General features: G+C 57.5%; 9 protein-coding genes across 11 annotated transcripts in view; 6 read left to right on the plus strand and 3 right to left on the minus strand.

The window, feature by feature from the left end:
• Window positions 1-2,398: 2,398 nt before the first annotated feature.
• On the plus strand, window positions 2,399-3,671 carry RPP25 (ribonuclease P and MRP subunit p25). Its single transcript, XM_061447313.1, has one exon. It carries the CDS (start codon window positions 2,992-2,994, stop codon window positions 3,640-3,642), a length of 651 nt encoding a protein of 216 aa, XP_061303297.1. The 5' UTR covers window positions 2,399-2,991; the 3' UTR covers window positions 3,643-3,671.
• A 2,133-nt stretch (window positions 3,672-5,804) lies between these two features.
• Window positions 5,805-13,155, plus strand: LOC133266145 (cytochrome c oxidase subunit 5A, mitochondrial). The gene is made up of 5 exons (XM_061447338.1): window positions 5,805-6,020; window positions 9,705-9,821; window positions 10,756-10,877; window positions 11,769-11,891; window positions 12,997-13,155. Exons 1-4 carry the CDS (start codon window positions 5,939-5,941, stop codon window positions 11,880-11,882), a joined length of 435 nt encoding a protein of 144 aa, XP_061303322.1. The 5' UTR covers window positions 5,805-5,938; the 3' UTR covers window positions 11,883-11,891; window positions 12,997-13,155.
• Window positions 13,156-14,944: 1,789 nt separating this feature from the next.
• On the plus strand, window positions 14,945-17,139 carry FAM219B (family with sequence similarity 219 member B). 2 transcript variants are annotated; one of them, XM_061447315.1, is made up of 5 exons: window positions 14,945-15,138; window positions 15,254-15,341; window positions 15,634-15,711; window positions 15,841-15,889; window positions 16,095-17,139. In XM_061447315.1, exons 1-5 carry the CDS (start codon window positions 15,039-15,041, stop codon window positions 16,251-16,253), a joined length of 474 nt encoding a protein of 157 aa, XP_061303299.1. In that variant the 5' UTR covers window positions 14,945-15,038; the 3' UTR covers window positions 16,254-17,139. The 2 variants fall into 2 exon arrangements, with proteins under 2 accessions (XP_061303299.1, XP_061303300.1); XM_061447316.1 differs by having other exon boundaries at window positions 16,098-17,139.
• A 239-nt stretch (window positions 17,140-17,378) lies between these two features.
• Window positions 17,379-20,913, minus strand: MPI (mannose phosphate isomerase). The gene is made up of 8 exons (XM_061447314.1): window positions 20,741-20,913; window positions 20,455-20,582; window positions 19,583-19,783; window positions 19,363-19,504; window positions 18,966-19,148; window positions 18,694-18,867; window positions 18,379-18,587; window positions 17,379-18,131 (listed from the first exon to the last, which is right to left on the minus strand). Exons 1-8 carry the CDS (start codon window positions 20,754-20,756, stop codon window positions 17,913-17,915), a joined length of 1,272 nt encoding a protein of 423 aa, XP_061303298.1. The 5' UTR covers window positions 20,757-20,913; the 3' UTR covers window positions 17,379-17,912.
• Window positions 20,914-21,214: 301 nt separating this feature from the next.
• On the plus strand, window positions 21,215-40,684 carry SCAMP2 (secretory carrier membrane protein 2). The gene is made up of 9 exons (XM_061447317.1): window positions 21,215-21,331; window positions 33,078-33,158; window positions 33,809-33,898; window positions 35,141-35,258; window positions 35,637-35,765; window positions 36,464-36,623; window positions 36,881-36,982; window positions 39,122-39,239; window positions 40,309-40,684. Exons 1-9 carry the CDS (start codon window positions 21,275-21,277, stop codon window positions 40,453-40,455), a joined length of 1,002 nt encoding a protein of 333 aa, XP_061303301.1. The 5' UTR covers window positions 21,215-21,274; the 3' UTR covers window positions 40,456-40,684.
• Window positions 40,685-41,849: 1,165 nt separating this feature from the next.
• ULK3 (unc-51 like kinase 3) lies at window positions 41,850-45,568 on the plus strand. 2 transcript variants are annotated; one of them, XM_061447319.1, is made up of 16 exons: window positions 41,850-42,008; window positions 42,191-42,331; window positions 42,413-42,533; window positions 42,650-42,754; window positions 42,854-42,997; window positions 43,097-43,179; window positions 43,256-43,411; window positions 43,489-43,594; window positions 43,705-43,745; window positions 43,833-43,935; window positions 44,016-44,080; window positions 44,186-44,264; window positions 44,349-44,389; window positions 44,478-44,525; window positions 44,601-44,655; window positions 44,829-45,008. In XM_061447319.1, exons 1-16 carry the CDS (start codon window positions 41,907-41,909, stop codon window positions 44,843-44,845), a joined length of 1,407 nt encoding a protein of 468 aa, XP_061303303.1. In that variant the 5' UTR covers window positions 41,850-41,906; the 3' UTR covers window positions 44,846-45,008. The 2 variants fall into 2 exon arrangements, with proteins under 2 accessions (XP_061303303.1, XP_061303302.1); XM_061447318.1 differs by having other exon boundaries at window positions 44,601-45,568.
• A 2,756-nt stretch (window positions 45,569-48,324) lies between these two features.
• Window positions 48,325-52,545, minus strand: CPLX3 (complexin 3). The gene is made up of 4 exons (XM_061446406.1): window positions 52,404-52,545; window positions 50,991-51,424; window positions 50,594-50,681; window positions 48,325-49,370 (listed from the first exon to the last, which is right to left on the minus strand). The coding sequence occupies exons 2-4, from the start codon at window positions 51,149-51,151 to the stop codon at window positions 49,146-49,148; spliced, it is 474 nt and encodes a 157-aa protein (XP_061302390.1). The 5' UTR covers window positions 51,152-51,424; window positions 52,404-52,545; the 3' UTR covers window positions 48,325-49,145.
• Window positions 52,546-58,458: 5,913 nt separating this feature from the next.
• Window positions 58,459-65,047, minus strand: part of CSK (C-terminal Src kinase) — a 10,503-nt gene continuing 3,914 nt past the window's right edge. Inside the window, exons 2-13 of the mRNA XM_061447335.1 lie at window positions 63,382-63,457; window positions 62,970-63,083; window positions 62,351-62,463; window positions 61,533-61,752; window positions 61,121-61,214; window positions 60,979-61,044; window positions 60,745-60,844; window positions 60,509-60,599; window positions 59,714-59,787; window positions 59,408-59,603; window positions 58,890-58,976; window positions 58,459-58,794 (exon numbers count right to left, since the gene is read on the minus strand). Of these exons, the coding sequence (XP_061303319.1) occupies window positions 58,612-58,794; window positions 58,890-58,976; window positions 59,408-59,603; window positions 59,714-59,787; window positions 60,509-60,599; window positions 60,745-60,844; window positions 60,979-61,044; window positions 61,121-61,214; window positions 61,533-61,752; window positions 62,351-62,463; window positions 62,970-63,083; window positions 63,382-63,396 (1,353 nt within the window). The 5' untranslated portion in view covers window positions 63,397-63,457 and the 3' untranslated portion in view covers window positions 58,459-58,611. The remainder of the gene's footprint in view (window positions 58,795-58,889; window positions 58,977-59,407; window positions 59,604-59,713; window positions 59,788-60,508; window positions 60,600-60,744; window positions 60,845-60,978; window positions 61,045-61,120; window positions 61,215-61,532; window positions 61,753-62,350; window positions 62,464-62,969; window positions 63,084-63,381; window positions 63,458-65,047) is intronic.
• The window catches only part of SEMA7A (semaphorin 7A (John Milton Hagen blood group)), a 140,520-nt gene continuing 139,900 nt past the window's right edge, over window positions 64,428-65,047 (plus strand). Inside the window, exon 1 of the mRNA XM_061447327.1 lies at window positions 64,428-64,432. The gene's annotated coding sequence lies outside the window, so the exon portion shown is untranslated. The remainder of the gene's footprint in view (window positions 64,433-65,047) is intronic.

Below are 65,047 nucleotides of genomic sequence, written 5' to 3' on the forward strand. Positions count from 1 at the left end.
CACCCGAAGGTGCTCCTGGCATCCCAAAGCAGTCCCTGCCCCCTGGGGTCACATCCTCAGGGTTCTAGTGCTGGGGAGCAGTAGGTCCCAGCCCCTGGTTCAGATAGAGCACCCCAGGGCTGCATCAGCTCAGGCGCCAGCCTGCCGCTGGATGCAATGTGATGAGCAGCAGAGACCTGAGCCGGGCCGATGTGACGCAGAGATGGCCGGCGGCACCCAGACTTTCCTTGTATCGGATGCTCCCACTTTCCGACCCGCTCCCATGCAGGCAGCCTCGGGTGAAAGAAAATATAGAGAGGGCAGGTGAAGGACAAGGGCTTGGGTTACTGCTCCTCTCCAGCTGCCCTGCTAGCCATTAGGAACACTTTTCTGGGTGCTTTTCCCCCCTTGCACAGGCTTGGTTGGGGCTGGTGTCAGCTCTGGCTCCATGCAGCCCTCTCTATCCCATCCCTGTCAGCCTCCATCTCTGGCTCCTCTGCTAGATGGCCCTTCCAAGCTCACATCTCTTGTGGCAAGAGGGTCCTGCAGGGAAGGGGACTCTCAGCCCTATAGGATGCTCAGAGAGACACTCAATGGGAAAAGGGAGGAAGAAACCAGTCCCTGGCTCCCGCTGTGACCAGCGCGGATGCTCAGGGAGGACAGACAGGGTGTAATTGCTTTATTCCCATCTTTCCTTCATTCCTCTTTACCATTTGCCTCATCTCCATTTTAAATTACTCTGCACCCTGTTTCCCAGTGTTTCTTTCCTGGTTCTCCCCATGGCTGGAGCTGTCTGTGCCTTTATCCCCCCTGTCCCTGCTCTCCCCCCTTTCCCACCCCGCTGTTTGCTGCTGCTGAGCTCATTTCAGCTATTCCTTTGCTTGGAACAGCCCATCCACTCTGTTGTCCTCCACCAAACAAGCTGACAGGCTAATGAATGGCTTCAGATGGTAATTAGCAATGGAGTTGCTAATAATGAATTGCATTTACATGTTAGGCGCTGCAGAGGAAAAGCAAGACCCTGCCATCAGTGCCCCTCTGGGGGCTGCAGAAAGCCTTTGCTGTGATTTCACCTCCTCCGCCTCCATTTCCAAGGCTCCACTGAGCAGAGTTTGTGAAGCAGCAATTAGATGCAAGGGGGGAAGGTGCCCAACACCATGGAAAATGGGGCACGGGAGGCAGGAGCTGGGCCTGGGCCAGGAAAGAAGGGCTGGTTTCATCCAGCACTGGGATCTATCCAGGTCGCCTGGTGCTCTTGGTGGCCACAACCCCCTCCTGTGCAAATCCTGCCGGATTTCTCAGCTCCCTGACTTCACACACGCTCTGTGGATGTTGCTGAAATCTTCCTTGGTTGTTTTCCCTGCATCTTTTGAAGGCAGCAATTTTCCCAGTATGCTTAATCCATTCCTGCCTGCCCAAGGAAGGAGCCAAGTGCCTGCTGCAGCGATGCCATAAAGAGCCATGAAGCGGAAAAGGGGAGAAGTGATGTTGTTTTGTCTGCTAGGAGAAAGGGATTCGTGGTGGAAGCACAGCAACTAAGCATGCATCAGGGGGGACGACGACTTGGGGGATGCTCCAAGCTGGAATCTGGTGCTGGGGTGTCCTGCCTCAGTTTCCCCCTCTGTGTTAGCTGGGTCAGGAAGAGATGCTTGGGTTTTCCTCAAGCATCCCATCCCAGGTGGATGACACACCAGTGCTGTCCCCCATTGCCCACTGGACCCCCATGTAGGGCACCAGTACCCCAGAAAGATGCTTTGGGGACTACAGGGATGGCTGCATCCTGCCCTGCCACAGCCCTCGCTGCACTGCCATGGATAGATTGATTTATTTATGTATTTTTCAAGCCCTGCTCAGAGTGAAAACAATCCAGAGGCTGGTAAGATTTGACTGCAAGGCAATACTCAGTGTGTCTTTCCACTGTGCAATGATCCCCCGGGCCATGGGGCATGCAGGGGACAGGCCGGTGACAGGGGCAGGCAGAGGGGAGCCGGGGCAGGGGCAGCCTCTCTGCCTGGGGAAGGGATTGGGAGCAGAAAGGGGAGATCTCCTGGCCTGTGATGGATACCTCTGGGACGTAACCAGTCAATGTGATGCTGACTCCTAGCTGGGGACATGGAGGTGAGAAGGGACAGGGGAAGGAGGAGGGAGAGAAATGCCATCCACCAGGATTTCTCCCAATAGCTTCTCTGATGGCTAATAAGGGTTGAGCTCAGGCTCCAAAGTACTTCCCGAAGTACCTGCTGCATTTCCGTGCCATCCCTGGGCACAGTGTGGCCGGGACTTCCCATACCTCTCGGAATGCTGCCGGAGAGAGGGCAGGCAGACAGGCCGGCTGCCCGCAGCGTGCTGACACTTGCAGTTAGTTAGCAGCCAGCCCGTCCTTGAGAGGAAGCGTGGAGAGAAGGGACCAGGTTCTCTTTAAGGGGGCAGGACTCCGGGAGCATCATGAAAGCAAAGACTGAGCTTCTCCCTCTGCCCTTCCTCCTTCCCTGCCTGCTGTTTCCCTGCCTGCATGCTCCCGGGGAGGAACTGGGCTCCCCTTCGCCTTCCCGGGCTCTCGGTGCAGGACAGGGATGAAGGCAGGAGCTGGGTGCTGGGATGGGAGGCTGAGCGAGGGGAGGAGGAGGCAGAGGAGGGGAGGGCTAGGGGGAGGATCTGCTAATTACACAGAACAGCTCTGGGGGCTCTGCTGAAGTCCAGAATGAAGCAAAGAGCAGCAGAAGCAAGTGCTGCAGTGGGAGCGGAGCAGCGTCACCAAGAGCCGGGGCTGGCTGGGAGCAAACGGGGGCACCCCGGGAACCCTGCAGCCCCGTATCCCCAGGGAACAGCCTCCAGCACAGCCACCAGCTCCTCGGCAGCCAGCCCCGGGCCAGAAGAGGGGAAGGGGCTGGTGGTCCCGGGGGTGCAGGGTTAAACTCAGCCCTGCTGCAGGCTAGGCTGGAGGGCAGCGGAGCCCTGCCATGGTCCCGGGGGGCTAGGAACCTGAGCGGATCCACCGGGAAGGGGTAACGGATGGCTGCTGAAGGAGGGAGAGCCAAGCCCGGCACCCAGTCCAGGATGGAGAACTTCCGAAAGGTGAGGACGTCGGAGGAGGAGAGCCCATTGCCCTTCCCCGACCTGCCACCGGACGTGGTGGAGATGAAAGTGAAGGAGGGCAGCAAGATCAGGAACCTGATGAACTTCGCCATGGCCCAGATGGAGCTGAAGGGCAGGCGGCAGATTGTCTTCAGCGGCTGCGGCAGGGCCGTCACCAAGACCATCACCTGCGTGGAGATCATGAAGCGGAAGCTGGGAGGGCTGCACCAGGTCACCAAGGTGCGCTACAAAACCCTGCTGGAAGTCTGGGAGAACCAGGACCCACTGCCCAGCGGCGGGGCACAGAACCTGACTGTCCACAAGAACGTCCCCTCCATCAGCATCCTGCTCTCCCGGGACCCCCTGGATCCCAACCAGACCGGCTACCAGCCCCCGGAGCCCCGGCACGGGCTGGAGCCACAGCTCGGCCAGGAGGGAGAAGACACGTCCAGCTCCTCCAGCAAGGGGGTGAAGCGGCCCCTGCCACCTCCCTGCGAGGAGCTGCTCACCAAGAAGCTGCAGGTACAGATACCCGATGGCCCGAGGGGCTCGGGGAGCACCGACCGCCCAGCAGACCATCACCACTGAGCGCCACCTCCTGCCCCGACCAGCCCCACGCTGGGCAGAGGTTGCGCTGGAGGAGTTTTAGCTGCTTTGTGGTGGACAAAGGCAGTGTGAAGCCTTGCTTTGGGGACATTAGTGTGCTGCAGGCTCCCCCCAAGGTGTCCCCACATCTGGGGTGAGGGTTAAAGGGTTAAATGCACTCGCTTTCTGTTATGGACTGAGGGTGTATTGGTGACCCCATAGGGATAATGCTACCCACCTCCAGCCACGTTCCTGCAGTGACTCCCATGGGTGCCCTGGCTGGGGAAGGCGGCTGCACATCTTCGCTCCCCGTTGCTATGTCTCAGCTATCAGGAAGATGCTTTGGTCCCAGGCTCGCTGGAGTAACACCTTCATCATCAAAACTGCCGCAATTACACCCGCTGAGGAGCTGTCAGGGTTATTGATGCTGGACTCGGCACCCTGCGGTGCCGCGATTTATCCTGAATGAAGCACACAGACGAAGAGTCGGGACAGCACAGGAAAACAAACCAGCCCTCCTCCTCCTGCCTCTTCTTCACACATTGGATGTTCAGGTCTTTGCTTTCCCAGAGGTGTCCATAGGGTCTGGAGCTGGGGTGAAGCACCCATCGGGAGCTGCAGGCAATGGGAGCGTTCAGTGGGTGCTTGTGGCTGGATGCAGTGGCCAGGACTGGGAGGTGCTGGGGCTGTGGGAAAGCCTTTTGGAGCAACGTTCCTGCTGCTTCCAGGGGTAAAGGGAGGCGTATGGAAAATAAAAGCTTTTTGGAAATAGCTGGAATATGTCTATGGGAAAACATAGGGGATCACCTTGGCTGCCGGCCACGGCACGGATCAGCACAAGCGAGGGCTGCTGCCGATCCAGGACAAGAGGATCCCAGCTGAGCCATGGTGGAATGGGATAGGGGCCTCCTGTGTGCTCCGGGAGCAGGCTGGCGCTGCGGGGAGGGCAGGGATGGGATGGGGTGAATTACATTGGCATTACGAGCACATCCTTCGGAAACGCCAGCCGGGAGCGATGCTGCTGAGCATCCCCTTTTGTCCAGGGCTTGCTTGGCTGGGAACGGGAATGAAAGGAGATGAGGGGAGTGAGGAGGAGAAGGAAGCAGGGGTCTGTTTTGTTTGGCAATGACCTTGTTATCTCCCTCCGCAGGCTCCCGCTTATCTCCCCTGCTGCAGAGCGATTCCCTTCACCTCTCTGCCGCTGGGCTGCTGAATGTCGATTTCTATTGTAATTCGTTATAATGGGTTTCGGTGGGGTCGGGGCTGCTTCGGACTCCCAGCTCCTCTCCTTGGCGCAGACACCGTTCAGGTTCAGCGCTCTGCCCCGCACGCGAGCTGCAGCACCCGGGCACAGGCTCCTATCCCGAATGTACTGAACAACCGGGATGATGAATAACACCACCGGGAAAGGGAGCCTAAACCCTGCGGGACCCCCTCACCTCCCCAGCCCTGCCCCGCTGCGGCTCGCACTGCCCCCAGCCAGGGCAGGGAACAGCAGCGCTCACTCGCTCCTCTCCGTTATTTGTTAACGCTTGGACTTGGCTCAGATGGATTTTACACGCAGGCAGTTCCAGCCTCGGAGGGGATCCTGTCCTCTCCGGACCGAGGCGTTTCCTGCATGAGCGGTTAACAGGGCTCGTAACCCGAAAGGAGCAGCATTCAAACAGCGCGGTGCCAGCTGGCGCCACGGCTCCCGAGGGGGCACGGCGAGGATCTGCGCCGCAGAGCCAGGCTCAGCCCCACGAGCCTCATGAACCGCCTCTGGGGCGATGCTGAGCGCAGCAGTGACGGGAACACGGGGCAACAGAGACTGAAGGCGGTCAGGGGCTAGGTTTGGGGACAACGAGGTGACAGGACAACCCCTGGGGAGCGGACGGGGCCACCCAGAGCCGCGCTGCGCCCCATCTTCCCCTCACAGCGAGCCGATCCCCGCTGTGAGGGCTGGCAGCACGGCGACCACGGCACCTCGCCCTGCCCTGTGGCCACCACCGTCACGGGCCGGGTGAACGGGGCCGGTGTCACCACACAAACAGCCCCGAGCACCGCCCGCTGCCGATGGGGGCACAAACCCGCTCCTCTCCCCTCCCGGCCCGTCCCCACACGCCACAAAATGGCGGCAGGCACCGCCCTCAGCCCCGCCCCTGCGGCTTCCCGCCGTCACGCGTGCGGCGCGGCGTGTCCCCGCCGAGCCACCATAGCCGCCGCCTCCGTCCTGCCCGCCCGCCGTCCCTCCCTCCCCGCCCGCGGTCCGGTGCCCGGTGCAGGAGCGAGCGGCGCCCGGTGCTGCCTCCCCGCCGCCATGCAGGCTGCCGCCGCGCTCCTCCGCCGCTGCGCCGTCTCCGGCCTCCGCGCTGCCGTCCGCAGGCCCGTCGGCCCCGCAGGTGAGCGGCCGCCCGCTTGCTTCACACCTTCCCCCCTCAGCACCCCGCCCGCCCAGCGGCCCCGGCCCCGCACCCCGCCGCGGTTCCCCTCCCGGTCCCCGGGTGGCGCCGTGTCCTTGCGGTGACCCGCCGCTGTCACCCGAGGGCAGGCCGCGCCTGCGGCCTAGTGCTCGCCGCGCCGCCGGGCCCGGCGCTGCCCCGCTGCCGCCGGCCCCGGTAACCACCCTCCCCGTCGGTACCGGCCTCACCGCCAAGGGGCGGGCGCCGGGCCCCGGCCCGGGAGCTGTAGCGAGGGCGGCGGCGCTTTCCCGGGCCTCTCCTGAAGGTGACATTGACGGAGGTCGGCGGTGACCTCCGCATCCGGGGCCGGCACCGAGCTCCTCACGGCCCCCGGGACCGGCGCTGGGCCGGGCCTGCCGCGGCTTCCTCCCGCTGCCCTCATCAGCACCCCGATTAATCGGAAGGGGAGGAAGAGAAACAGCGCGGCCTCGGTGCTGATGGGGAAAGCAGAGCTGAACACCCGGCCTGCGGGGAGACGGTGCCCGTGCCCCGCAATTAACAGCTGATTAACGGGCACGGAGCGCGGTTAAAGCGCTCGGGGTGTGTGGGAGTTAAGCACTTGCCGCAGGGGCCGTATTGCTGCCTGCCTTTAAAGTGCAAAGGGTTAAGCGGCGATTGTGGTGTTCGTGTGCTGGGGTTTCTTTGACACGTCTTTAAACCCCTGTTTTAATTCAAACCCCATTAAATCCCCGTGCCCGCCGCACCTCTGGGCTCCTGCAGGACCCTGGCTGCTCGTGCCCTACCTTCTCTGCGCCTTTGCTAACACGGAGCAGGGTCCGAGCTCTTCTTTCCCAAGGTCTTGTATTACAAAGGCCTCACTTGACACGGCTGCCTTTTCCCAGGGAATTAATGTAAACGAATGCTCCTCTGGATGAGTGCTTTAATTCCGTGCTCATTGCCAGGGAAAGCGGCTGAATTCTGGTGCTGGGGGAAGCTTTAAAGTGTGGTGTCAGGCGATTTTAGCACCAGAGTGCTCTCAAAACCAGTGGAGTTCTCTTGCAAGCACACCTCTGGAGACACAGCTTGCCCTTGGCTTCCTCCCCGAGCTGGGAATCTCCGTGTGGATGGGTTGGCATGGTGTGACTTCCACCTGTGTGTGACCGTGACCTTGAGGGACCCCAGGGAAGTGCCAGGCTCCAGCTGGCTCCTGCCTCAGCTTTGCCAGGGTGGATCGCAGGGTCCGGCCTCCCGGATGTAGATGTGAGTGTTAGCATGGGAGATAAACCAGGGAAAGGTTGGAAAACACATGCTGGCAATCCATAATCCATGTTCTTGTAGCCTGTTGCATTTTCCTTCAGTGCCCTTTTAGCCTAACCGAGTTGTTCCTTAGTTTAAGACTAAAGGGAATGGTTTTGTTGAGCTCCATGGAAGGAGACTTTAGGGGTTTGACTTCAAGATGGCATTTGGGAACGTGGCTCTGCGCTCTTCTCAAACTAGATGTGCTATTTCCCTGCAGGCTTTGCTTTTGTGATTAGGAAAGAAAGTGTTTCCCCTCAAACAGCACTTGAGCATGTACATAGAATCATAGAATAGTTAGGGTTGGAAAGGACCTTAAGATCATCCAGTTCCAACCCCCTGCCATGGGCAGGGACACCTCACACTAAACCATCTCACCCAAGGCTTCATTGAACCTGGCCTTGAACACTGCCAGGGATGGAAGCATTCACAACCTCCCTGGGCAACCCATTCCAGTGCCTCACCACCCTAACAGGAAAGAATTTCCTCCTTATATCCAATCTAAACTTCCCCTGTTTAAGTTTTAACCCATTACCCCTTGTCCTATCACTACAGTCCCTAATGAAGAGTCCCTCCACAGTATCCCTATGGGCCCCCTTCAGATACTGGAAGGCTGCTATGAGGTCTCCACGCAGCCTTCTCTTCTCTCTTGCTCTGAGCTCTGCTGGGCATGTGCTTTATTGGAGAAAGCAGGGTCAAGGAGCTGCTTTGGAGCTGGGCAGAGATGGGGAATCTCCTCCTGGAACACAAAAAGTGCGTTACAATTCTGGCTTGGCCTGAATTTGCCTTTTCCCTTACCTAGTGATGGAGAGAAACGAGATGCAGGGTGGTTTATCTTCCCATTTCCCTGGCTTAGGAAGCACTGCAGAAACCAGAACCACAGCTGACACATTGAACCTCATGGAAATCTGGGTTGTGCGCTGGCTGGGCCATCACTTCAGGAGACTAAAGATACTCCTTGAGGTTCCTTCCATTGTACTTTACCTAGAACCAGGCTGCTGGTTCGCAGTGTGGCTGTTCCCTGCACTCCTCAAAGCAGAACAGTGTATCTGGGAAGGCTGCAAACCAGCAGCTCGGTTTAGGGGCTTCTTGCTGTGAATACAGCTTTGTAGCTAGGCAGCATGAGGGGCTCGGGCAAGGATGAGAAAGGAGGAGTGCCCGCTCAGCTCTGCCTTCCTCTGAAGCAGAGCTCCACGCTGGCAAGGTCATATCTAGTGTGTGACCTCTCTGCAAACATTGGTGGGGTGGAATTACCAGGAGGGAAGGAAGCGTCTCCAGCCAGGAGCTTGCAGGGAATGACTGTGCTGCAGGTGGAGCTGCCTGTGCCCCGCGTTTAGTTCCAACCTCTGCGGGTTAAAAAAAGGCAAAACTCCCCCCAAAAAGGGATATTTTGGTAAAGAGCAGTGTTGAGGGAGGAAATGAGTTCAGAATCGTGTCAATGGCATTTGTCCATTGCAGTATGGTCCCCTTCTGTGCTTTGTGAATGATCAAATACAAATGCAGTTACAGCCATGGGAGTTTTATCTTGCACGGGCACAGACAGCAATAGCTTTTGTCCTCCTTCAACCCCTCAGTAGCCTGTTGGAAGGAATAGCTCTGGTCCCTTTGCTTGAGAGCTGTTACATTTGGGCCCATGTCATTTTGTGCTAAAACCTCTTCAAAACAAGCCCTCATCAGCTCTGAACTCGTGCTGGAATCAAAAGCTGCAGAGATACATTGCTATTGAGTCATCCCTCAAAACCAGCCTGGTTGGGAAACCCATCAGTTGGTTGGGAAATCTGCTTTTCTTGGATTACTGCACAGACTCAGTTGTGGAGCAGTCTCAGGAGCAGGAGGAATAAGGCAGTGTGTTTGTCTGAAGTGAGCAGCGGTGTAACTAATGGGGTGTAAGGGTTTAGTTCTGGAGGAATGCCACTGACAAGCTGACCGTGGACATGTCCTGATGCTTTGAGAGGGGTCAAAGCAGGGAGTGGAACAATTTTGCTGATGGAGTACCTGTGTGGGACGTTTCTTTGGCTTCCTTGGTTCTGGAAAGAGGGAAGATTCCTGTGTCCTGCAGAAACAGGGCTCCCAGGAAACTTCTCTGAAGCACTGGTTGTACTGAAGGGGTTTTCTCTGGTGTTTCCCCTCATTAAATAATCCTGCTCTAACCAAAGGGTTTGGGAGCACTTTGGGAGCCTGATGTAGATCAGAAAACACACACTTTGCCACCAGTCAAACCACCAGTGTTGAATAAGCTGTATCCATCCAGTGCATATCCCAGCTGAGGACTGATCCAGACTGACTGTAGTGAGTGAAACACCTCTTTCTATGGCTTTTGATGCGCTGGTCAGGGCTAAAGTGCAGTTCCTTCCTGTTTGCTCCACATCTCTTCCTCTCTGCCTCCAGCTGTGCTGCACGCCCGCTGCTACTCCCATGGGTCACAAGAGTCAGATGAAGAGTTTGATGCTCGCTGGGTGACCTATTTCAACAAGCCAGATATTGATGCCTGGGAGCTCAGGAAAGGTGAGTTGAGTGGAAAGGGGAGAGTGACCACAGAGTAAATAGAACGGTTCAGTGGCCAGGAATAACAAATGGATTTGACTTTGCTGTTGGGGAGCAGGAAGAGGGAAAACTGGGGTTAGATGCAGGAGAGCAGTCCTGTATGTACCCTGCTGGGGCTGCTCTGTGCTTATGCTGTTTGCTCTGAGCCTATTGTATTGGGCAATGGCACCTTACCTGCTCACACAAGCAGGTTGCAAGGATGCAGAATGAGGGCTATGACACGGTGGGAGTCAGGCTTTGTAAGCTTTAGTGCCCCAGAACACACATTTCAGCACCTGGGTGGGAGGGAGAGAAACGTTTGCTCTGAGGAAAATGCATCTGAGCTCAGTTGTTGCCTAGAGCATAACCACACACGTTTGAATTTGGCCTTTGAGCTAATGGCTTGGCCATAACTCATGCAGACTGGTGCCTCCATTGTTGTTTGCCAGCTCCTATTAAACTGCCCCAATTAGGGCTTGAAAATGTGTTTGCGTAACAGCCAGAGGGATCATTCCAGCATCACCTGCATGAGGTATGGGCTGTAGTCCCTTGGAGGGGAAGAGCCAGCAGCTTGACTTCTAGTTTTCATTACACTTGTAGGAATGAAGTCATTTGGTATTCCTTAACGATTCCATAACTGCTGTGGTGCAGACACCGACTCCTGTGGGGAGCATGGATGGAACTGGCTCACCGGGGTTTCACAAAGTCAACTTAAAATCTACAGTAGTAGAGTAGGGAGAAAAGCAAAAGAAAACCCTGGGCTGTTTGTGTGTCCCCTGAATAGCAGTGAAAAGTCTCATCAGCTCCTAATGGTGGTGAGACTTAATCCCTTCATAAAGCGGAGCACAGTAACACTCAGTGGGTTCCTTCTGATAGCACGAGGAGCTGCTACTAAGGCCCTCTTGGTGTTTCACAGGCATCAACACACTTGTGGGGTATGACCTGGTTCCGGAACCAAAGATCATCGACGCAGCTCTGAGGGCATGCAGACGGTTAAACGACTTTGCCACCGCTGTCCGCATCTTAGAAGTGGTAAAGGTGAGTGGAACAGCAGCTCCGGGCTCACTGCTGAGCCCTCCGTGCCCAGAGCACAGCGTCTGCCTGGGCTTGCTCTTAGTGGTGCCAAGGAAAGACACTGTTTCCCATTGGTAGAGTCCATAGCTTCCATGTGAGTGTGTGCTTGGTGCCTTGGATAAGTTTTGAGAGCACTCAGCAGCACAGCTTCAGGTAGGATGTTCTTAGGTTGGTATTTTCCTTTCCTGCCACTGCCTCTGGTGGGAAAGGTGAAGGATTTTTCTTCCTTTTAGTTTTAAAACAAGCATAAGCAGGAATCCCTCAGGCAGAGGGAGTTTACCAGCTTCCTAATGGGCTGAACGCTGAGCTGCACAGCCTTGAAACCCAGCAGAAACTAGCACCTTGAAACCTGAGTCCAGCCTTCACTTAGCAGGGAGTTAAAGTGGGTGAGCACGGAGGCAGGAGTCCTGTTTCAGTCCTGGAAGCCAGCAGCTCTGCTCTTCCAGCTGCCTTTTTGTCCCAAGGACTTACATACACCTGCTGCAGACTGTGCTCCACAGTGATTTTCCTCTGTGGTTGCTATTGCTGCTCTGTGCGTTCTGTAGAACTGAAACTCTCTTGGTGTTTTTAGAGGCTGATGGAAGAAACTTCCTGTGTTTCCCTTATCTCTTTTTTGTTTGCCCCCTTTGTCCCCACCATCTAAGGGATAACTCAGTTGATCAGAACTTGGGGACAGTAACATGCTCTTACCCAAGGAGTGATGGTTTTTCCCTGATTTCCAAGCAAGTTGCGTTGTTTTTCCTAGGCAGAGCTGGGCTGTGATCTCCTGCCCTCATGAGTCCACACATCTGGATTGCAAACCTGACCGCTGTACAGCCCCTTGCTGTGGAAATAACACCATTCCTTTTCCTTTAGGACAAGGCAGGACCTCACAAGGAAATCTACCCTTACGTTATCCAGGAGCTTAGACCAACTTTGAGTGAATTGGGAATCTCCACTCCAGAGGAACTGGGCCTGGACAAAGCATAAATGTTATTGGTAAGGGATGCTGGTGCTTCTGCGAGTCATGGCATGGGAAACGGGTACCCCAAAACTCTCCTGGCAAGGACAGAGTGCCCTTCCTTGCCTTTACAGGGCTGTGTGTAGTGTGAGTCTCCAAATATCTGTACCTACATGCCTCCTGGAAAAGATGCTAACACTTGTAAAACTAAGTGTTACCCCATCCTTGGGAAGGGATGGGATGGTTGCCACCATCCCCAGCAGTGTCTAGGTAGTTGCTAAGACAATGGGTATTGCAACATGTTGACTGCTCAGCAGCTTGGCCCCAGAAGTGTGTTTTAGTAAATGGCAAGCTTGTTTCCATTGGGAATGCACAAAGGTGCACATTATTGTCGCAATCTTGCCCATTTAGAAAACTGGGAGACCCTGCTTATAGCTTATGCTGGAAAATGAGCCTCACTGATGGTGGTCACCCAATACGTGAAGGGGGCTACAAGGATGCTGTGGAGGGATTCTTCATCAGGGACTGTAGCAATAGGACAAGGGGTGATGGGTTCAAACTGAAACAGGGGAAGTTCAGGTTAGATCTAAGGCAGAAGCTCTTCCCTGAGAGGGTGCTGAGGCGCTGGCACAGGGTGCCCAGAGAAGCTGTGGCTGCCCCATCCCTGGCAGTGTTCAAGGCCAGGTTGGACACAGGGGCTTGGAGCAAGCTGCTCTAGTGGAAGGTGTCCCTGCCTGTGGCAGGGTTGGAACTGGATGAGCTTTAAGGTCCCTTCCAACCCAAATCATTTCATGATTCTATCAGTTTCTTCACATTACACTTAAAATAGCATCTTTTCTGTAATTAAACGCTACTTTGGAGCACTCCTTGCTTACCGAATAAGCAGATCAGCTGGAGCATGGCCAGAGCTTCACTGAATACCCTTTATTTCAGGAGTGGTGCTTGATGGAACAGCCTCGAGTCCTGGGAAACCACTTACTTTACTGTCTTTTTAGAGCTTCCGAGTACTTGCTAAACTTGAGAACAGCCATAGAAGACATTTAGCTCCCCAGCCTCTTAGATGAGCTCACATGAGCCCCCTGTGACACATGGTGGAGGTCCGGGCTGCTGCTTTGATGCCTTTTGTGTTCTTTTCCATTGCAGGTGCATTACCCCAGCATTTCACTGGTGCCACCTGATTGTACACAGCCGCCTGCAGGCACAAGTGTTAAAATCCTCTTAACTTCAGCTAACTTCCTTTATTGAGTCACAATGTACGTGAGGCGGAGTTGGACCTAATAAAGGAAAACCTGGTTTGACTGACGCGGTGGCAGTGGCTCCTGTGGTTGTTCTGGGGGCTGGGGTCATGGGGAAAAGGAGGAAATAAAGGGCAAAACACCCTCCCAGGGGTGAATAAACCCTTGTTTGCTTGCAGTGCCCACGGCCCTTCCTCCATGGGGAAGGGAAGGGCGCAGGGACCCTGCTGTACCCCCGGCTTTATGGAGGAGGAGCAGAACAAGGGCTCACAGAGCCCCCTGCCCCTGGGGAAGCCGTGTCCCTGCGGGAAGCTCTTGGCGCGGTGGGAGACTCCCGTTCGCAGCCCTGTGCCCTCTGCAGGGCTGGGGATCGCTCCACGGGGGATGTTGCTTTGCAGAGCCCGTTTCCTACCGCGGTTCCCGTGCAGGCGGAGGGGGAGGGGGGGACAAAAAAAGGGGGAAAAGGGAATTTTGTGGGGTTTTTCCACCAGAAAAAGGGACTTTTCCAGGAAAACGGGAGCTCCGGCAGGGAAGCGCATCACGGTCTGCAGCCCCATGACGGCTCTCTGCGCATGCGCGGCAGGCCGAGGGGGCGCACCACCTCCTCTCCTCCCATTGGCTGGGTCTCATCGCCACCGCCCTCTGCCATTGGCGGGCGGGGGGAAAGGGGTGGGGTGAAAGGGAGGCCATGGCGGCAGACGGCGGAGGAGCCGGTGCCGGTGCGGGCAGAGCCGGCGGGCGGCGGGGCCCGGGGGTACGTGGGGGGCTGTGGGGTGTAGGGGGTGTGCATGGGGGTGTGGGGCTGGGGTACAGGGAGCAGTACCGGGTATGGGCATAGGTGGTACAGGGCTGGGGTGTACGCATAGGGCAGTATGGCGTGTGTTCATCATGGGTGTAGGGCTAGGGTACACGTATGGGGCAGCGTAGGGTATGTGCATTGATACTGTAGGGCTGGGGTATGTGTGGGGGGCAGCATAGCATATGTGCATTGATACTGTAGGGCTGGGGTATGTGTGTGGGGCAGCATAGGGCATGTGCATTGATACTGTAGGGCTGGGGCATGTGTGGGGGGCAGCATAGGGTATGTGCATAGATACTATAGGGCTATATGTGTGTGGGGCAGCATAGCATATGTGCATTGATACTGTAGGGCTGGGATGTGTGTGTGGGGCAGCATAGGGCATGTGCATTGATGTTACAGGGCTGGGGTATGTGTGTGTGGCAACATAGGGTATGTGCATAGATACTATAGGGCTAGGATATGTGTGTGGGGCAGTATAGGGCATATACAGGAGGGTACAAGGCACATACAAGAGGGTATAGGGCTGGGATATGTGTGTGAGGAAGTATAGGGTATGTGCATGGGTGATATGGGGCAGCACAGGGGAGCACAAGGTGCAGGCAGGGGTTTGCTGCCATCGCGGTTAATCCCGCAGCTCCCTGTGCGCGGGGTTATTCCTGCGGGTAAGGCTCTGCCCTGCTAATTCCAGCTTCAGACCCTGCTAATCCCGGCTGTGCTCTCCCATCAGTGCCCCAAGCCCTCTGCCTTGTTGCTTCATTAACTGCTCCCTCTAATTCCTGCACAAGGGGAAGCTTGGAAGGCTCAAAACCTGCGGAGGAATTAAACCAAATGATCCCTGTATTTTAGTTGATGAACCTGCTCATTAAATCCCCTCCATCCCTGCTTCTCCGGGGTATTACTGGAGTGAGGCTTACAACGGAACTGCTGCCCACCGCGTGTGCTTTTAATTTAGCATTGCTGCTCCCGAAGAATCCCTTCCTCCCCTAATAGATCGGCTTATTCCTTTTCCTCCCTCTCCTCCGGGCATGGTGCAGGGCTGGGGAGCTGGAGATTCCCAGGGATGACCAGATGCTCTGGGATGCCTCCAGGTTACTTCATCCCCGTAGACAGATGCTACTAAACCCGTGTCTGTCCCTGTGTTGTAGCTGATGTGGGCTGAAAACCAGAGGCTGAGCAAGGCGGCGGACACGGTGGAGAAGAAGGGACCGTACATCGTGAGCAAGGCCCCCTCCCTCCACGCCAAGCTCAGTAAGTGCTGCCCCGGGATGCGGGCAAGGACCTGCACCTCCCAAAGCCCTGTGTGCCCCATGGCGGGCTCAGGCCGGCCCCCCCAGGGCTGTGTCAGCCCTGCCCTGTGTTGCAGAGCGGCAGCGGGAGCTGGCGAAGGCGGCGCTGCGGAGGCAGGGGCTGCTGGGGGCACCCGCGCCAAACCCGAAACCAGCACCAAAGAGGTTTGAGCCCGTTTCTGCTTTGCCATGTTCCTTTGGGAGACCTGCGGGCTCCGTTGTGGCCAGCAGGCACCCGGTGTAATAACAGGGATTGCTCTAGCTCCTCCTTCTCCTTGCTCTGGAGGTGGTTTGGGGGTGAGGATCTCCCCATGAGGGTGGCCTAGGGCTCAGCTGGGGTTAGCTTAGGGTGGGAAGGGAGGTTCAGGACCGGGATCCCTGCCCTGGCTCATCAGTCCGCGGGCTGGATTCCCATACCAAAATGCCTGTCACGGGCTGGTTCTTTGCTTCCCCACAGGTCGGTCAGGTTTAACAAGGGCTACACGGCGCTGAGCCAGACGGCTGATGAGAACCTGCTCTCCCTCGATTCGGACAGGTGGGAGTGGGGGAATATCCCGGGATTTGGGGATCTGGCTCAGAACTGCACCCCCGAGATTCCCTTCTCTGCATCCCGCACAAAGATGCTGCTTCCCTTCTGGCTCTGACTGTTTCCTTCTTCCCTTAGTGACGAGGAGCCAGGATCCAGATGTTCCTCAGGCTACTCCTCTGCTGAGGCAAGTGCAGGGCTCTGACTGATGGGGCTCCCTCACTCCCAGCCACCTCAAGGCTCCATGCAGGGATGTGTGTTGGGGTGCTGCACCCCATGCAGAGGCACTGGAGGAGGAGGCGATGCCCTTCTTGCTCACAGCCCTTCCCTTTGCAAGCCCTAAACTTGAACTAAAGCAGGACCAATCTGCATCTCCTCTGTGTCCCTCCCAGCAGGTGAACCAGGACCTGAGCCGGCAGCTGCTGCAGGATGGGTACCACCTCGACGAGGTCCCTGATGATGAGGATCTGGATCTCATCCCCCCAAAACCCATCACCTCCTCTTCTTGCCCCTGTTGTTTCGGAGACAGCCTCTCCTGTGTGATCCAGTAGACGCTGCTCATCCAGGGCCCTGCAAGAACAGGGCACAAACCAGCACTTTCTTTGTTCATGGGATGGCTGTTGCTGTCCGTGTCGACGCTGGGACAGTGACACAAAGACCAAATGATGCTGCGATGCCTCTCATGGTGAGCAGCTGCAACCAACCCACCCCAAAGGACTTTTCCTCATGCTCAGCAATAGCAGGGAGAGGTGGCACAGTGACATTCAGGTGGTTTGGATGGGACCAGTCACCTGGTTGGGGCTCAGGCATCTCCAAGGGGGCGTGAAAGGGACTGGGAGGTGCAGCAGCAAATGCTCCCTGCTTTGCCTGACCTCCTGTTTTCCTCCTTTAATTGGCCTTGCTGAGGTGCAGGACCTGGCCCCACACATGGGTTGTGCTGCTCTAATGATGGTGGGGTCGATGATCGCTGCTGGGTTCCCTCCTAACGCCTGGGCTGAGCTGAACCAAAGCTGGCAGCTCCAATGGAGGGACCCCAATGGAGTGGATTGAGCTTTAGGTGTCCGCATTGCTACATCCACCTGCAGCCACTGTGCATGCTGGGACCTCCCTGTCTGCTTTCTGCCCCTCGAGGGCCTGTTAAGTTCTGGGTTTGGAGCTGGTGGCATGTTCCAGTTGTCCCCAGAGCTGCTTTGATGGAGGCGAGGGGCAGCCTGGACCCCCCTTTCGGGTGCAGGTTTGGGGGGGCTGCAGGCTCTACTTGCTGTGAACCTTAAAAGCTGCCTTAAATCATGGTCCTGTTACTCCATAGAGGACAATCAGCTGCTTAGAAACCTTATTTAAGTAGTTCATGTCTAGGGTCCTGAACTGTTGCTTTTGTTTTTTTTTTTGTATTCTATTCATTCAAGGGAGCACTCAATAAACTGCATCTTGTTACTCTGAGGATGTGTTGGTGCTGTGGTGGGGGCTGAGCCCCCACAGCCCTGCTGGGGAGGGCTCCTCCCCATACCCCAGTGCAGTTCCAGACTGATGGCTTTTCCCTTGTCACCCTGGTGGCACATTCCTTGTGGAGCTGCCGATGCCAGGGGGGTACCAGGGCCACCCCAGCCTCCTGGTCCCCAAGCCCTGCAGTGCTCTCCCCATCCTCCTTCCCCACACCAGGCTGCCCTGCACCGAGGACAAAGTCACCTCTTTATTCACAGCACCAGAGGCTCTCCAGCTCTGTCACCCCACCAAGCAGCCCCTTTTACAGCCGGGGAAGGGGTGACACGGCTCAGAGGACTCCCTGCCATCGACCAGGCTTGGGAAGAGCCCACCAGGAGCAGCAGGAGGCCTCAGCATCACAGTGGCAGCAGCTCCTAGAAGCCAGGCAGGGATGCTCAAGAGCTGGGGTGCAGAGCTCCGGGCTCCCTGCTGCTGCTCAGCAAAGGATGAGGAGGGGAAACAGAACCACCAGAGTCACTGTGGCATTGGCAGCACCCTGCGGGATCGATGCTACGGGGACATGGCTCGTGAGGAGGGGAGATGCCCTTCCTCTGCCCTCTCTGCTCCACACCATGTCCAAGGAGCTCATTCATGGAACTGCTCTTTCTCTACATCAGGTGGGGCTGGTCTGGGGGTTTAACAGGTTAAACTTCCAAGCGAGATGCCTTTGCCCAGGTCAGTTTCTATCTACTCCAATGCGGCCGGGGGGGGAAGCGCCCCAGGCCGGCTCAGAGCAGGCAGCAGGCTCGGAAGAGCAGCATCCCATCGGGAGAGGAGAGCTGGAGCGAGACGCTCTCGTTGGCAGAGATGAAGAGGACGGAGCCCCGGCACAGGGGGATCTCGGAGGCCGCGGCTGTGGAGGTGCCCACGGCTGCCCCTTGGATCACCAGCAGGATGCTGGCCGAGTCCACGGCGGAGACGAGGTACAGCTTGATGGAGGACGGGATCTGCAAGGGAAAGGGTCACCGCGGCTTGAGCCTCCCCATTCCCGCCCAGGGATTGAACACAGGGACACCCAAACCCTCCTCCCGGTCCTCCGCCCAGAGCTGCTGCAGAAGGTGATGGAGCTCTAGGCAGGGGGAACCCAAGCACTTCCAAGCATCCCTCCTTCCTCACTGGTGCACCGGCTTCTAGAGCACAGCCGAGATGGGATAAAGCCGGGGTGTCCACCTCCGTGTCCCCACCACCGCTCACCTCTATCCTCATGATGGCAAAGTCTGGCACAGGCGGGTCATAGAGGTAGACGTTGGGATCGAGCTGGCTCTGTGCCGCTGGGAAGATCTTGGAGCTGCTGGGTGCTGGTGTGTAGTTGAGCATCTCGCACAGGGTGAGGACATCGATGAACTTGGGGGTGAGCCCGGCGCGCACCGTGTTGTCCGAGCACGCCATGCACTCCACGCAGTCTGCGGGGATGGAGCAGCACCCTCAGCCCACCTCCATGGCCCAACAGGTGCAGGAGCCCCTGGGCACCCTGGGGAGGCCACTGGGGAAGGCCACCGCGGTGCTCACCTCCGTGCAGGTAGGCATGGGGCTCGTTGGCTCCCAGGAACATGGCCTCTCCCGGCTCCAGCCTCACCAGGTTGAGGAAGTAAATGGTGAAGCAGCCGATGTCCCCGGGGTACTGTGAGTGCAGCCGCAGCAGCAGGTCCCCGTTGCTCCCCGATGTGTCCTTCCCTTCCGCCACTGCAATGCACCAGGCACCACAGTGGGGATGGAGCTTTGAAGTGCCCCATCCCTTCCCCTTGAACAGAGCCCCCCAAGCCCCATAGGAAGGGACCCACCTTCCTGGGAGATCCTCTTCACCAGCATGTTGAGCTGGTCCACGAAGAGCTTCTTCTCGCTCTTCATGAGGCGGGTGAAGCAGACGCGGAGCGCGGCCGACACGCCACGGGGGTCATCGCTCCCGCTGCGCTCCAGCTGCTCCGCTGCCACCTCCCCGATGAGTGCCCGCAGCTCGGGGACGCCTCACAGGGGGACAGCATGCGTCATTCCTGAAGCCTGGCAATCCTATCCCACCCCACCAGCATCCCCATCCCACCAGCATCCCCATCCTGCCCCACCAGCACCCCCATAACACCAGCATCCCCAACCCACCCCACCAGCATCCCCATCCCACACCACGAGCATCCCCATCCTGCCCCACTGGCATCTTCATCCCACCAGCATCCCCATCCTTACTCTGGAGGAAGGAGACGATCTCAGCCACTGGCCGGAAGCCGCACAAGCCCTCGAAGGGGGTGAGAGCGATGGCCATCTCTGGCTTGTGGTTGGCATCAGGGTAGTGCTCCGGGAACTGGGCATGCAGCTTCGCTGCCAGCTCCTGGAGAGGGGACAAAGGGGCTGGGTGAGCTCCACAGGGACCAGCAAGGGCTGCCAGCACAACCCAGGGTCTCCCTACCTTGTTGGGGTGCGCCTGGATGGAGAGGGCGGTGTTGACGGACAGCACCTTGAAGAGGAAGGGGAGGTGGCCCTGGAAGGTGTCCTTCACCTTCGCCCCCAGGCACGCAGGGTTGTCGGCGATCCACTGCCCCAGTGTCCGCTGCGGGATGCGGTTATCCCTGATGATGGCATCACCACGGGGGTGTGTACCCATCCAGAGCTGCGGGACACACACAGACGGATGGGCACATGGATGATGGACCAGAGCCGGGCAGCCAGCAGGGATGACTTGGGCTTTTCTGGAGGCTGCTTGGCAATGGATGCAGCCAAAAGCTCCCCTGGGGGCTGAGTCACGCCGGGCTTCTCCTCTTCTCCTTCCCAGGCTATAGGGGATCCACATCCCTTCCAGGCTATAGGAGATCCACATCCCTCCTGGGTTATAGGGGATCCACATCCCTTCCAGGCTATAGGAGATCTACATCCCTCCCTGGCTATAGGGGGTCCACATCCCTCCCTGGCTATAGGGGATCCCTGTCCCTCCTGGGCTATAAGGGATCCCCATCCCTCCCTGGCTATAAGGGATCCCCATCCCTCCCTGGCTATAAGGGATCCCCATCCCTCCCTGGCTATAAGGGATCCCCATCCCTCCCAGGCTATAAGAGATCCTCATCCCTCCCTGGCTATAGGGGATTCACATCCCTCCCTGGCTATAGGGGATCCCCATCCCTCCCTGGCTATAGGGGATCCACATCCCTCCCTGGCTACAGGGCATCCACATCCCTCCCCGAACCGGCCGGACCCGGGATGGTGAGGACCGCAGCTGGTTGCAATGCCCACACGGGTTGAAGTGACTCTTTCTTACCCAGGCCGGCCATGGGGCCGGGCACTCACCTCGGCGTAGGGCCGGTCGGGCTGGATCTGGACCAGGGGGTCGCTGCTGGCCAGCAGCTTGGCCACCTCGCTGGCCAGACCCAGCTTCCCCCAGGAGTAGTTCTGCACGGCGCAGGACAGCGGGAACACTGCGGGGGGACACCGGGCGTTGGGGGGGGGCAGAAACGACCCCAGCACCCTCCCGGGGATCGAGGGGGACCAGGGGCTATTGATGGGGGAGGGTACATCGGGGGTCCCCTGCCCGCCCCATGGTCCCGTCCCCACGTGTGCCCCCGGCCCCGCTCACCGCGGATCTCCGCCATGGCTGGGGCAGGCCGGGAGTCCCGGCGGCGGCTCCGGGGACGGCTCCGGCTCCGGCTCCGGCTCCGCCTCCCCCCGGCCGTGCTGGGAGGGGCTGGGCAGCGCCTTACGCGCACCCTATAGCGGCCATAGGGAGCGCGGCGTGCGGCTGGCACTGCCTTGTGCGGGGCTCACGGGAGGACATGGGGGTGTTCTATAGGGGTTATCGTACAGGGGGCTATGGGCCCGCTAGTGACCTCCCTGCGGAGGTCGCCCCCCTACAGGTGCCCCTATAGAGCGCGGCAGCACCTATAGGGTTAACGCCCCCCCCCCCCCCCTTTTCCCGCGCTATAGGTGGTGGCCGCCGCTGTGACGTCACGAAGCCCCGCTCCACGTGAGCCACCACCCGCGGGAGTGGGCGGGGCGGGCCGGGTCACGTGACGGCGCGGCGCACGCGCCCCGGCTGACCCGGAAGTGGCTGTGTAGCAGCAGCAGAGGCGGCGGCGGCGGGAGCGCGGAGCGGGGCAGCGGGACCGCGCTCATGTCGGGCTTCGACACGAACCCGTTCGCCGACCCGGTGGACATCAACCCCTTCCAGGTGCGTGCGGCGGCACCGGCCCGGGCCTCCCTCCCCTCCCTGCGCGCCGCTCCCCTGTCCGGCGCCACCAACCACCACCGGGACGTGGCACTGAGTGAGGCGCCTCTGACCAATAGCAGCGCCGCTTCTCCCCGCTACAGCCAATCAGGGCTCGGGGGCGGGACTAGGGGGTGGGTGTGCAGAGGCCGGTACCGGGACCCTCCGGGGCCGTTGGGTTGTGCCGCGCCCCCCCCCCGCCCCGGTGCACCGGGAGCGGTGTCACCGGGCTCTGCCCGCCTCTGGCTCGGGGACAGCGTTTCCTCCCGTTTCCTCCCGTTTCCTCCCGTTTCCTCCCGTTTCCTCCCGTTTCCTCCCGTTTCCTCCCGTTTCCTCCCGTTTCCTCCCGTTTCCTCCCGTTCTCCCCGCTGGAGGAGGCTGCCCCCGACCTCCCCGGGCTTTGGGGGTTCAGCCCTAACCCTTAGAACCGGGCCCGTGAGGCAAAACGTGTCCTCCAGCCGTGAAAATAGGGGCGGGGGGCAAAGGGTGGGATTTCCGCTGGGAATCCTCGGGCTGCTTTCCCGGGATTGCCCTCCATGGGTTTAACCTGCTGGCTCTCCGGCAGGGAGCTGGGTGGGAATGGGGAAAAGGGACGATTTCCTGAGCAAAGGAAGTGTTTGGTGATGGGGCTGAGGGGTTTGAGGGATCCAAGTGGGAGCAGGAAGGAAAACAAAGTTCTTTCCCTCTCCTTCGCTTTAGCACAGCCTTCGGATGGCCCTGTTCCTGTAATATTCCTTCTGTGGGGTGGCTTTTGTGTAGGGACTTATGGCTTTGGCACTGAGGAAGTGAATGTGAAAGCTGTTGCAGTGTCTAAGCAGGCAGGGCCGGGCTCGAGCTTTACTCACTGTTCAAAAAGAGGTTGGACGTAATCTCCAGCAGGGAACGTGATTGCAACAGGTAACTCCTGGTTTCTAATGAGGACAAGTGAAAGCAGCACCATGGAAGTCCCTGTGGTTGTCTGATGGCTCTCTGTGGATGGGCTTTGTAGCAGGTTTCACATCCTCCTTTCGGGAATGGGAGGTTGTGTTCATCGTTGTCCCTTAATGAAAGACGTTCCCTGGTCACAGAATCCCAGCCTGGTTTGGGTTGAAGGGCCCTTAAAGCTCATCCAGCTCCAACCCCTGCCACAGGCAGGGACACCTTCCACTAGAGCAGCTTGCTCCAAGCCCCTGTGTCCAGCCTGGCCTTGAACACTGCCAGGGATGGGGCAGCCACAGCTTCTCTGGGCACCCTGTGCCAGCGCCTCAGCACCCTCACAGGGAAGAGCTTCTGCCTAAGAGCTCATCTCAGTCTCCCCCCTGGCAGGTTAAAGCCATTCCCCTTGGCCTGTCCTACAGGCCCTTGTCCCAAGCCCCTCTCCAGGTTCCCTGCAGCCCCTTCAGGCACTGGAGCTGCTCTGAGGTCTCCCCTTCAGGAGCCTTCTCTTGTCCAGGCTGCCCCAGCCCAGCTCTCTCAGCCTGGCTCCAGAGCAGAGCTGCTCCAGCCCTCGCAGCATCTCCATGGCCTCCTCTGGCCTCTCTCCAACAGCTCCACGTCCCTCTTGTGCTGCTGCCCCAGAGCTGGATCAGGGCTGCAGGGGGGTCTCCCCAGAGCACAGCAGAGGGGCAGGATCCCCTCCCTGAGCTGCTGCTCACACTCTGGGGGTGCAGCCCAGCACCACAGGGGGGTTCTGGGCTCAAGAGCACACTGAAGTCAGGTCATGGGGAGCTGCTCCTTAAGCAACACTCCCAAGTCCTTTACAGGCTGCTCCCTCCAGTCTCCCCCAGGCTCTGTTTGTGCTGGGATTGCTCTGCCCCAGTGGCATGACCTTCCCCTTGGCCTTGTTGAACTCCATGGTCCCACCTCTCCAGCCTGTCCAGATCCCTCTGGATCATGTCTCTTCCCTCCAGCTCATGAACTGGCAGGTGCTGCCATCCCCTTCCACGTGCTCCAGAGCTTGCTGAAGGCCTGGGTGTGTCTTCATGCTCCCAGCCTTGTCACGCTGAGGACCATCGGTGAGGCAGAGCAGCAGAGTTCTCTTTTCTCCTCGTGGATCCCAAGCTAGTGTTTCATACAACATTATCCCAACAAATCCCCTGCAGAGCCTGACACAACTGGGAATCTTTGCCTTCTAAGGGGGCTTTGTTGGTGATGGTCAATAAGCTTGGTGTCAAATAAGCTGGTTTGGTCCTGTGAGAAGTATCTCTGGATCTTCTCTCTGTTACTCTTAACATCTAAGAGATGATAACTGCCTTTGTTCATTCAGTGTCAGTGCTGCTGCGAGTGGCGGCTACCTCCAGAACTTTGTTACAAGCTTCCAACAGGGCTGAAAGCTTCCATCCTCTTTAGAGAGCTCCATAATAAACCCCTTGAGGTGTCTCTTAATGCTTCTTCCGGGCAGTGGCAGCGCTCTGAGGCCCCATGCTGGTGGCTGGCTGCAGGACTAGTGATGTTTGGGGCTGTCACTGTGGTTTTAGACAACATGATGAGTTCCCAGTGATTGTCATTTGAGTTCTCTTGCCCTGATCTCATCTAGAGGAGCATCTTTCTTCTGCTCGAGTTGAACTAGGGGTGCTAACAACTAAACCCTTCCAAAGGAAAGGTACCTACAGCACTCTCCTATGCTCCAATACTTCCTCCAAGGAGTGACAGCCCCATGTAGCGTGGCTTCAGGTAGTTAATTCAGAGGTTGAATTAGGCCCCTCTTTCCACGTTTCAAGCATAAAGGATCAGGTCAGCTTCCTTTTGCCCTGCAGCTGGCAGAAAGGAACTGCAGAATGTGGAGTTTGGGGCAACTTCTCGTTCATCTCCCCTGCGTTACCCAACCCTCAGCTGCGCAGTCCTGGCGCGCGGAAGCGGGTGCCTTTATACCACCCCATCTCCCAGCTGCTGGTTTCCTTCCTGCCCGCTCCAGAGCACAGGGACATGTGGGCAAGCACACTTCAGCTTTGTTGCACGTTCCCTGCTCTTTGTATAGCCATCATAGGCACACTTGCACAATAGGAAGCTGAGCTGAGCTGCCTTGGCCACTGCTGAAGTAAGTGATTTTTAAGCCATGCACCAAGACGAGAGGTATTCTCCCTTTGCAGTCAAGCTGCCGTGCAGCTGGAAGCAGTGGGACAGTGGTGCTGTTCTCCCTGCCCTTTCCAACAGCAGTGCTGTGCTGGTGAGCCTCCAGTTACCTTAGGAGCTTTCTTTTGAATGGACATGAGCAAAGGGAAGAAAAGCACGTCTTGCATTGCCATTCCAAGTGTTCCTCCTTATTTCCAAGCACTTTCCTCCCAGCGTGACCATCCAAGCTCTTTGGATGGTTGGTTTCCCACTCCCATTCCATTAATGGAGTTTCTCATCCTAGTGCAGTCATCTGCTGGACTCTAGTCAGGCTGGGACCTCATCCAGGCTGGATTAAAGGGTGTCTGTGCCACCATGCAGTAGCTATTGTGGATTAACTGACTTGTAACCTCGTGTTGCCAGCCCTTGTGTCTGCAGCCCGAGGTGAAAGCCTCCAGAGGAGCGAGCAGTGAACTAAACCCTGTGTCTTGAGTCCTTACATCCTCTGTGGTGCTTCTCACAGCCCTGCCTGGCTGGGGACTCAAACCTCACAGAGCAGCATCCAAAGGCTCCTGGTCTGGCATCCTTCAGCACAGGGTGATTCAGAAACTAGTGCGACCTGTTGCAGAGGGAGTGCCTGCTATGGAGGAGAGGGGAAGTTACTCATTAACTGCTCCTCAGGCATCTGAAGGCTCTGCTGGGACCTCAGGGGATGGCTCTGGCAGGGCTCACACAAGCCCAAAGGCTTCTCTGCAGCACATGGGCTCGGGCAGCACCCCCTTCCCTTGTCACAGCCTCAGCTGCTGCTCACCCCATTAAGTATAAAATCACTGATCTCAAGACATGGGGTGCTGAGGGAGGGAGAAAAAGCCACGTGTTGATGTTTTCCCCATACCAGCTATGGGGTAGTGTCGTGGTTTAAACCCAGTCAGGTAACTTGTTCACTCACTCCCAGTGAGTGGTGCCAAGCTGACAACAATCAAGGTCCGTGTTCGTCTCCCCCCCCCCCTCCCTGCACCGGGGCTCTCCCCTTCCCCGCTCCCGGAGGAACGGGGAGGAGGATCGAGAGAGTGCAACTCCTACGGGTTGAGACAAGAACAGTCCAGCAACAAATCACCACCGCTACTATCAGCTAAAACAATGATAAGGGAAAATAACAAGGGAAGAGAATACGATACCACCGGCCAAGAAAACGAGTTCCACCCGGAAGCTCCTGTCCTTCCGGGTAACTCCCAGTTACCCCCCACCCCGGGCATGACGTGCTGTGGTATGGAATACCTCCCCGGCTAGCCCGGGTCAGGCGCCCCGTCTCTGCTTCCTCACAGCTTCCCCTCCTCCCTGGCAGAGCATGAGCCTCACAGAGTCCTTGGTCAGGGTAAACATCACTTAGCAACAACCGAAAACATCGGCTTCACCAACGCTGTTCTCAAAACTAGAAGTCAAAACACAGCACTGCACCAGCTAACACAAAGAAAAAAAACATGACTGCTACTGCTGAACCCAGGACATTATCCACCCCTTATTCCATACCATTCACGTCGTGCTCAGATCCCACATTTTCAATACACCATCGCTCTCCCACATATATACATCCATATACATACAGACCAAGAGGAAAAAAAATCATTTTCTTAGTGCATGGACCAATCCCTATAATGCTGCCGAGTCCATTCGGTCCATGATGTTCCAAGTTCATTCTCTGTTGGGATGATGGCTGGAGGGAAGTCAGGGCCAGTCGCTGGTGACCTGGAGACATCTAGTTGATGGGCTATAAAAGCATTACACAGCAAGCAACAGCATACAATTGAGTTCACTGGCTGTTTTCCCCTAAAATCAAATCCCCTTGAGGTATACATCGGACTTCCCCATCTTCCCGCATTACCCACCAAGTATATCCAGGTCCCTGAGCAAAAGCAATCCCACGAGTGGGTTTGCCTTTACCTGAAGCAGGAATAACCCAGACTGTCTTCCCCAGCAAATTCTTCATATGCACCACGGGAACTTTGTCCCCCTCTACAATATGTAAAAGTTCTGACTGGGCTGGGCCGGCCCTGTTGGCAGATCCTCTGGTGTTGACCAACCAGGTGGCCTTTGGTAAATGTGTATCCCAATGCTTGAAAGTTCCCCCACCCATCGCTCTCAGTGTAGTTTTTAACAGCCCATTGTACCGTTCGATTTTCCCAGAGGCTGGTGCATGGTAGGGGATGTGATATACCCACTCAATGCCATGCTCTTTGGCCCAAATATCTATAAGGTTATTCCGGAAATGAGTCCCATTGTCTGACTCAATTCTCTCTGGGGTGCCGTGTCGCCACAAAATCTGTTTCTCAAGGCCCAGGATGGTGTTCCGGGCAGTGGCATGGGGCACAGCGTATGTTTCCAGCCACCCGGTGGTTGCTTCCACCATGGTAAGCACATGGCGCTTGCCTTGGCGGGTTGGTGGCAGTGTGATATAGTCAATCTGCCAGGCCTCCCCATATTTATACTTCAACCATCGTCCTCCATACCAAAGAGGCTTTAACCGCTTGGCTTGTTTAATTGCAGCACATGTTTCACACTCATGAATAACCTGGGCAATAGTGTCCATTGTTAAGTCCACCCCTCGGTCACGGGCCCATCTATATGTTGCATCTCTGCCTTGATGGCCTGAAGTGTCATGGGCCCACCGGGCCAAAAATAATTCACCTTTATGTTGCCAATCTAAGTCCATCTGAGCCACTTCAATCTTAGCCGCTTTATCCACTTGTTGGTTGTTCTGGTGTTCCTCAGTGGCCCGACTCTTGGGTACATGGGCATCTACATGACGTACCTTCACCACCAGGTTCTGCACCCGGGCAGCAATACCTTTCCACAGTGCAGCAGCCCAGATGGGTTTACCTCTGCGTTGCCAGTTGCTCTGCTTCCATTGCTTCAACCACCCCCACAGGGCATTTGCCACCATCCATGAGTCAGTATAGAGATAAAGTACTGGCCACTTTTCTCGTTCAGCAATGTCCAGGGCCAGCTGGATGGCTTTCACCTCGGCAAATTGACTCGATTCACCCTCTCCTTCAGCAGTTTCTGCAACTTGTCGTCCAGGACTCCATACAGCTGCCTTCCATCTCCGATGCTTTCCCACAATACGGCAAGAGCCATCAGTAAACAAGGCATACTGCTTTTCACTTTCTGACAGTTTATTATATGGTGGGGCCTCTTCAGCACGCACCACCTCCTCCTCTGGTGACATTCCGAAATCTTTGCCCTCTGGCCAGTCCATGATGACTTCTAGAATGCCTGGACGACTGGGATTTCCTATTCGAGTTCGTTGTGTAATTAGTGCAGCCCATTTACTCCATGTAGCATCAGTTGCATGATGTGTAGAGGAGACCCTGCCTTTGAACATCCAGCCCAGCACGGGCAGCCGGGGTGCCAGGAGGAGCTGTGCTTCAGTGCCAATCACTTCCGAAGCAGCTCGAACCCCTTCATAGGCTGCCAGTATCTCTTTCTCAGTTGGGGTATAGCTGGCCTCAGATCCTTTGTATCCCAGACTCCAAAAGCCGAGGGGTCGACCTCGAGTCTCCCCTGGAGCTTTCTGCCAGAGGCTCCAGGTAGGACCGTTCTCCCCAGCTGCAGTGTACAGCACATTTTTTACATCTGGTCTGGTTCGGACTGGTCCAAGGGCTACTGCATGAACTATCTCGCGTTTAATTTGCTCAAAGGCTTGTTGCTGCTCAGGGCCCCATTTAAAATCATTCTTCTTCCGGGTCACATGATAGAGAGGGCTTACAATCAAACTGTAATTTGGGATGTGCATTCTCCAGAACCCCACTGCACCCAAGAAAGCTTGCGTTTCTTTCTTATTAGTTGGTGGAGACATTGCTGTTATCTTGTTGATCACATCTGTGGGGATCTGTCTACGTCCATCTTGCCATTTTATTCCCAAAAATTGTATCTCCTGTGCAGGTCCCTTGACCTTACTCCGTTTTATGGCAAAACCGGCTTTCAGCAGGATTTGGATTATTTTCCTCCCTTTCTCAAAGACTTCTTCCGCTGTATCGCCCCACACAATAATGTCATCAATGTATTGCAGGTGTTCTGGAGCTTGCCCCTGTTCCAGTGCAGTCTGGATCAGTCCATGGCAAATGGTAGGGCTGTGTTTCCACCCCTGGGGCAGTCGGTTCCAAGTGAACTGGACACCCCTCCAAGTAAAAGCAAACTGTGGCCTGCACTCTGCTGCCAAAGGAATGGAGAAAAATGCATTGGCAATATCAATCGTGGCATACCACTTGGCTGCTTTTGACTCTAGCTCATACTGAAGTTCTAGCATGTCCGGTACGGCAGCACTCAATGGTGGTGTGACTTCATTCAGGCCACGATAGTCTACTGTTAGTCTCCATTCTCCATTAGACTTTCGCACTGGCCATATGGGGCTATTGAAGGGTGAGCGGGTCCTGCTGATCACCCCCTGACTCTCCAGTCTACGGATCAGCTGATGGATGGGAATCAGGGAGTCTCGGTTGGTGCGATATTGCCGCCGGTGCACTGTTGTGGTCGCAATTGGCACTTGTTGTTCTTCAACTTTCAGCAACCCCACAGCAGAGGGATCTTCTGAGAGACCAGGCAAGGTGGACAGCTGCTCAATTTCCTCAGTCTCCAAAGCAGCAATACCAAAAGCCCACCGGTACCCTTTTGGGTCTTTGAAGTACCCTCTCTTGAGGTAGTCTATGCCGAGGATGCATGGAGCCTCTGGACCAGTCACAATAGGGTGCTTTTGCCACTCCCTCCCAGTCAGGCTGATTTCAGCCTCCAGCACAGTCAACTCTTGGGATCCTCCTGTTACTCCAGAAATATAGATGGGTTCCACCCCTTGACAGCTTGATGGCATCAGGGTACACTGTGCACCGGTATCTACTAGAGCCTTATACTTCTGTGGGACTGATGTGCCAGGCCATCTGATCCACACAGTCCAGTAAATCCGATTGTCCCCTACCTCCACCTGGCTGGAGGCAGGGCCCCTCTAATGGTCGTCACAGCATTGGACACTTAAGTCGTGTTGAAAGGGATTATTCTTCGTTATCACAGGAGCTGGAGTAAAATCAGCTCTTCCACTCCATCTGGGAAACTGCTCACCAGAAACTGAAGCTGTAGCTCTCATGGGACGATCAGTCTTGGCCCTTGCTCCCCTCTTCAGTTCACTCACCCGTTCCTCCAAAGCTGAAGTAGGTTTTCCATCCCACTTTGTCATGTCTTCTCCGTGATCCAGCAGGTAAAACCATAGGGTACCCCGTGGCGTATACCTTCTGTATCTCCTCTCTTGAACAATAGGACGTCTTTTGTTAATAGCTGAGACGCGTGTTGGTACACGTGAGGAGCTGGATAAATCAGATACATCGTCCCTCAATTTGTCGAGGTCCTGGGACAGTTTTTTCACAGCTGAGATGATGGAAGGAGTGAGATTGTCTTCGAACTCTCGGAGTTTATGAATCATTTCATCCACTGTTAGTGGTACTATGTCATTCCAGGTCACTGTTGCCAATGAATGGGCATATGATGACGGTGCATTCCGTGTAAGTTTTCGCCACATGGGTCGTGTACATTCAACTTCATCTGGATCTATAGGTGTATCCCCGTTATTCGGCTTGATGTGATAGATCATCTCTACGATGGCCGATTCCCTCAGAGACTGGATGCCTTTGTCTATAGTAGTCCACTTGGCCGAACGACTCGTAACATCGTCCTTGTACGGAAACCTTTCTTTCACAGCTGCCAAGAGCCTCCTCCAAAGGCTGAGGGACTTTTTCTCTCTTGCAATTGCTTTGTCAATTCCCCCTTCTCTAGCAAGTGATCCCAGCTGCTTGGCTTCTGTACCTTCTAGTTCGTGACCATCGGCCCCATTGTCCCAGCATCGGAGTAACCAGGTGATGATGTGCTCCCCTGGTTGACGGGTAAAATCTTTTCGCATATTCCGCAGCTCGGTTGAGGTCCGGGGTCGAGAAGTTACCTCTTCTTCTTCTTCTTCGTCATGTGAGGATGACTCCTGATCAGATTCTGGACCGGGTGGTGAATTCATTGGTTCTTCATCTCGCTTCACCCTTTTTGCCTCCTTCTTGCTTGTTCTCTTGCGTACAGGGGCAACCGATATTGGTACGAATTGGTCCTCTGGTTTGGCTGCAGTGATTATCACTGTGGTTTGAGTAGCGACTGTACTTGTTGCTGGGGGTGGTGTAGCTACCGTGCTTGGAGCTGGGGTAACCGCGCTGTCTGTTGCAGTTGAAGTTTGAGCAGCTGCTGTACTTGCCACTGGGGTAGCTGCGCAGTTCATTGCAGCCAAAGTTTGAGTAGCGACTGTCGCTTTGCCCTCAAATCCGCCAACATTCTTTTCCTTTTGAAGGTGCTGGATAGTGTTGAACAAGGCCCTGTAAGCATAGGCCAAGCCCCAGCACGTTGCCGTGATTTGTCCATCTCTGGTATGGCCAGAATGACCACACACCTCATTTAAGTGTTTTACTAATTCTTCTGGATTTTGCAGTTGTTCGGTAGTGAAATTCCAAAATACTGGGGGGGCCCACTGACCTAGATACTTGCCCATACTATCCCACACACCCTGCCACTCATGGCTGTCCAGCCTCTGGGAAAATCTCTCGGTCCTCCTACATCGTCGTTTGACCCCAGACAAGACCCAAACCTGAATCTGCTTAACTCTTGAAATCAGTAGTGGGCAAAACACACTCTGTATGCGTGTTAGCATGGTGATTCCCATCACCATCAGCAAACAAGTCTCAAGAGCATTAAAAGGCCATTTAAAAAATTCGAAACTCTCAAATGTAAATGGTCTGGGGGGACGACTAGGAGGGTAAAAGGATGTCTCCTTCACAGGTTGAGCACCTGAGAAGGAGAAAAAAGATGTGTAATTGCTAAGCACCTCCATCATATACCTCCCAAAGTATAAAGGTGGTGACCACACTGGGAACATAAACCAGATCAGTTTCATGATCAATGATTCTATTGTATTACAAGTCATTACCATAAAGTACAATGGGATAAAAACCTTAGCCCAAGCCCCACACTTGAAAAACACTAATACAGCCAATACCGGATGGACGTAAGATATGGTATACTGAAACTGTGAGATCAAGAGGAAAAACCTTGAGAGCCAATAAATCAGCATTGTGACGAGTGACTATCAATCCAGTCAGATCTGTTCTTATCTCAACCCCTCGCGCCCCACGTTGGGCGCCAAAAAGAACTGTCGTGGTTTAAACCCAGTCAGGTAACTTGTTCACTCACTCCCAGTGAGTGGTGCCAAGCTGACAACAATCAAGGTCCGTGTTCGTCTCCCCCCCCCCCTCCCTGCACCGGGGCTCTCCCCTTCCCCGCTCCCGGAGGAACGGGGAGGAGGATCGAGAGAGTGCAACTCCTACGGGTTGAGACAAGAACAGTCCAGCAACAAATCACCACCGCTACTATCAGCTAAAACAATGATAAGGGAAAATAACAAGGGAAGAGAATACGATACCACCGGCCAAGAAAACGAGTTCCACCCGGAAGCTCCTGTCCTTCCGGGTAACTCCCAGTTACCCCCCACCCCGGGCATGACGTGCTGTGGTATGGAATACCTCCCCGGCTAGCCCGGGTCAGGCGCCCCGTCTCTGCTTCCTCACAGCTTCCCCTCCTCCCTGGCAGAGCATGAGCCTCACAGAGTCCTTGGTCAGGGTAAACATCACTTAGCAACAACCGAAAACATCGGCTTCACCAACGCTGTTCTCAAAACTAGAAGTCAAAACACAGCACTGCACCAGCTAACACAAAGAAAAAAAACATGACTGCTACTGCTGAACCCAGGACAGGTAGCCAGGCTGTGCTTGCAGGAGCATTCCCCTTGTACCTCGTTTCTCTAATAACTGGGGAGAGAAGCACCGCAGAGGTCAAACCCTGGCTATCAAGGAGGGATCTCTGTATGGAAAGGAGTGTGTACAGAAGAGAAAGTGAAATCAGCTCAGTGCAGTGCAGGTGAGGGATGAAAGGTGCTCTTCCAGCAGAGGAGCAGAGAACCTATTTTAAACCATCAGGTTGTTTGATAGAGGTGAGCGGGAGATGCCATGAACACAGCTCTTATGTAGCACCATTAAACACCACCCTCCTCCTCCCCCCCCCCCGCCAAAGTAATGGGTGTCCCACCTCTGGGTCCATTTCCCTGGGTGTTTTAACCATTTTGGAGCAGCCATTGGCACCTTTGCTGCTCCAAGTGCTCTGGGTGGCAGCCAGGCCCACTGTACCTGGATACTCGTTTTGGGAGGCTCTGCTCTGCTTGGTGGCTCCTCACTCGCTCTGTGGTGCCAGGGAGGTTTAGGAGGTATCAGCAGTGTTCTGACTGTGGGTGAATGAATCCAGTTCCCACTCCAAGGCCTTGGAAATGAGGGATAACTCACTGTGGGTAAGTGGTGGTCGTCTGCAGCAAGGGCTTCTGTGCCACCAGCGTGTTGGAGCTCTTCACAAGTACCCCTTGGCTGGACAGGAGGTGGTTCCTGCCTGCACATCCTTGCTGACAGTCACCTCCTGGGTTAGTTCAGCCCCTTGCCAGCCCCCTCTGGTTCCCAGCTAACAAGGGGATGCCAGCCTGGCAGCATGGATAATGGGTAATATCTAAGCTAATGATGAGCTTTGCTCAGCACTGATTTCTCTTTGCTTTCTCTCCTGGCAGGACCCCTCAGTGACCCAGCTCACAAACACCAGCCAAAGTGGCTTGGATGAATTCAACCCCTTTTCTGAGAGCTCCCAGCTGGTACGTGCCATGTGTCTCTGCACTTGGGTGCCTTGGTGGTGGTTATGGTGGTATGTAAGGTTCCTTGATAGGCACAGCTTCAAAACGGTGAGGTATTCCCAGCAGATTTCCCCATGGACTGTGCAGCTCGTTGCGTGCATGGTGAGCTGTGAGCAGCTGCTCCTGCACTGGAGCACTAACAGGTTCCCAGCTGGAGCTCTCCACTCGCACGGAACAGCTTCTTCTACTGGCTGCTGGCTCACAGTGGAGCTACATGAAGTGTGAAGGGGAAGATGCTGTGTGGCAGGAGGCATCAATATTTATTGGGTCTTGGGGTTGGGAGCTGAGCTGCTGCAGTGATACCAGTGATGGGTCTCTGCAAGAGCTTCATGCTTATCTCCTGGCTGCTGCTGTGTGTGAGGTGAGAGGAGAACAGAACAGCAGGGTGAAGTGAGATTTGAAGTTGAAACAGTTGAGCACATTCCCTTTTTGCTTCGTCTTTGCCTAATAGCTGTAACCCTCAGATGATGCTCGCCCAGTGCATTAAGGAGCTAACAAGCTTTGGAAGAGCAGAGTTGCTCTGTGCTTTGGTAGTGCCACAGCTAAAGTATACTTTGCCAAACGAAGCACTCTGTAACGGGTTCTCCTTGTTGCCTGTGATTTATCCCCAGACCAATGCAGCCCGGACAACACCGGCCACGCAGCCCTCGGGCCACTCGCAGCCTGCGGTTCTGCAGACGTCCGTGGAGCCCACTCCGCAGGTACAGCAGCATGGGCTGGGCAGGGGAGGGAGCAGACCTGGGGCTCTGGGGCACATGGGATTAGAAGTGGAACAGGGTTCCCAGGGGTTGGGAAGCTACAGGTCATCTCTTCATCATTCTCTTCATCAGGGACTGCAGTGACAGGCCAAGGGGAATGGCTTGAACCTGCCAGAGGGGAGACTGAGATGAGCTCTTAGGCAGAAGCTCTTCCCTGTGAGGGTGCTGAGGCGCTGGCACAGGGTGCCCAGAGAAGCTGTGGCTGCCCCATCCCTGGCAGTGTTCAAGGGCAGGTTGGACACCGGGGCTTGGAGCAAGCTGCTCTAGGGGAAGGTGTCCCTGCCCGTGGCAGGGGGTTGGAGCTGGGTGACCTCTAAGGTCCCTTCCAACCCAAACCAGTCTGAGTCTATGATCTCTTAAACTCACGTTTGTGCCCATCTGGTGAAGTGGATCTCTATAGGGAATACGCACAGTTCTTTTTATGCCTTTTCCCCTGTGCCTCTGATGTCGGAGCTTGCTTTGCCTTGTAGCCTGTTTGCTCTGGCTTCCCTCTGCTGACACAGGAATGTGTCCTGCTGATGCTTTTAGCTCTGGTTCCTTAGTTTTGGTCAGACGTGCTCAATTCCAGGCATGTAAATACAGTCCAGCTCTTTGGAGCCACTGCTTAGACCGGCTGACGAGTACCTGACTGCCAGGACCACCTCATCCCAGATGCAGAGAAGGCTGCTGGGAGAAGGGGTCAGTTCTTAGAGTAACAAACAGGGAGAAGGGATGCTGAAAGGTGCTGTAGACAGCTCCTGCCTTTCCTTTAGACCTCCTCTCCTACCCGGGAAGAGATTGTTGTGGTAAACGCCAGAGTCCTGCTCGCTGCTCTGTTGCGAGGAGCAATGAGCTGGGAAGGAGGAGAAGCTGTGGGAAGTGAATAGCTTTGCTGAAAGTGAAGGGCTTAGAGGATGGGTGACAGACTGCAGAGCTTCCTTAGGGCTCTTCCAGCCCTCTTTTCCCATGGGATAAGAGGAACATCTGGATGGAGCTCTGCATTGAGCCTGATTTCAGCCTCCAGCTAAGGCAGAAAGCCTCAGGACATTTCAGATCAGCAATGGGTGTTCAGCTTCCAACTCGTCCTCAGTCCTTGCTATTGGATCGCCTTTGTTCCGTTCCAGTTTGCCATCTGGTGTGTTTGCTGGTGGTATTCCTGCTGCCTCAGCTAGGGAATGGCTTAACCTTCCTCTCCCCCTGCTGTAGGCCGTGGCGGCAGCAGCACAGGCTGGGCTCCTCCAGCAGCAGGCAGAATTAGAGAGGAAGGCAGCTGAGCTGGAGAAGAAGGAAAGGGAATTGCAGAGTCACGCAGCCAGCATTGATCGTGAGTACAGCTTCCTGCAACACCCCATCCAGCGGGATGCCGGGGGAGCCCGGGCTGCTTGGCTTGCCAGGGTTTGATGATGGCTCAGCCTGTCTGCGTGGCTTTCCTTGAGTCCTTCACAGCTGGGACAATCCTCCTGGCATTGTACCTGTCGTCCCATAGCATCCCAGATGGGAACTGAGCTCAGAGATGAGGGGCTGGAGACCAGCTCTGGTGGGTTTCTGCCCTCCAGCATGGTCTCAGCACCTGCGTTTGGCCACGTTAAGCTCTTCCAACACTCTTGAGGCTCTCGGAACCACAGCAAAGCTGTATTTCCCCTAATCTTGGTTTTAAATGGCTGAAAGCAAGTGAAGAACTGCTCCTTTCTCCTTCCCGCAGCGAGGCAGAACAACTGGCCACCTCTTCCCAAGAAGTGTCCCATCAAGCCGTGCTTTTACCAGGATTTTTCTGCAGACATCCCTGCTGACTACCAGCGAATATGCAAGATGCTCTATTACTTGTGGATGTGTAAGTACTAGCTTGAGCTGCAAGAAAGCTTCTTCCTAAGGAGGTTCTGTGTCTAACGCTGAGCTTTGCCCTCCAGTCAGTTCTGCACGTGTTGTCTGCAGGGTAACATAATATCTCCCTTGTTTAGGGAGGACAGCACAGGTCAGAGATTGAGTCCACAATGGTCTTAACCTTATTTGTGACTTCTGGTGCCCTGATAAAGATTTAAGATGTGGTTGGAAGCAGCAGGATCAAATGAGGCTCAGTTTAAGCTGTTCCCTTTCAAGGGAGGCAGGGGACTCTTCATCAGGGACTGTAGCGATAGGACAAGGGGTGATGGGTTCAAACTGGAACAGGGGAAGTTCAGGTTAGATCTAAGGCAGAAGCTCTTCCCTGTGAGGGTGCTGAGGCGCTGGCACAGGGTGCCCAGAGAAGCTGTGGCTGTCCCATCCCTGGCAGTGCTCAAGGCCAGGTTGGACACAGGGGCTTGGAGCAAGCTGCTCTAGTGGAAGGTGTCCCTGCCCATGGCAAAGGGTTGGAACTGTATGTGCTTTAAGGCCCCTTCCAACCCAAACCATTCCATGATTCTATAAATGAGAGGGCCCGAAGCCTTCTCATGTTTTGCAGAGCTCCATGTGTTCCATGAGGGATTTGGGATGCTTCAGAGTTTTCCAGGAACTTCCTGATGGGTTTTTCTCTCTCTTTCCCATCCTGAACAGTGCATTCGATAACCCTGCTCCTCAACCTGCTTGCTTGCCTGGCGTGGTTCACAGTACAGACGGACAGAGGAGTAGACTTCGGTCTCTCCATCCTGTGGTTTATTATATTCACCCCTTGTGCCTTTCTCTGTTGGTACCGACCGATTTACAAGGCTTTCAGGCAAGTTCTCTTTTCTTCTGGAACAGGGAGATAGCTTTTAGTGGGAGGAACTTTGGGTTTATCTGCTCCCATCATGTGTTGCCTGCAGGATTCTTCCAGCTCTTTGCATCATTAAATAGATCAAACCCACTTGTTCCTAAACATGCCAGAAGGGTCTATAAAGGAGTTTGCTGAAGCTGTTTACCCCCCTCATGGCAAAGGGGGTCTGTGCAGGCCTCGTGTCGCTGGGTCTCACTCCTGCTCCATCTCTCCCGCAGGTCTGACAGCTCCTTCAGCTTCTTCGTCTTCTTTTTCGTCTTCTTCTGCCAAATAGCAATCTATGTCATCCAGGCTGTCGGCATTCCAGGCTGGGGAGACAGGTAAGCTAGGCTATACACTCACTGCCTGACAGCCCTGCCTGGGTGCTGCTTCTCACCAGGGCTGTGACTGGCAGAGCTGTGCGGTCCGTTTCTGACAGCTGCCTGTTCCTTCTCCCATGGTTTTCCACTCTCGCCCCGGCAGATCCCAGCTGGGCTCTTCCCATCCTAGTCCCAGCAAAGGCACAAAGCTTGTCGGTTGCTGCTGCCTTCCCCCTCGCTTAACACTTCTAATACTTATGCCCTCTTGATGCTGAGCCTCTAGTGCTGACCACGTCTGCCTTGTGTTAAAGTGGAGCCTTCATCAATATAGGCCGTAGTGTGGGGGTGAGGCATCCCTCGTCCAGGATCTGGGGACAGCTTCACTCCATATAGCCTGATCATAGAATCATGGAATCAACCAGGTTGGAAAAGACCTTTAAGCTCATCAAGTCCAACCTTTACCCCAGCACTGCCAAGGCCACCACTAACCCATGGCACTAAATGGTGACACTAAATCACTGATGATGGTCCTGGATTTCTCTTGTGTTGATGATGGGTTGTGCTTCAAGCAACACCCAGAGAGCGTTTTGCCCTCACCCTTTCCTGATGGCACTGTACAGAAGGCTGCAGCTGAGCTTGTGCAGTGCCCCTGCAGTTAGAGCACAGCCTCTCTTTTCGCCTTGCTGCTCAGCTTGCAGCCTCACTGAACACAGCAAAGGTCAGCAGGCAGGGGCCCCTCTCCCGAGGGGCAGCCTTCAGGAGGTGAGCACAGTGAATCTCTGCCTATTTTGGCCCGCTGCCTGCAGAAGAGCTCGTGGGCAAAGCTGTCCTCGTGCTCCCTCCCCTGCTCCTGGTGCTGCCGTAGCGGTGGGGACGGGGAGGGAGCTCTCCCCTTTCAGTGTGACTCGCAGAGCGTGCCTCGAGCCTGCTGCTGCCTCTTCCGCAGCCAGGCAGCGCATTTATTTTTGGCTGCAGTTCGTGGTGTGCCTCTCCCTGTGACGAGGCTGGAGTGGTGAGCACGGCTCATGGGACGCTTTGGCTCACTTGATTCCCCCTCTCCTGGTGGCACACGGCTTGCTTGGTTTAGCAGTTGGAAAGATTCCTTTCTCCAGCACCCAGGAGGGTATTTTTGCCCACAGCCAGGCACTGATAACTCCAAGCATCCCCCCTGCCCCTTCCACAAGTGCCAGTTTCCTCCTATCTGTAGCTCTAACTTCATCCCTTCCTTCCTCTGCCTCCCCCTCCTAACACTCAAGTCCCTGGCCATGCAGAGCTGTCATGGGGATATGTAGGTCTGGGCTCCAGATCTTCCGATTTAGATGTCCCAGCTTATCTTCACAAGCCTTGGCTGAATTTTGACAAGGTGCTTATGGAGGTGATTTGATTTGATTTACAGCAGCACCAAGGGTCTTCATTTTGCAGGTTAAGGGGGTGCAGCAGGGGCCAGGGCTGGAACGCAGGTGGAGTGAGAATGGTTCTCTTGTGTGGAGGTGGATTGCTTCCAAGAAGTGATAATGGAAACTGTCCCCAAAATCCTAGAATCCCAGACTGGTTTGGGTTGGAAGGGACCTTCAAGCTCATCCAGTTCCAACCCCTGCCACAGGCAGGGACACCTTCCACTAGAGCAGCTTGCTCCAAGCCCCTGTGTCCAACCTGGCCTTGAACACTGCCAGGGATGGGGCAGCCACAGCTTCTCTGGGCACCCTGTGCCAGCGCCTCAGCACCCTCACAGGGAAGAGCTTCTGCCTAAGAGCTCATCTCAGTCTCCCCTCTGGCAGGTTAAAGCCATTGCCCTTGGCCTGTCCCTACAGGCCCTTGTCCCAAGCCCCTCTCCAGGTTTCCTGCAGCCCCTTTAGGCACTGGAGCTGCTCTCAGGTCTCCCCTTCAGGAGCCTTCTCCAGTCCAGGCTGACCCAGCCCAGCTCTCTCAGCCTGGCTCCAGAGAAGAGCTGCTCCAGCCCTCGCAGCATCTCCATGGCCTCCTCTGGCCTCGCTCCAGCAGCTCCACATCCTCCATATAAAATGATGCCGGGTGAACTCTGGGTCCATTTCCACAGCTGTTATGTTTGGGTTTGCACCTTGCTGTAACAAAAGGCTTTTGTGCAGCTGTGGGTGCTGTGAGTGGTGCTCTCTGTGCTCACGCTGCTCTCCTGTCCCGCAGTGGGTGGATCGCGGCGCTGTCGGAGCTGCACGGGAACCTGGCCGTGGCCATCATCATGATGGTGGTGGCAGGATTCTTCACTCTCTGCGCGGCTCTCTCCCTCTTCCTCCTCAAGCAGGTGAGTGGCTCAGGGGTAGGGCGAGATCTCATCTCAATTGCAGGTGCACAGCTCAGGCTGCCAGGGATGGGGCAGCCACAGCTTCTCTGGGCACCCTGTGCCAGCGCCTCAGCACCCTCCCAGGGAAGAGCTTCTGCCTAAGAGCTCATCTCAGTCTCCCCTCTGGCAGGTTAAAGCCATCCCCCTTGGCCTGGCCCTACAGGCCCTTGTCCAAAGCCCCTCTCCGGGTTTCCTGTAGCCCCTTTAGGCACTGGAGCTGCTCAGAACCGTCTCCAGGCTGTAGGTGTAATTGGGGTGGTCAGGCCAAGAGCTTTAATCAATGTATTTGTGCTTGTGCTTCCTGCTTTGATGCCAAATGTCTTGAACACTTGCAGGAGGGACAGCAGCCTTTGGGGAAGGGTTGAGAGCACAAGTGCTCCAGTGAGGCACACCATTAACCGTGCAAGGTCCCAGATGTCATCCTCATCTCACATGGACCTTAGATTTCTTGTGCCTCCCTTTAGCTTGAGTGTGGCCAGAGCTGGCTGAGCAGAAGCCATTGCTTTGTTCACATATCCAGGGGTTACAGTCACTGCTGCCATAGTGTTCTGGGGCTTCCCAAAGCCTGGTGGCAACCACACAAGTGCCTTCCTGGGGGTTCCTAAGCACAAGCCCTCCTTGTGATCAACCACGTGAGGGTTGTGTTTCCCCAGTTAACAGCAGCAACGTGGCTCTGGGGGAGGCGAGGACAGGCTGAACTGGTCCTGTTGCCATTGCTTCCTGCTCCTTTTCTCCCTGTCTTGAAGGAAACACCTGATGCACCCTGCTCTGCAAGTGTCTGTAAGCGTGGGTTCAGTGTCCTTGCCAGCGGAGTGCAGGAAGTTTTGCTCTGACACCCACTATTTTCCTCAAAACTCCCTATTTTACAAGAAAACGAGGGTCTCCTGCAATGTGCAACCTCCCCTCCCGGGTGGGATGCATGCAGTGGCTCCAGCCCATCCTCTCCAGCTGCATGAGCGCGCGATGTGCACCGCAAACCCACGATTCCTGCTCATCTGTGGTTGTTTTCCCCCTCTGCCCCTGTTCCCAGGTGCACTCCCTGTACCGACGCACGGGAGCCAGCTTCCAAAGGGCACAGGAAGAGTTCTCCCAGGGCATCCTCACCAACAGGAGCTTCCAGACGGCCGCTGCTGGGGCTGCCTCCTCAGCAGCACACAGCGCGTTCCGAGGAAACTAGCCTTTCCCTTGGCTCCCGCTGCCCTCCTCACCCCAACCTCCACTTCTGTTTGGGAAACATGCACTTTTTGGGGGTACCACGTTGTGACGCCGACTCCAGGGGGGAGGAGGCCTGGGTTTTAGCTGCAACCAGCCTGCGTTTGAGGGTGATCGGTTTTCCCTGTCTTGTTTTAGGGTGTGGGGAGATAGGGGAGACATTCTCTGAAGCAAATATATTTCTCTACCCAGGACCTACCATGTGCTTGTGTCTCTTCCTCCCCTGGCCCTGTGTGTAGCAGGGAGGTGAGGGGAAGCAGGACTTTTGTGTTATTCTCTCTTCTCTTGGTCTTTGCTATGGAGAACTTGGTTATCTGCTGTTTAGGGGGTGGTGGTGTAACGTGCATGTAGTTTATGTCCTTAATTTGGAGAGCAGAAACTGTCCTTCTGGTTTACTACACTTAAACGATGCTGTATTTCGGCCTCTTCCCTACTCAGCTGTCTGACAGGCAGGGAACCACGGCGCAAAGGAAAACCTGGGAGCAGGGAGGGGTTAGACAGGAGGGGAAGCATCCTCCTGCTTTCCCCGCTGTGGCAGATCCCCTCTGTACTTCCACCAGGATCTCATAGGCGCTCCTGCGCCCCGGGGAACGCAGGGGGAGAGAAGGGAGCAGCAGGGCTGGGGCTGCGTCTTCACTGCGGCCTTAAACGAGGGGAGGGAGGGCAACAGGGACTTCTTGCCGGGCCAGCTCTGTTGTTTGGGAGCTCGGACACCCCCGGTGCCTGCGCCGCCGGTCTCCCCCCAACCCTGAGAGCCTGCCAGGCGGGAGAGTGCATGGAATTTTCTCCCGGGACAGCCCCTCCCTGCTTCCTCCTCCCACGTGTGAGTTTTCAGCTGGGAACGAACGGCTTTGACGTGGTTTAGTATTATTTGGGGGTTATTTTCCAGCTGGGAACGAGCGGGTTTGATGTGCCCTGAGCTCCCAAGGCCGTGTCCCGAACGGGACATCCCTTTGGGTGGGGATAAGGCGCCCGTTGTGGCTCTCCATCCCCGGAGCGAGGGTTTTAACCCAGGTTTGACTTTGTGCCGTGTCTGTCCCTTCCTGTTTAGGGGGGAAAGTTGCATTTTCTCCCCCCCCCCTTCCCCAAGCGTGTGCCCGGTGCCCTCCTCACCCGGGCACCGGCACTTCCCTCCCTCCTCCCGTATCGTTATTGTCGGGTTTTGTTCCTCATCTTTTCATGTCCAGAATAAAGGTTAATAATAAAATGCCCATGTGCGCACCTGCAATCCCTGCTGCTGCCTGCGGGGGGGGGCGTGGCCACCACCAAAGGGGCGTGGCTAGCACCAAAGGGGCGTGGCCAGGGACCAGCCCTGAGTGCGGGCAGCATCGGGGGCGTGGCTATGGGCAAGGGGGCGTGGCCAGCAGCGGAAGGCGGAAGCGGCGCCGGGGGCCGGGCACCGGGTCCGGTTGGGGCATGGCGGGGTCCGGTTGGGCCCCGCCGCGCCTGGACGGGTTCATCCTCACCGAGCGGCTCGGGACCGGCACGTACGCCACCGTCTACAAGGCCTACAGGAAGGTAGGGCCGGGCCGGGCCCGCTGTGCCCTGCGAGCTCCGTCTCGCAGCCCTCCACGTGGGTGCCAGCCCCATAGCCCCTCTATGGGGGCCTGTCCCGTGTCCCCCCCCGTTACCACCCCCTTGGAGTGTAGACCCCGGCCCGCAAGGGTAGCCGTGAGCGGGGGGGGTGCTCCCGTTGGCAGAGGGACACGCGTGAGGTGGTGGCCATCAAGTGCGTGAGCAAGAGGAGCCTCAACCGGGCCTCGGTGGAGAACCTGCTGACCGAGATCGAGATCCTCAAGACCATCCGGCACCCGCACATCGTGGAGCTCAAGGACTTCCAGGTGGGGCCGGGGGTACCCATGGCTCTGGGGTGCCGCAGGCAGGGCACGCCGGTGTGAGCCGGTTTTCCCCTTGCCTCGCAGTGGGACAGCGACCACATCTACCTGATCATGGAGTTCTGCGCGGGGGGGGACCTCTCCCGCTTCATCCGGATGCGCAGGATCCTCCCGGAGAAGGTGGCGCGCGTGTTCCTGCAGCAGCTGGGTAAGGGCTCCCTGCCCGGGGGCTGGGGTTGGGGAATAGGGGGGTCAGGGATGCGGTGGTGCCCCCCCCCCCCCCCCCATCCCCACTGTCACACCCCCCCCTCTGCCCACCCCCAGCCTGCGCCCTCAAGTTCCTGCACGACCACAACATCTCCCACCTGGACCTGAAGCCGCAGAACATCCTCCTGAGCGCCCCGGAGCACCCGCAGCTGAAGCTGGCAGGTCAGGGCAGCCCCATGGAGGGGTCCAGAGGTGGTGGTGGGGGGGATTCTTTCTGCCTGCTCCCCTCCCCAAAGCTCTCCTGACCCTCTCCCCCTGCAGACTTTGGGTTTGCCCAGTACATGTCCCCATGGGATGAGAAGCACGTCCTGCGTGGCTCCCCGCTCTACATGGCCCCCGAGATGGTGTGCCGGCAGCAGTACGACGCCCGGGTAGACCTGTGGTCGGTGGGGGTCATCCTTTACGGTGGGTGTTTGCTCTTATTCCCCCCCCACCCTCCCAGGGCTCGGTGTGGGGCTGGTTTCCCCCTCTCCATCCCCACATCTCTCCCTTTTCCCCCCATAGAAGCACTCTTTGGGAGGCCGCCCTTCGCCTCCCGCTCCTTCGCTGAGCTGGAGGAGAAGATCCGCAGCGATCGGGCTGTGGAGGTAACGTGGGGTGGGACGGAGCTGGGGGGTCTCACCCATCGCAGGGCCTGTGCTCTCAGCCCCATTCCTTCCCCAGCTGCCCAGCCGGCCCCTGCTCTCCCCGGAATGCCGGGATCTCTTGGGACAGCTCTTGGAAAGGGACCCTTTGAAGCGCATCTCCTTCGAGCGCTTCTTTGCGCACCCCTTTGTGGATATGGACCATGTCCCCGGCCCCGAGAGCCTCTGCAAGGCGGTGAGTGGGGTGCTGGGGGGTGCTGGTCTCTGGGGATGTGGGGCACCAAGCCCTGAATCCCCCCTCATCTCCCCCAGACCGACCTGGTGGTGGAAGCAGTGAAGAAGGATCAGGAGGGAGATGCCTCTGCTGCCCTGTCCCTCTACTGCAAGGCCCTGGAGTACTTTGTGCCTGCTCTGCACTGTGAGTCCCCCCTGAGGGGGTCCTGGGTGTGTTTGGGGGGGGCACAGCACCCCAGGGGTTGCTGGTTTGCACCCCAACCACCCTGACGTTCAGTCGCTCTTCCCCACCAGATGAAAGCGATGCTCGCCGGAAGGAAGCCATCCGGGCCAAGGTGAGATAAGAATCCCTTGTGATGTGGGGACAGCATCCCACCCAGAGGCTGTCCCCATGCCGGGGTCCCCTCACATGCTGTGGGCAGGTGGGGCAGTACATCTCCCGAGCGGAGGAGCTGAAGGCATTGGTCACCTCCAGCAGCAAGACCCTCCTGCAGAGAGAGAACCCGGCCAGAGAGCTCCTTAGAGGTACCGGGGGTTTGGGGGTGTCAGAGCAGGAGGGGGGGCACCCAGTGGGGTTTGGGGCTGAAGGGTGCTCCCCCTTGCAGAGATGGCCAAGGACAAGCCCCGGCTCTGCACTGCGCTGGAGATGGCTTCTGCTGCCATCGCTAAGGTGAGGGGTGGGCTTGCGGTGCCCTCGAGTGGAAGGGGCAGGAGCAGCCCTGTGCGGGGTGGAAGCTGCTGCATCCCCCGGTGCCTGGCAAGGGCTGTCTGGCAGGAGGAGGAGGGCAAGGACGATGCTGACACCCTGGAGCTGTACCAGCAGAGCCTGGGGGAGCTGCTGCTGCTGCTGGCTGGTGAGTTGTGGCCATGGTGGGTGCTGCAGGGGCCGGTCCTGTGCCGGGCACTGGGCTGATGCTGCATCCCTCTTCCTTCTGCAGCGGAGCCTGCGGGGAGGCGCCGGGAGCTGCTGCACGCAGAGGTGAGGAACAGCCTGGGCACGGCCCCGTGTCCCCTTGGGGTGGCTGTGAAGAGACTCGTGCAGACGCTTCCCTCTCTTCCTGTGCCAGATCCAGACCCTGATGTCTCGAGCCGAGTACCTGAAGGAGCAGATGAAGGTATTGCTGCTTGGGGGGGGCTCTGGAGCGTGCTGGAGGGGGTTCAGGCTGGAAGCCTCTCCTCTCCCCTGACAGATGCGGGAGGCACAATCCATGGGCAAGGAAGCGCTGGCAGAGCCCGTACGGAGCAGTGAGTGTCCATCCCCATCCCATCGGAGCCTGCGGTCCTGTGGTGGGGAATGCCCCTACTTGGGGATATTCCTGCCCACGGGTGATCCCGACCCCGCACACCTTTATGCATGCATGGGCGCTGGGAGACAATGGCTTGTGCAGCCCAATGAGTGTCCCCTGTCCCCCGCACAGCCTGTACCTTGCAGTGATGCCCGGAGCCGGCCGCCGGGATGCTGCTCACCCAGGGAGGATGGAGGGGGTGACGAGGCTTTCATCCTGCCTGCACTGGGGTAACCGCCTTGGGGAGCTCCCCTGCTCGGGTGGGTCCGCAGGGCCATGTGCCTGCTTCCCTTCCCGACAGGCGGGATCCCCTCCAGCCCTGGTGTGCCGTTATTCCACCCTAATTCCCTCCGCTGGCTGCCACGGGTGGGTGTTGTTATCCTGGCACCGCCTCCGGCAGGATAACCCCGCATCCTGCCCGTGCGGCTCCTGTCTCTTCTTCCACCTCCCGCGTCCTCCTGGGGGGGCCCTGAGCACCGCACAGCCCCACTGGTGGGGCAGGCAGCAGGGCTCGGCACGCTGTGCCTTTCTCACCCAGCAACTACCTCTCTGCGCCCATCACCGCGCCTCCGGCCTCCATGGCCCGGCCGGCCCTCCCTCCTGCTGCTCCTCAACCTGTGCTGGGGGCTGGTGGGTACCGACTGCGCTTTCATCTGTGCCGTGAGGGGTCAGTGCTCAGTGGGCAGGGTGAGAGCTCTTGGGGCTCTCACAACCCCAGCAGCCCACTTACATCCCCAGACCACCCCCAAGTCCTGCTGAATCACTTCGGGTGCTGAGGTCGCCTGTCCTGCAGAGCAGGGGCCCTCCTCCCTGTCTGCTGCACTGCAAAGGGAATGTAATTTATTGTCTCAAATAAACACTTGGTTTGGGTTTCTCCATCTCCTCCTGTCTCAGGTTTGTGCTTTAACCCCAAAGGGAGCTCCAAGACCATGACCCAGCCCGGGGTGCCTGGAGCCAGACCCCTCGTCTCTGTGCCTCTGGCCAAGAGCGGAGCTGGGGCATCCCCTTCCCTCCTCTCCTCCCAGCTCCCGTCCTCCCTGGGGACATGAGGCAGCCAAAGCCAGCCTTGACCTTGTTTTCACTTCAGATCCTTTGGGTTCTGTCAAACACGGAGCAGAACAACACGAAAGGTTACGTAAAATCACGTTTTCTCCACTCGGTTGTTGTGGCTGGTGAGGGACAGGGGGGTGTGGGGACGGATTGGGGTCACTTTGGGGTGTCCCAGGGCTGGTCTGAGCCAGGATCCCAGCAAAGCTCCTCCTGAGGCTGCCTTCACCCCAGATGCTACCCCATAACGTGGCTTCTTCCCCCCTCCATCCCCAGCCTTTAGTCCTTATCCATCTGCTCCGTGCCGGGCAGCTGGGGGAAGGCATTTCCATGTCTTTATTATTGTTATTATTATTATTGTGAGCACAGATTATTCCCTGAGGCTTTAAAGCGCTTCCAAAGCCCCTGCCCTCCCCGGCCTGTGGCGAGCGCAGAGCCGCTGGGGACGGCGGCACCGCAGCCGGGGCGGATAATCGCATCTGCCTTTCCGCTCTGCCGAAGACACGGATGAATCCGGAGCTCTGGAAGCAGGAAGAGGCTCCGGGGGTGCCGGAGCTTGGAGAGGGCGATGCCCCGGCTTTGTGTTGGGTGGATGGATCCCGATTAACCCTGGTACCTGGAGCAGCAGCGGCGTGACGCTGCAGCGGGATGGGAAAGGGTTCAGTGGAGATCCCGCATCATGCCGTGCTGGTTCGTTTGGTTCAGTGCTTAATGACTGCTCATTTGGGGAAAGCACTTGCTCACCAGTGGAAAAGAGGCCTGATCCTGCTCTGTAGGATGAGGGCCTGTTCCACAGCTGGTGCTGGAAAGCAGGAGCTCTGTCCGCAGTGATCCTCTAGCATCCAGCTTGAGGAATCACACCAAACCTGGCCTCATAGGTGAGGGAATTCTAGAGAGGTTTATAGCACAGCAAAGGAAAATCTGGATCTTTCCTGCTTTAATCCACACTCATTCTTTGCTTTGAGTTTTCCAGGCTGCGTGTTGATGCCCGGAGCAGTCGTATGGCGTGCAGGCAGCCGGGATGCTCGGCTGCAGGGAATGACAGCAGACAGGATGCGCGTCGCGCTGGGCAGGAGGCGAGCTGCCTGCGCTGCTCCCCCCCCATCCCAAACTGCCCTCCCTGGCACAGCACCGGGCTCGGAGCATCCTTGGAGCTCCCGCCAGGAATGGGGAGGAGCGAGGGCTGCGCTGCTGCTTTGCTTTCACATGCCTGGGGGTCATGGAGCCTCCTAAAATAAACCCGGGCAGCTTCACGCGGCCTTTGCGTGGCAGCACGTGGGCTGGGAGCGTAAGGGGGGCACATGCACCACCGGGGGCTGCGCTGCTCACCTGGACCCAAGGGCTGCATCCCGCATCCCTCCCGCATCCCTCCCGCTGCTCCAGAGGGGTGTTTTACTGATCAGGGCCTCGCCGTCAGCCTGGGATTTAAAAGCCAAGCCATGCCGGAGGGCTCGGCTTGGTCCTGCTATCGCTTTCCTGGGGGGGGGGGATTAGATGAGCTTGGGCTCATCCTCATCAGGTATGATCCTTTTCTGGAGCTAAAGCTGCTGCTGCCCATATTCCCCCCTTCTTTTCTCTGTGTGGGGCTGGGTTGGAGCAGATGTCCTCAAGGTGGTGTTGGGCCCCTGTGGGGCTGTGATGATGTGAGTCCCCATGGGTAGAGCATCCTTCGTGGGCTGCCTCTGTCCATCCTGGCAGCCAAAGCAGTGCCTGATGTCCTCTGAGAGGTGACTGCCCCATCCCTGGCAGTGTTCGAGGCCAGGCTGGACACAGGGGCTTGAAGCAAGCGGCTCTACTGGAAGGTGTCCCTGCCCGTGGCAGGGGTTGGAACTGGATGAGCTTTAAGGTCCCTTCAACCCAAACCAGGCTGGGATTCTGTGGAAACCTCTGGTTTTGGAGGGTTTCAGGCCCCAGCATGGCAGTACCAGGGATCTGTGGGCAGGAAGCAATCTCCTGGCTGTACCAGGGAGCTTTGCTCAGCCCCACATGGCCTGATCCAGCATCCTTGACTGCAGCAAGGACAAGTAACCATCCCCAGCTTCCCGCAGCCTCCCTGTGTTCTCCTGCCTGACCCAACTCCCCTGCCAAAGCAAATCACGGTTAATCCATCCCCGCCGCTGGGATGTGGAGCAAGACATTCCCAGCCGGTGCCAAGTGTTTCCCAGGAAGGCTGCTGCAGGCGCCCACCTCCCCTGCCGGGATGCAGCCAGGCTGGAGCTGCTCCAGCTTGGACGTGTATTGGGCAAAGCTGTGTCCTTGCTCGGAGCAGTGCCACGGACACCCCGTGAGGCTGAGGCCGTGCATGAGCTGAAGGCTTTTTACTCAAATAGCCCCAAATCTGTGGGATTTGGGGGTATTGTTGGCTTTTAAACCCATCTGCTGACAAGAAACCTCTTGTAGCATCCCTTTGGTGCAAACCATTGCAAAGCACCCACCCGGAGCCCAGCGAGCTGCTCCCTGCTGGGTGATGCTGCTGGAGGTCTCCCCTTTGAGCCGCCAGCCCCGCTCCCCCTGCTCTGCAAAGGGGATGCCCTTGATCTCTCTGCACCCGAGGCGAGCACTGCTCAAGGACGGGCAGAAGTGCATAGACATCTCCTGGTATTTATTCCACCGGTTACAACTGTACCATGGCACGGGGACAGCAGAGGAGGTGGAGAGACACTCGATGAGCACAGCGCACAAGTACAGCACGACAGGGGAGGAGGAGGAGGAGGAGAGATTCCCTTTCCACTTTGTTCTCCTGGAAGGAACAAGGACACGAGCGGCTCCCACCCCGGGGAAGGGCTGGTGTGGGCTCCCATGGGCACCGGGGAGCGGGGTTTATTCCTCTCTGGCATCAATTCAGGCTCCATCCCTCCGGTCCTCAACACCCCCTTCCCGCTGGGCTGACTGGGATCGTATAGCAGGTCCTTCCCAGCTGACTCCTTGCGGAGGGGCCCTCAAGGGCAGTGCTTGGTGTCTCTTGCCCATATGGAAGGTTAACTCGCATCTCCCACCATGCAGAGCAAACCGGAGCCTCCCCATCATTCCAGGAGGCAGGAACCCGGCGCCTGGGCACCGCTCTGCGGGAAAGCCTTTGCCTTCCCATGCTGATGTGCTTCAATGACACCCCAAGGTCACTCCGGGCTTTCCTTCCCCGCTCTCCCTAGGGACACCCGCTGCCGGGCACAGGGGTGGGATGGGGCACAGGGGAACATGCTGCCTCTCGGCTCTAACCTCGGACCGGAGAACAGGACAACAGCCACACACCAGGGACACCTGGGGCAGGGGTTGAGGCAGGAGGAGGACCCGGCTCTGCGGGACGAGGGGGGCAGCATCAGTGGGGTCCCCGCTGCAGGCGGCACCGCTCGGCTGCCCCCCTCCCTTCCCATCCTGCCGGCGGGGAGCGGGGCTGCTGCCACCTCACATCATGGAGCACTTCTCAGCCGACTGCTTCAGGTCCTCGAGCGTGGCCGAGGCTTTGTCCTTCAAGGAGTCGAGGTCCAGGTTCTGGATGTTGCTGAGCTGGCCGATAACCGAGTTCTTCTCCTCCTCCTCCTCGTTGTCCTGCTCGATCATCTTGGCCAGCTCCTTGGGCAGCTCCACGTCACCTCCCACCAGCTGGATCTGGTTGTCATCCGTTTCGTTCTGTAATGGGCAAGGGGGAGGTCAGGGGGTGGCACAGGGGGGCTCTGCAGGCGCTGAGGGCACGTGAAGGGCTCACAGTGCTCCAGAGCGTGGGCTTTGAGCTGTCTCCCTGCACTCAGGTCCATGTGGGATGGTCCCTGCGGGGTGCCAGCCACGCTCGTGCTGTGGGTAGGATGCTGACCCCGAGGGGATGCGGGTGAGCAGAGCCTGGGCGCACACCAAGGGACCCCAGGGTGCAAGCATTGGTGTAAACTGGCGCTGGGGAGGTTTAGCACCCGGTTAAGTTCCACGTACACTCAACGGCTGTGCCCACGGAGAGCAGGGCTACAGAGCCACAGGGAGGCACGGGAAGAGGCAGCCGGGCTGCCAAGCAGCATCAGTGATGAGCAGAAGAAACTTGTCAGAAGATGAGGACATCTCCAGCATGGAAAGGATAAGGATCGGGGGCCAGAGCTGAGCTAATCCCGCTTTCCCCCGGAGAGCAAAGGGAATCTCGGTCCCGTTCTGCCTTTTCTCGCTTTTGGCAGGGGAAAGATTCCTTTTCCAGCTGTTTATTCCATGGCAATACAAGGGGTGTTTGGAGCAGGGGGTGCTGAGCACTAACAAATAGTCTGAACAATGCCACTTGGCTGGGCAGACCTTTCCCAACTAATATTAGCCTGGCTCCAATTTAGAGTATTCACCACTGAGGCTCCTGCTGAATGAATGGGGGGTTTGGGGGGGAGAAGAGCTTGTAGCAGGTCCAAGAATAGCTGAATTCTGCCTTGATTGGATTGTTCCTGGTGAATCGTTCATCACCAGAATGGAAACTCCAAAACAGGGCTTTAGGTAGGAAGTGTTTCCCAAATAATCCGGGCAGAGGAGAGGGCTAATCCAGCCGGGAAGGTGTAATTCCAGCTCCGATCCCAGCTACAGGGCTGAGAGCCCGGGGTGACGGCTGCTTCCCCTCATCCAGCTGGGTTTAGGGAGCAAAAGAGAGGAAGATGGGGATGAAGCACGGCTGAGGGGGTGCTGGGGGTCCCTCTGTGCGGGTTGCGGTGCTCAGGGGTGACTGGAAGGGGCCAGGGTTCACATGGGAGGGTGCTTTGGGGGGAAACTGGTTTGCATTTGGGCTTTGTAGTTCGGAGCCCCCCCCCCCAGCCAAGAGCTGTGGTGCCTCTTCCCCATGCACAGAGCACCCCACGGCTCTGGGGTGCCCCCCCCCATGCCCAGCAGGGCAGTACCTTGGGGAGCCTGTACTTGTCTCGGAAGTGGGACCTGACCGTGGCTCTCTCCGCCTTGCGCTGGGCAAACTGGGCATCCCTTTCCATCCTGTGAACCACAGGGGGCAGTTACCGGGGTCTGAACATTCCCCCCCCCCCCCAGCCCGGGTACCCCCCATCCCCTCCGCAAAGCCCCATTTCCCCACCACTTCCTCCCCTCCCAGTGCATCCCGAAAGGAGGAAACAATCCCATCTCCCGGGCGAGGAAGCGGATTAAGGGATTAGGGGGTTCATTAGAGTCCCTCATAGCCCTGCTGTCCCCAGCGCTGTCCGGCCCCCCCCCCCCCCCCAGGCTCCAATGCGTGGGGCTGCAGAGGGGGCACCCCACACCCCGGTGCCCGCCGCAGGGCTCACTTACTTCTCCTCCACCAGCTGCCGCTGATATTCCTCATACTCCTCCCGGGTCATTCCCTGCGCCTCGGCCGGGGACTTCTCGCCCTCGCTCTTCTCCTCGCCGCCCAGGCCGCCCGTCAGGTTCTTCAGCTGCCCCCCCACCATGCTCTTCACCATGAACGCCATGGTCGCGGTCCCGGGGGGAGCAGGGGTGCCGGGGAGATGGGGTGCTGGGAGACCCGGGGTCAACGGGGAGATGGGGTGCAGGGGTCAGGGTGGGGATGCACAGTCAGGAGGAGCCGAGGTATACTCGGTGCTGGGGTAGCGGGAGTTACCGGAAAGCCGGGGAGATGTGGTGCGGATCCCCGGGGATCAGGAGTACGGGGTTATTGAGGAGCCAGGCTCAGCGGAGCCGAGTCCCGGAGCGCCGGAGCACGGGGTTACCCGGGAGCCGGGATGCTGTGGAAGTGAGTTCCCGGAGCACCGGATTACCGGGGAGCCGGGGTGCAGCGGCGCCGAGCTGCTGGGATGCTGGAGTACGGGGTGATTGAGGAGGCGGGGTGCAGCGGAGCTGAGTTCAAGGGATGCCGGAGCCCGGGGTTACCCGGGATGCTGCGGGGTGAGTTCCCGGCGTTACTGCGGAGCCGGGATGGAGCAGAGCCGAGTTCCTGGGATGCGGGGCACGGGGTGATTGAGGAGCCGGGGTGCAGCGGCGCCGAGCTCCCTCTCTGCCGGGTCCCCGCTCCGGTGCTCAGCGTGTCCCCATGGCGGGGCCGGGGCCGGGGCCGGGCGGGCGCTGCAGCACCGTGCCGCGGACAGCTCCGGTGTGTGCGGGGCGGCAGCACCGCCCCGGCCCCGGCCCCGGCCCCGGCCCCGCCGCCCCCCGCCAGGCAGAGGCGGAGCCGCCGCCGCCGCCACCGCCCCCCCGGCCCCAGCCCCGGGGGATGCCGTGAGCTCCGCCCGACCCCCGCACCCCGAGCCCGGCGTCCCCCTGCGCCCATGGCCGGCAGCGGGCACAAGGAGCGAGGCGCTTCTCCCGTCTGTCCCCATCGGCCTGGTGCGGCGGGGGAAAAGCCGGATTTAACACCCTGTGAAAGCCATATGTGCCGTGCACAAGGAGCAACTGTTGTTTGCTTGTAGAGCTAAGGGCTGCCGTGCCCAAACCCTTCTTCCTCTCATTCCTACTAATGGTATTAACTGCCATTAAAGCTCACACCCGCTGATGTGCAACCCAGGGACCCACGCGTCCATCGGTCGCCTAAATCAATAGGCTGAGGCCAGAGCAGGCATTGATTTCGTTGTGTAATTCCCTCGGCCCCTCCAGCTTTCCTGGCTCCCATCCTGCCCCCACTCCCACTTCCCACTCCTGCAGTCTCCCTTGACTGCAGCCATACCAGGGGCCTTAGGGAGTGAGCAATTAATGGCATCAGAAACGCACCTCCCTTCCAGATGGCCAGCCTGGCTTTCACGGGCATTTCTCCCTTTTTCCCTTCTCTGCTCATGAGAAAACCAGCGCGGCTTCAAACCCCAATCCCGGCTCCGGGAAATCATCGCATTGCCCAAATTTAAGAGAACCTCTGCAGATTAAAAATGCTGGAACAGCTGTGAGGCGATGAAGTGAAGGAGGGAGGGGGAATGGGGCCATCTTTTCCCTTCCCCCCTCGCCCAAGGTGGCACCAGGCAGAAACGTGGCTTAAAGGGAAACTAAATCGGGAATAAATCCCATATTTGTCTTGGCTATTTTCCCTGGCGTCCCATTGGAAACAGCGTGTCCAAGTTCTGGCTGTCCATCAGCCAAGGACTGGGGGAAAGAGGGGCAGAGGGCAGGAAAAGCACCCCAGCTCGTGTCCCATGCCCAGGGCAGGCTTGAGCCCTGGGCTGGTTCAGAGCAGGCTCTGGATGCGGCTGGTCCCGGGTGCGTTGCTCAGGCCGGATTTCTGTCTAAGCAGTCACTAACAGCAAGAGACTTGAAGTCAGGACCGATTTTTTCCAGCTGGGTTGGATAGGTCAGCTCCCCTGTAGCCTCCCTGTCTGAGACGGAGAGGAAGCAGCTCGTGATGAGCAGCAGTGCTCGGCCAAGGCAGCTAGGTGAAAATGAGCATGTGAATACCTGCACGGGGTACGGAGCTGCTTCTATAGGGATGCAGCAAAGGGCAAAAGGAGCTCTTGCAGCTGATGGAAGCTCTCCAATCCCTCTGGCTCCTTGGCCCAGGCTCTTTCCAGAGGGCCAGTGTCCCATCTGGAGGCAGATAGAGGAGAAAGGGCCTTCGGAGGGTTGGGAATGCTTCAAGGTAGTTGATTTCCCCATCTGCTCTTCTTCGGGCAGCTGAACTGTTCCTTATCCCCTCAATATATTCAAGTCAGAGTGAGTCATCCTCCCTGCCAGGACTCTAACCTGCAGTAATGAGATGTAAATCCTTGCATGACCTATTATATTAGCTTATGCTATATCACACATCTGCCTGGATTAGACGGGAGGGAGATGAAACGTCCCCCGGTAGCAGCCAGCCTCAGACAAGCCGGTGGAAGTTAAGAGGATCCTCTCTCAGCGTTGACACCTGATTTGAATAGGATGCAAGCAGTTTGGTTTCCTCCGCCACGGTGAGAGGGATCATTTCAGCTCTCCTTGCCAGGTAATAGGAGAACTGGCTCCAAAGCAGCAGCTGGATGCTCTCCCCTCATGCAGGGCTCTATGTGATGCTCCAGAGATCCCTGCAGGGGACCAGAACTGACCAGGATTCCTCCCATCACTGCCACATCGGGGCAGCAGCCGCCTGCTCCGGGCACAGGGATAAGGCACAGTGACATCCATCCGTGATGGTGGCAGCTGGGGTGGAGCTGGGAGCTCAGCATCCGCCAGGCGGGAGCTCTGGCCAGTGGTAGAGTGGCCTTGGGGACAGTGGGGAACACCTGACCCCTTTCTTGGAGGTCCCCAGCAGCAAAAGAGCAATAGAACAGGCTCTGATTACACTTTAATACTAATACTGATACCGATACTAATACTGATGCTAATGCTAATACTCTGAGCTGAAACAGAGAGAGCTGGTGTAGGTGTGTTGTGTGCCCTTATTGGTTCAATCAGCTCCTCTCTGTAAACTCCTTTAGCTGTAAGAAGGCAACTATCACTCCGTGACAGCTATGAAGAAGCTGTTAAGAAGATACTGAGGTGCTGAAGTGCTGAGGTCAAATGCAGTGGGATCTTGTGAGGGAGAGCTTGGCCAGAGGGTCCTGGAGCTGTCTGGAACCATCATGAGCTTCAGCTGCCAAGAGCTCAAGAGAAAATATCATAGAATATAGCTAGAACATAATAGAAGCATGGAATGATTTGTATTGCAAGGACCTCAAAGCTCATCTAGCCCCAACCCCTGCCATGGCAGGGACCCCTTCCACTAGAGCAGCTTGCTCCAAGCCCCTGTGTCCAACCCAATCTGAGCTCTTGACATAACATCCCTTCAAAGGGCAGCGGGTTCCCTTCTGCCCAGCAGTCGCAGGGGTAAAAGTGCTGCTGTGTCACCAATACAGGGAATAGAGCAGGGTAGGGAGAGGGTGGTGTAAATGATCAAATGAATGACTTCCTTTCGTCGTACTCGGATGTAATTCAATGAAGTGAAATGCATCTGGAGTTTGCCTTGGCTGCGGAAGGTGCAATGCAACGCAGCATGGTGTGGAAATGAAATCAAAGCTGCCTTGTCATGACCTAGGGAAGCCATTTCCATGTGAAACATTCCAACTCCTATAGAACCAAGCCTCTGAGGGCCAAAAATCTGTTGTCATCGCCTAAGACGAGGTCCCAAAGGGGGGAGGGTCATTTCTCTTCTTATTTGATGCTAAGCCTTCGTTTTACTCAAGGAGAGTGGTTTACCACGTAGGCTCTGTCACACATCATGAACACTTACTCCTTTTCAAGCCCCCTCGTGTTTAATTGCATCCCGAGCTGTGGGGTGGCAGCAGAGCTGCCCTCAGCGTGGACATCACTGTCTGTGCTCAGGAGGGAGAAGTCGCAAGGTCCTTCACAGGGTCATGCCCATCTCCTCTCTAGAAATACAAAATACTTTTACATTATTACAGTATTTTTACTTTATTACAGTCTTTTTACATTTCTAGCATTTTTTTGATAATGAATGATAGACATAGCTTGATAATGGCCCTGGGCTGGCCTAGCAGAGCATCCCCTCTGTGGGACCTGGGAAGGGAAGCTGGGATGCTGCTGAGATCTCCCCAAATTCCCTCTGATCCCCTTTATATCATCATGGGGCTGAGCACGGGTTGCCCAGACTCAGTGTTTGAGCGCAGGATTTCTTTGTGTGGGATGGGAATGGCCCTGACGGGGCTGTGCGAAGGGACAGGCAGCCTCTGCCCAAGGGATGCAGGCTTTGGGATGCTGCGGGCGCATCCCCAGAAGAGGAGGGTGACGAGGCACGGGAGGAGGTCACAGCACAGGCCAGGGTGGTTGTGACCCCTGCCCGAGGAGCCATGCTGTTTGTGGGGGTGAGGAGGAAGAAGAGGGAGGTGATCGGGGTGCGGGTTGGCAGAGCCTGCACCCAAGCAGTGACACAAATCCAGCCGGACAGACACACGGAGCATGTAAACAGGCACATGGGGACACCATGTGCTGCCTCGGTGCAGAGCCAGCCCGGAGCAAAGGCACACGCCAGCCGGAACACACACACACACGCACAGCTTTCCCACGGGGGATCTTTCCAGCCTTGCCTTCATTTCCTGGAGCGCTCCGAAGGAAAAGGCAGAGCGGGATGAGGTGAACGGCGCGGAGCCGTGCTGGGAACGGCTTTGTGCTATAAATAGTGCTGGTGATAAAGGCAGGCGTGTGGGAGGGGGGGGACGGACGGACGTGCGGGCAGGGCACAGATGCCAGGGCTCTGGAAGCCCGTGCATCAGGGATGGAGCAGAAGGAGCCTTGTCCGGCCATCATGGGAGCGGGTAGCTTGCTCCCAGCAGCACTGAGTTAGGCATTAGGGCAGCTTGGGAGGGGGCACCGTGCACCCCTTTCTCTTGGGATGGATGCTTTGCAGCCCTGGGAAATGGGAAGCAGCGAGGAATTGCAGCTGGAATTGCGCTGGGAACAGATGGGCGCTTCGGTTCCCTTTGAAGTTTGTTGAGGGAGGGGAAGGCTCCCTGCACCCCTGGGGTAAGGGGGGAAGGCAGGGCTGGGATGTAGGGAAGGGTCAGAGCTAAAGGTCAGAGCATCTCTGCTGGGAGCAGGGATGGGACAGGCTGCTCCAAGAGGCAGCAGGAGGAAGCAGGTGAAGGAGCCGGGATAGGGAAGGAAAAGCAAAGCTCCTTCTGCCCCAGAGCCAGGGGCTGGTTCGCAGGAGCTGTTTCTCCTGGCAAGCCGTGCGGCAAAGGCAGAGGGAGAGGCAAAGCAAGTCCCTTTGTGCCGTGTCACGGGCACCCCGGCGCTCAGCAGCCATCACTCCCTGCCTGCTGCTGATGATTCACACTGAGAACTTGAGGCAGGATGGGAGCTGACACAACTGGGCCCAGTGCCCATCTCCCTGTCGCTGATGGGAAGAGGAGGAGGAGGAGGAAGAGGGGACATGTTGTGAGCCAGCACCCGAGGGACACAGCAGCCCCCGGGCATCACGCAGGAGCCGGCAGCCTGGATCCCCCCGAGGCTGCTGATGGGTTCAGAGATGATGGGAACAGCCCCCAGTCCCTAAGGAGAAAGCACCTTGTGGGATACAGGCTGTCCTTGGCTGGGCATCAATGGGCAGCAGCCCAGAGTGGGGGAGACCCAGCGACAGGAGTCAGGAGCAAACAGCCCTGCATGGGGGAACCGAGGTACAGGGGCTGGCATCAGGAGAGGCTTGGCAGGGCTCAGCCTCCTTCCTGCAGTGAGAAGGATTTCTTACAGCAGCCCCTGAGGATGCCATCATGGCACCAAACCCCTCCAAAGCTCCCCTCTGCCCATGGGACTGATGAGCACAGACCTGGCAGTCGATGCCATTTAGAGGAAAACCCAAGGTCTGGCTGAGTTCTGGGTTAGGGTTTCGCCACCATCACAAGAAGGTGCTGGGTATAGCTCACCATTTCAACAGCATCTTCCTTGCAGGCTTTGCCTGTAAATGACTTTAATCTTCATAAGCCCCAAAAGTAAAGCTGCTTATATGGCTGGGGCCTGCTGGAGCACTAGGAGGAATGGGGGATGCAGGGGTTAGCCCAGGGGAAATAAAACCTGCGGTGGATCAAGCCGCAGCACATCCCTGTCCTGTCTCAGGGGCAGGAGCACTGGACTGCCACAGGTACCACTGCTGTGTCACTCCATCCTCCTTCCCACCCCGACCTCAGCCATACCTGCTCTCCCAGTGCTTCCTATTTTTCCCTCGATCATTCCTGCCAAGAGGAATCTCAGTCTCCATCCTCACCCAAAGCAGACCCAGAACTCCTGACTCCAGTTTGCGCAGCCGGTAAAGCTGATGCCCTGCGCATCGTTTAACACTGAATAATTCTCTGTGGATAAAGGGAACTGTCAGAATCCTGCCAGACACCACCTCCATCCTTCAAGGCAGCAGGGACTCCATAGGGACACCTCCTTCAGGGTGCAGGATCTGGGGAGTCCCATTGCACAGATGGCTTCAGCTCCTTGGCTGAGACAAGCAGGGGAGGGAACAAGCCCCAAAAGGTATCCCCAGATCTTCCACCACTTTGTCCAACCAGAGAAACCAGCCTGGTTTGTGCCGAAGGGACCTTTATGCTCCTCCAGCTCCAACCCCTGCCATGGGCAGTGACACCTTCCCCTAGAGTAGCTTGCTCCAAGCCCCTGTGTCCAACCTGGCCTTGAACACTGCCAGGGATGGGGCAGCCAAAGGTGGAAGATGAAGCCTGGCTTAAAGGGGAGCTTTAGCAGCACCATCCTCACCTGCTCTCATGGGCAGGATGGAGCCAAGCTGCTCACCCCAGCTCTGCAGTGCCTGCCGGGGAGCAGCGAGCAGGATGCGCCGCGTGCGTCGGGCAGGGGTTTGGTGGTCGTGTTCTGTTTTTTATTACAGGTTGAATCTCACAGTCGGTAGCATTACATGAGAATAAAGCACTGGACAGGACTGGAAAAAAAGGCCTCTGGAGACAGCATGCAAACATTGCGACGAGTTTAAAGCAAAACAACCCAAAAGGAAAGCGGCTCGCGGGGCCGCGGCTCGGCGGCGGCTCCCCTGTAACCATCACTTCTGTCGCTGGGGTTTCCTTGCCTTGTGTCCGGTTCATTGGCTGAGTTTATTATTATTGTTCGTCTATCCTCCTCCTCCTCCTCCTTCTCCTTCTTCTCTCTTTTTTTTTGTGTTTTCTTTTAATTACATTAAAAAATAAGATTCGTACTTTAGGAAAACGCCAGCGCGGGGCTGGGCCCTGCTGCAAATCATAAAAAACAGTGAAAAAAACCCCAACAACAACAACGAAAAAAACCCCCACATTTTGAAAACAAAAATCCCACCCCCCTCAAAAAAAAAACGAAACAAACAAACAAACAAAAGAACGTGGGAGACCCCCAAAAAACCCCAAAACCTGGGAAAAAAATAAAAAATAATAATAAAAACAGATTGATTTGGAAGTTTGGAAGCAACCGGGAGAATTAGGGGGGGGGGGGGTTGAAGCACCCCCAGGGCTCCCTCCTGGCCGCTCCCGGTGCCCCCCCCTCACAGGTAGAGCTCCTTCTCTTTGATATGCACTAGCTGTTCACGGAGCTGGTGGAAGGACGGCCGGTGGCCGGGGTCCAGCGTCCAGCACTTCTTCATCACCTCGTAGACGACAGCGGGGCAGCCGTCGGGAGCATCCATCTTATAGCCCTTCTCCACGCGGGGTACCACGTCCTTCAGGGGCTGGGGGGGACAGGGGAGGGAGTCAGGATGGGGACGGGGTGGGGTGCCCCCTCCGCACACCCAGCCCTGAGCGGATGGGGATGGTCCTCACTCACAATTCTTGGATAAGGCACTCGCCCGAAGGAGTAGATTTCCCAGAGGAGGATCCCGAAGCTCCACACGTCTGACTTGGTGGAGAATTTCTGGAGGGAGAGAAGCCTCGTGAGAGGGGTCAGGTAGGGATGGGGGTGACAGATCTTCAGGGCCGCTGGTCTTAGGGGTCAGACGGCAGGGACTGGGGCTCAAGCACCATCTCTGAATGGAAAAGTTGGGGGGAGCGCAGGGTGCAGCCCTCTCCATGAGCCTCCATCACATCCTCATCCTGAGGGGATCACAGAATTCCAGGATGGTTTGCAATGGAAAGGACCTTAAAGCTACTCCAGTCCCAACCCCTGCCATGGGCAGGGACCCCTTCCACTAGAGCAGCTTGCTCCAAGCGCCTGTGTCCAACCTGGCCTTGAACACTGCCAGGGATGGGGCAGCCACAGCTTCTCTGGGCACCCTGTGCCAGCGCCTCAGCACCCTCACAGGGAACAGCTTCTGCCTTGTACCAATCCATTCCCCGCTCACCCACCTTTTCTCTAAGTGCTTCTGGTGCTGTCCACTTCACGGGCAGCTTCCCCGTGTCCTGCGTGGAGGAGGCTTCCTTGGTCAGCCCAAAATCGCTGACCTTCGCGATGTTGTCCTCCGAGACCAGCACGTTCCTCGCCGCCAGGTCCCGGTGGACGAAGTTGTTGGCTTCCAGGTACTCCATGGCTTCACAGACATCTCTGGTTGGGGTGGGGAGGGAAGGGGGTCAGCGAGGAGGCCCCAGAAGGCTGCTGGGTGCGGGTCAGGGTGGTGGGCACGGCCAACCCTTGGTGCTTGGGCCTGTACTTACAAGGAGAACTTGAGCAGGCAGTCTGCACCGAGGACTGACCGCCCGCGCGACCGCAGGTAGTCTACTAGGCTGCCCTGGAGGGATGGAGATCATAGAATCATGGAAGGGGTTGGGTCGGAAGGGACCTTAAAGCTCATCCAGTTCCAACCCCTGCCACAGGCAGGGACCCCTTCCACTAGAGCAGCTTGCTCCAAGCCCCTGTGTCCAACCTGGCCTTGAACACTGCCAGGGATGGGGCAGCCACAGCTTCTCTGGGCACCCTGTGCCAGCGCCTCAGCATCCTCACAGGGAAGAGCTTCTGCCTTAGATCTAACCTGAACTTCCCCTGTTTCAGTTTGAACCCATCACCCCTTGTCCTATCGCTACAGTCCCTGATGAAGAGTCCCTCTCCAGCATCCTTGTAGCCCCCTTCAGACACTGGCAGCTGCTCTGAGGTCTCCACGCAGCTTCTCTTCTCCAGGCTGAACAGCCCCAGTGTTCTGAGCCTGGCTCCATACGGGAGCTGCTCCAGCCCCTGATCATGACCCTCCTCTGGCCTTGCTCCAACAGCTCCATGCCCTTGTATTGAAGACACCAGAACCACACACAGTGCTGCAAGTGGGGTCTCACGATGCCATCAGGGTCAGCATCCCACCTACTGCCCCTCCTGCGTGGGATGACATCCCTCCCTCGGAGCCAGCAATGGGACACACAAACTCCAACCACCAGGGTGGCCCAAGGGCAATACCACCCAAGTTGAGTCTGTGGGGTGAACCCTGGTGGGGACACAGAGGGGACAGGGCGTGGGGGTCTCACCTTGGCCATGTACTCAGTGACGATGTAAAGGCCGCTCTTCTCCTCCACGATCACCCCCAGGAGCTGCACCAGGTTGCTGTGTCGGAGCTGCCTGCGAGGCACGGGAAGGCTCAGGGTAAGGGGCTGGGGTGAAGAAGGGGTCCCACAGTCCCCATAGGACGCTGGGGACCACCCACCCCTACGTATACGGACAGAAGAGCCCGCTCCCCTGCGCTGTGCCCCCCGGTAACACTCACGTCATGACGGACGCCTCCGCCAGAAAGGCTTGAGCTGTGGCATCGTTTTTAATGCACTTCACGGCGACTTTGTTCCCCCGGTAATCCCCCAGCATCACGTCTGCAGGCCGGGAGAGACGGGCACAGGAGACACTGGGAAGCATCCCGGCCTCCCAGGGCCCCACCATCACCCTGGGGGGGCTGCAGACCCTCCTCCCCCCCACAGGTCAGGGCCACCACAGCGCTGGGGCTTACCTCCGAATTCCCCTTTGCCAATGATCTGCAGCAATTTGAGGTCCTTCATGTTGAGGGCCCAGCCACCTGTGAGAGGGAGGAGGAGGGTGAGGGGGTGCTGGGGGGGGTCCCCAGGAGCCGGGGAAGGGGCACGGCCACTCACTGCGGGAGAACTCGTCCTGCGCTGCCACCGTCCCCTCCATCACCTTGGGTTTGATGAGGCGGGTGCAGAGCCCATCTGCGTCCGTGGTGTAATGCTGGGGAGGGGACACGGGGACATCGCAGTGGGGTGGGGGGGATCCCCACCAAGGCGATGCCAGGCTCTGGGATCCCACCAGGTGGCAGCACAAGGCCATGGATGGAGCATAGAGGGAGCGTGGGGGGTCCCAATGCCTCCTCCTGCCCATCCAGCCACCGCCTTTATCCTGCCCCGTCCTCCACTTTGCCCCATGGGGTGGGCAGAGAAGGCCCCACCATCTCTGGGTGGGAGCTCAGACCCATACGCCCCATCTCCCCCAGTCTCACGCCTATGGTCCCCATGCTGGCCGAGGCGGACAGGAGCAGTGGGCCCTCACCTCCACCAGCTGCATGAGGTTTTCGAAGTAGACCTCCTCGTCGATGCTCAGCTTGCTGGAGGAGTAGATGATGCGGTAGTGCTCCACCTTCCCCTCGCAGCTGACGCACAGCGTGTAGTCCCCGGGGTAGTTGGTGCTCTCCCGCACCAGGAACAGCCCCGTCTCGGGGGGGTACAGCAGCCTCTCCGCCTGCTCCCGAGTGATCTTCCCATGAAACCACCTGCAAGGGGCACACAGGGCAGGGTGAGCATTGGGACGTGTTTGGGATGGGGATGTGGAGCAGCCTTCAGCCCTTGCCTGCATGGAACCAGCTTGCTCATGCTCCTCCTCGCTACCCCCATGCACCCCATCACACAGCTCCTTCCATGGCATCCTGCTCCCCTCCCCACAGCAGCCTTGGCTCCTCCAGACTGGGTCACTGGTGGCTCTGGGATGCAGCAGGGATATCAAACCCATCATCCACCCATCTGCCTATCTCCCACCCCTCCCATACAGACCCCACTCCGACCCCCTTCTTCCTCCCAGCAGCTTTCACAACCATAACTGTGGGGAAAGGACCTATTTTGGCATCCAACCCAACCATCCACCACCTCCCCAGCTCTGCAGGCAGCTCCAAAGATGCTCAGAGCTTTCCCCAGCAGCACTGGATCCCAAATCCACTTGGGAAAGCCCAGGCCCCTGCTCCTTCTGCCTTCCCACCTCGCTAAACCCTGTGAGGGATTCTGTCTGGACACGGGGTCAGCTGGATCTCTGGTCTGACGCAGTGGGGATGCTCCCCCCCAGTATTCCCCATGGCTGAATCCCCAGTGGATACTCACGGCATGAGGCTGAGCTTGATCCCAGCTTTCACCCCTTCCCGCTTCTGCACGTAGTTAGCAGGGATGATGCCCTCCCGGCCCACCTTGTTCTTTGCCTTGTACCAGTTGGGATCCTGCAGGGACAGCAGAGACGTCACGAGAAGCCCACGGCCTCTGGAGACAGCAGCATCGCACCCGAGCTCTGCATGACCCCAAGCCGCAGGCAGGATGGGTGCGCAGGGACAGCCACAGAGCTCAAGGTGGGTGCTGGGGCAGCAAACCCCAATGCTGGTGGCCCCATGGGGGCCACCACGACCCCCTTCCCAGGCTGTTGGGTACCCCAGAACCCCCTGACCCACGGCCGCTGTCCTTTCCCACCCCGGCACCAAGCATCGCTCCAATGTGAGCCTCTCCCCAACCTCCTCCACTTCCCAGGAGGCACTCCAGAGGCTTCCAATCTGGAGAAACCTTAACTAAGGAGGCCATGAGTTAATTAACCGAACGCATGGCCCCATTCCGGCCCTGCGGGACGTCCATGGGGACCAGGAGATGGCACTGCCACAGCGTGTGGCGGGATGCAGGGATGCTCCCGGCGTGGCGCTGGCAGCAGGGTGCTGCCACGGGGAGGTGATGGCCTTACCTTGGTGACAGCCACAATGGTCAGGACGTCTCCTTTGCTGAAGGGCAGGTCCTGCTCGGCAGTACCGTGGAAGTTGTACTTGGCGATACATTCTGTACCGGACGGCCAAACAGCCTGGCCGGGGACAGCGGGATGGTGTCAGAGCCTGGCTGAGCACCCCCGCCCCCCCCAGCACATCCTGGTGCAAACCCAATGGGATTCACTTAAACCTGCAGCACTCGGGGGGATCTGGGGCAGCCCAGAGGGGGTTTTCAGCTGGGATGGGGAGGGAAGGACACAGACACGCTCAAACACAGGTCCCCACAGTGCTGGGCTTCTGCAGTGCACAGGGGGATGGGGACAAGTCCCTCCTGAGCCCTGGGGCTACCGCTGAACAGGTGAAGAGCCCGCTCCATCCCTGCCCGGTGCTCACCTGCATCCCTGACATCTTCTCAGGAGGCTGGAGCACGACTCTCACAGGGGGGACACGTCACTGGGTACCATGAGACCTGCAGCAGGGGCGAAGGACAACTTAGAATCCGAGACTGGTGTGGGTTGAAGGGACCCTAAAGCTCATCCAGCTCCAAGCCCTGCCACGGGCAGGGACACCTTCCACTAGAGCAGCTTGCTCCAAGCCCCTGTGTCCAACCCGGCCTTGAACACTGCCAGGGATGGGGCAGCCACAACCAGGCATGGTGGGCTGTGTAAGGACGATGCGCAAGGAACCCTGCTGCAAAGGATGCTGCCAGAGCCACGTCAGCAGCTCTTAACCACCAAGAAGGGAACAGATCAAGGTGCTGCTTCCAACACATACCCAGAGCAATGCGGAAGCGAGAGCTCTGGGTCCACTCAGCTGAGAGTGGGACCAGTGCAGAACTGCTCACCCGGATTATAAGGTATTTGCATGGATCCAGCTTCTTAAGAGCGGAGGTTTACGTGCTGCGTGACCACTGCAGCATCAGCAGCAAGGATCCAAGGGATGAAACGGAATGGTACAGAGGGATGGAGGTGCCTGGGGATGGGATGGGAGCAGAGATGACCTCCAAGAGCCACTGAAGCCCATTTCCCAGCCCAGGGCGGCTGCTGCATCGTGATGGAACCAGCAGTGAGAAGCTCCAAACCCTCTGCCTTGGAAACCCCCCAGGCCAGCCTCATCCTGCAGAGCCTCCTCATCCCGAAGCAGTTCGGAGGGTTTTGGGCAGCCCTGGGAGCTCAGCCAGTGGTTTTCAGCTGGGATGGGGATGGAGGCACACACACACACACACAGGGGCTGCCGGTGAGGTGGTTCATGGTCCCTGCAGCACCAACGGGGAAAATGAGGCGTGAGGGATGCAGCCAGCAAGACGCAGCTTCCCCAAGCCCCACGCTCATATCCAGACGTATCCTGATCCCTCCTTGGCAGCACTGGGGACGACGCAGCCAGAGCCCTGCTCTCCCGCAGCGCCTGGTGCCCCCCACGTGGAAACATCCAGCCCCGGGAGCTTCCCAGGCCCGGGATCCAAAGGAAATAAACCACATCCATTCCCTGCAGGACCAACCCCCCGGCAGCACCCCGAGGCCCTAGGCTGGGTCGCATCCTGCCCCGGCATGTGGGAGGGGAACAAACCCGCCTTTATGCTCGCTGCTTGGACCCCGGGGAAGGGATGAAGTCACCGTCCCCAGCATCAAACCAGGCTTTCTTGGGCTGGGGCACGGGGTCGTGCCAGGCGGGGGGCACCGAGCGGGATGTGCGGGATGCAGGAAGCGCATCCCTGCCCCAAAACCCACCCAGGTGCTAATGAATCCACTGCATGGGTCTGGGGCTGACAGCGGCTCAAAATAGCTTGGGAAAGAGGAACTGAAACAAGAGGCAAGGCTGGAGGAGGAAGAAGATAAGGGGTAGAACCACAGGGAGGAAGAGAGCGGGCATGGACACGGCCCCGTCTCCACCGCAGCCATGCCCAGAACTATCCGGAACAGGCATCACTCTCCCACCACCTCCTTCACTGTCCCCCAGGCCACAGTGCCCTTTAGCAGAGGGAAGTCAAGGCTCAGACACTCACCCCAAGGGAAGAGTTTGAGGACCGGAAGGTGAGCACTGGGGTTTCCAGTGAAGCCCA

This window comes from Pezoporus flaviventris, unplaced genomic scaffold (assembly GCF_033815535.1).
Source record: "Pezoporus flaviventris isolate CSIRO_AGI_PZ_B2104156 unplaced genomic scaffold, CSIRO_AGI_Pfla_v1 ptg000006l, whole genome shotgun sequence".
Lineage (NCBI taxonomy): Eukaryota > Metazoa > Chordata > Aves > Psittaciformes > Psittacidae > Pezoporus > Pezoporus flaviventris.

Bases quoted from the DNA above. Each gene is read 5' to 3' on its own strand.
- RPP25 (XM_061447313.1), top strand. From the start codon at position 2,992: ATGGCTGCTGAAGGAGGGAGAGCCAAGCCCGGCACCCAGTCCAGGATG.
- LOC133266145 (XM_061447338.1), top strand. From the start codon at position 5,939: ATGCAGGCTGCCGCCGCGCTCCTCCGCCGCTGCGCCGTCTCCGGCCTC. The intron at 6,021-9,704 runs GTGAGCGGCCGC...CTCTGCCTCCAG, and splicing joins CAGGCCCGTCGGCCCCGCAG to CTGTGCTGCACGCCCGCTGC. The intron at 10,878-11,768 runs GTGAGTGGAACA...CTTTTCCTTTAG, and splicing joins GCATCTTAGAAGTGGTAAAG to GACAAGGCAGGACCTCACAA.
- FAM219B (XM_061447315.1), top strand. From the start codon at position 15,039: ATGTGGGCTGAAAACCAGAGGCTGAGCAAGGCGGCGGACACGGTGGAG. The intron at 15,712-15,840 runs GTGGGAGTGGGG...TTCTTCCCTTAG, and splicing joins CTCTCCCTCGATTCGGACAG to TGACGAGGAGCCAGGATCCA. The intron at 15,890-16,094 runs GCAAGTGCAGGG...TGTCCCTCCCAG, and splicing joins CAGGCTACTCCTCTGCTGAG to CAGGTGAACCAGGACCTGAG.
- MPI (XM_061447314.1), bottom strand. The intron at 19,784-20,454 runs GTGAGTGCCCGG...TGTGTCCCGCAG, and splicing joins CCGACCGGCCCTACGCCGAG to CTCTGGATGGGTACACACCC. The intron at 19,505-19,582 runs GTAGGGAGACCC...TCCCCTCTCCAG, and splicing joins TCCAGGCGCACCCCAACAAG to GAGCTGGCAGCGAAGCTGCA.
- SCAMP2 (XM_061447317.1), top strand. From the start codon at position 21,275: ATGTCGGGCTTCGACACGAACCCGTTCGCCGACCCGGTGGACATCAAC. The intron at 33,899-35,140 runs GTACAGCAGCAT...CCCCTGCTGTAG, and splicing joins CCGTGGAGCCCACTCCGCAG to GCCGTGGCGGCAGCAGCACA. The intron at 36,983-39,121 runs GTAAGCTAGGCT...CCTGTCCCGCAG, and splicing joins ATTCCAGGCTGGGGAGACAG to TGGGTGGATCGCGGCGCTGT.
- ULK3 (XM_061447318.1), top strand. From the start codon at position 41,907: ATGGCGGGGTCCGGTTGGGCCCCGCCGCGCCTGGACGGGTTCATCCTC. The intron at 44,265-44,348 runs GTGAGTTGTGGC...TTCCTTCTGCAG, and splicing joins GCTGCTGCTGCTGCTGGCTG to CGGAGCCTGCGGGGAGGCGC. The intron at 44,526-44,600 runs GTATTGCTGCTT...CTCCCCTGACAG, and splicing joins ACCTGAAGGAGCAGATGAAG to ATGCGGGAGGCACAATCCAT.
- CPLX3 (XM_061446406.1), bottom strand. From the start codon at position 51,151: ATGGCGTTCATGGTGAAGAGCATGGTGGGGGGGCAGCTGAAGAACCTG. The intron at 50,682-50,990 runs GTAAGTGAGCCC...TGTGGTTCACAG, and splicing joins CGGCAGCTGGTGGAGGAGAA to GATGGAAAGGGATGCCCAGT. The intron at 49,371-50,593 runs GTACTGCCCTGC...TGCCCATTACAG, and splicing joins ACAAGTACAGGCTCCCCAAG to AACGAAACGGATGACAACCA.